Genomic DNA, 72089 nt, shown 5'->3' on the forward strand with positions numbered 1-72089 from the left:
AAACAAAACCTTCTAAAAACAACGTTATGTTAATGTTCATAACTGCATTTTAATTTGGGTCTGTAGAAACTTTTTAGAATTATTCTACTTCATCTGTAATTTCATTATTATCAACATATATATTCAAAATGTGCTGACAATAACAATCAACCCTGATCCTAACATCAATAAAGAAAACTACAGGTTGAAACAATTTATTACCTGTAGAAGTAAATAAAGAAAACTATTCTAAATGTCAAGTAAAGCTCCCCTTTTATACTTGATAGTCTAATATGATATCCCTTCCTATATAAAATGAATTATTCTCAAAAAGCACATCAAACAAAAAGGTAATATTTATATACAAGAGTTTCATATAGGTCATTAGACAGTGTTGATCTAGAAAAACTACATGTATATCACAAAAAGAAACTAAAGTAGCATGCTTATTTTCACTCGAAAAAAAAACCAACATTGTTTTCTCTGCTGACTTGCATAGCTGTTGATTAATCTCTCTGAAAAATATAAATATATAAATTTACATTCTACTATTGTTTATTTCAAAATCAATTAATCAATACAAATTAAAGGGAGGATCAGTACAAGACAGATGGATGTTAAGAATAAACATATCCTTACAAACAAAGGATTAGGTCTCCTATCAGCAACAGGTCTTCTTATTTCAAACTGAAATTGAAAAAAATAAATAAAATAACATGCAATATCTCAAAGTTAAGACTCAAACTCATATGTCTTTCAAAAAGAAAATCTAACCGATTTCTCTGTTGGTAAATACGATCGCGTGAAATCCCAGAAAGAATCCGTAGTACTTTGATCTACAAAAATAAGTATATTACATGTACTGTATTCAACCACACCCTAAGTAAATTACATAAAAAAATAATACCGGTACAACGACACATATTGAACCCTATTTGTAAGACGCTGAGTATTTTGTTTGTTGACCGGTCAGCAGGGGATGCTTACTCCTCCATGGCACCTGATCCCACCTCTGATGTTTCGGAGGTCCTTGTTTGCTCTGCTCCTCTTTTGTATTGTTTTATGGACTTTGAGATTGAATACTGTTCGTTACCTCTATATCCTTCTTGTTTGTGAAACATACATTTCGAATTTTTTTTCTCATATGAGAGCCATTACTTAGAAGGCTGCTTTTTGGGTTTTTGCTTGATATTTTCTAATAAATTGGTTTAATAACATTCAAGGATTTACTTTGAATAATGTCATATACAAGCGTTGCTTTGCAATATTGATGATATACGTGTATTATATAAACTCCTATATTTCGTTCTAAATTTCACCACGGTAAATTCCGTCTACTTCATTGCTACATAGGGCTAAGTGAATAAACATGTTTTTTTTTTAAATTCTAGTCATCTGATTCACTTCTAAAAATTCGGGGTCCGTGTTTACAATGTTTATGTTATCAACAGATTTGTATTGTTATCAGATTTTTAAAAATGTTTCATCTTTGATTTTTTCACGCTTTCAAATATTTAACTTTAACCAATGATATGGATGCACTAAATGGAAACGCTTGCACAAAAGTACTGATTTATACCATGTTTTGCTTCAGAAGACTAAAAACAATCTTTTTATGATTGTCTGCTGTGCCCTTATCCTACATTTCGAAAATAAGGAATCTTTTAATATGCATTAATTTAGAATGTTTAATATCCATATTCCTAATCATATTTGTTTTACTTGACATCTTTTGCTTATTCGTTTGACTAAATCAAGGCGTCATTAAGCAGCCATTGATTGAGGAAAGCTGCGATCAGACGCTTGAACTCACAAATATTAATCAGTACTACAATTTTATACTTTGATTCTGATATAAATATTGATTTCAAATTGAGAAGAAATTTTTAAAAAAATAGTTATAGAAAAGATTTCATATTGAAAATGCATAAGTATATTGTAACAGGAAAATGGTATATACGCAAGTCATTTATATTACCAAGATAACACCTGGTGTGGCCACCATCATTTCCAATCTCTGTGTTACCTTCCTGGTGCAAGCTGCGCTTGACGTTTGAACTTTATATCGTAATATTGCTCATTCTCCTAATATCGCTTTCCGAAGACCATGGAAATTTTAAACTAAACGGAACTTTGCCACCTTTGCTTACGGTTATTCTTGATTCGAAGACATAACTTCCTTCAAAGGATCTGTCATGATAAATATAGAATGTGAATATTAGCATGAGTTTAACTCAGTCATCAAATACATTAGGGTCGTTGTTCCACCAGAAACTACAAAGATAACTGAATCAGAAGAGAACCCAAGAAAATGTAACAGAAAGTATGTTTCTTGTTCAAATGAATTTTATCAGCACGTACATGACATGCAGAATGAAATATATGGAAATGCATGTATATGGGGATAATAGTTTTAAAAAAGTGTCGTAGTAAGTTTCTACGTTCGAAGTTTCAAAAATTAATAGTGGGTAGGAATCAAAGAAATAAAAAAAGTTATTAGATTAGATTCCTCATTTTATTTGCCAGCATTATGAAAATGTTCTCGTATGAAGCTCTAACATGTACCTATCGATTTCAGTTCCATCTCTCTTCTCATATTTTCTTTTACAATAAACAAATATGACGAACATGGCTGTAATAGCAATCAAAAGAAAAGGTATACCGATGCCTAATCCAATGATCAAGTCGACATCATCTGTAATCAAATAAACATAGTAAGGTATAACTGAGCTGGTTTAAAAACAAAATGAAAATTTGATTATATAACGTTTCGGAAAAATTTTGTTTTAGATATGACTTCTCACTCTCTTTAAATATTTAAGATGTAACTGCTGTAAGAATATTATAAGTATACTTCTCTCCAATAAATTATTTACCATGTACTTCTTTGGCTCTAAAAAAGGAAAGAAATACTGACCACTTATTGGTGTACATAGGTGTACATAAACAAATTCAATGATTTTGCTGGATAACCTGGAAACAATAAATACATTACCTCCTATTGCTGTTAACTTTTTTCTGAAAACTTACAAACAAGAAGCAGGATCCGAGGTTTGAACACAGATCTCTCCATCAGAACACGGGAATATGTGTTGCAGGAATTCACATTGATTGTCCGCATTATCTAATACCAGTTCTGTGAAAATGTAAAACACAATTAGACATGTAATCTTTATTGTCTATGTTGAAATTTTCTTTTATATTACCATTTTTTTAAAAACAAAAACAGATCAATACATTTAACAACTGTAATTAACCACAGAGACATTGAAATCATGCCGATTCGAAAAATCAATCAATAGTAATTGTTATTCTTTTATCATAACATTTTGAATTAATTAACAGGATATAATTCAGAAGATACTGTAAAGTCACATATTTTAAAAGGGTCAAATTTTCGTGGTTTGAGGAAAACATATTGGTTTAGGAGGATTTGAATACGTGGTTGAAGAATTGTTTAGTAGTAATATATGAGATAAATTACATTTCGTGGTGGACATACTTCGTGGGTCTCTTCGTACTTTTAAACAACGAAAATTAACCCCCCACGAAAATTAGTGATTTCACAGTATATGACAGAAAAACTTGCCCTTCTCTTGCTCGTTGACAATATTGACAAGGGAAACCGTGCTGTTTCTGTCCAGGGATTCCAACACAACAGATTTTCCCAATAGTTGTTTTGTGGCCCATATATACTGGCTTGCCTGATCATGTGGAGTCTCATTTTTTCTTACAATTATTTCATATTTGATGTTCAAACTTCCAAGTCTAAAACAAAACTTTCAGTGAGACGTATGAAAATGACTACAATCTATTTTGACTTAAAAACCAGAATCTTTGAACAGTTGAAATTTAAAACAAACAATATAGAATATGAATGTTAAAGAAAGTTTATAATGTACAAAATATTTGAGCAGTAACACACGTATCTGAAATGTTTATTTTACCTGATAGATAAGATGATTAATTTATTAAAGCCGGGTATTCTTTTCCTAAAATGTTCAGTAAACTGAAAATGAATTGAAGATTATTCACGTGTGATTTACATGAACACAGCTATAACAAGATTTCAAATTATTTAAAACACTCACTATATTAAATAAATTATCTGTAATAGCCTTTGTCTTCTCTTGAAACTCCTCTTGTGTAATATCAATGGCCAGGGTTGTTTCTGCCCTAAACTTGGTTTCTTTTGCAGCTTTTATCAATATGAAAAAAATATTTCATTTTATTTCTTATTCTTGTCAAAATTATTTTGATATACCTTTTTGATTAGTATTTTTTTCATATGTTGATAAATAAAAATCATAGAAAAAGAGATTTAAAACTACATTTAGCCACATTACTTATTAGTTTTATTTTTTTTTTTGCAGCTTTTATCAAGATGGTAAAAAATATTTCATTTTATTTCTTAATCTTGTCAAAATTATTTTGATATACCTTTTTGATTAGTTTTTTTTTCATATGTTGATAAATAAAAATCATAGTAAAAAAAGAGATTTAAAACTACATTTAGCTTTATTACTTACTAGTTGTATACGGTTGTACTGGAGCTACAATAAAAAAAGAAGGAAAATGAGAATTCGATTTATTTTTTTCCAATTATGATTCTTTAAAAATATTTGAAAGATTATTTCTTACACAAGCACATTCCACCAGCGGTGTCATTGGTTCCATAGCGACAAGAACAAAAATATCTATTTTCTTCACTTTTCCTGATGCAGTCCTGGAGATTTGGGTCGCAAACAGCAGTTCCATTCATACAGTCATCTACGTGATCATCGCAATAAGTCCCTCTCCACTTGTCATGACAGATATACATTCCCGTGACGTCATCACAATCACGTGTATTCTCCATCACACATTTGCAGCTTTCAGAACATTGGGTACCGTACCTTTTTTGCAGTACATGCTAAAAAATGTTTTTAAAAACATGAAAAAAACTAATCATATAGAATGCAATTATAAAGCATATGAAGCTAATATGTTTGTTTCACACTTTCTTTAATATCTATAAATCATTACATCGTTCTAAACAATATATAATTCTATAGACTAGGGTATCTACATGTGGCTATTATCATTATATAAACATCAGTAAGTAAAATTACAAAAAAAAACAAAAAAAACAAGAGGCCCATGGGCCACATCGCTCACCTGAGAAGCTTTGACCATACTGTTCTTTACTAGATTTCCCCCTTGTAATACATATTGGGACCCCACCCTAACCAACTTATCATAATTTAGACAATTTGAAATCTACACTACCCCAGAATACTTCCACATAAGTTTTAGCTTTTCTGGCTCAGTGGTTCTTGAGAAGAAGATTTCAAAGATTTTTCCTATATATTTCTATGTAAAACTTTCATTCCCCATTGTGGCCCCGCCCATCCCCCGGGGGTCATGATTTGAACAATTTAGCTTCTAAACTTCCATAGGGTGCTTCCACATAAGTTTCAGCTTTTCTGGTCCAGTGGTTCTTGAGAAGAAGATTTTCAAAGATTATTTCCTATATATTTCTATGTAAAACTTTGATTCCCCATTGTGGCCCCCAAACCCCCCGGGGTCATGATTTGAACAATTTAGAATCTAAACTACCTGAGGATGCTTCCACATAAGTTTCAGCTTTTCTGGCTCAGTGGTTCTTAAGAAGAAGATTTTTAAAGATTTTTCCTATATATTTCTATGTTAAACTTTGATTCCCCATTGTGGCCCCGCCCAACCCCCGGGGGTCATGATTTGAACAATTTAGAATCTATAGCCTGTCAAGCCTTTTCTAGACTTCTTGCAAGGTTTTATGTTGATGTATCTGATTTTTAAATAGCGCTTTGATTCGGTGTCTGTGTTTTATTTTTATCCAAATCATTTATAAATGCGATGTACATGTATGTATACAATTAAAAATTTTGCATCAGTGTACAGGAGGTTTTAATCGGGGATTCTTGTTTGTAAATATACACGCAGTATTATGGGTGGTAGGGAGATTCTATAGATTTGATATACTAACTGAATTCACCTGATTTAAATTTGCTGGTAAATATTACGAACAAATGTATTTTTATAGCATAGTGCATCATAGTCAATATATCTTTAAAATAACATATTCACAATATTAATCTCTTTATTAAATCAAAAAAAAAAAATAAATCAGATAAACATCAAGTCTTAAGTATAAATGAAACATAAGGAGATAACAAACAAATATTCAAGATCCAAAGTCCATACAACAATACAAAACAGGAGCAGAGCAATCATGGACCTCAAAAAACATCAGGGTGGGATCAGGTGCCATGGGGGAGTAAGCATCCCCTGTCGGTCACACCCACCGTGTGCTCCTTGTCATGATCGGGAAATAACGAAAAATCCGTCGTCAGTTCATTGTATATATAATGGATGAACAATTAATATGAAAAACTTCAGTCAGCATTTGCCTCAATGATAAATTGTATTTGCTGACATGGTCATTGTGTCGACCATAGAACTTACAATGTACGAAATGATGACTATAGACGAGACTGCTGATGTTATTGTTTCATCAACTTGCTTGTCAGTAATTTATCTCGTTTTAGAAATTGTTCATACGTACAGCATGCTCTTGCGTATCGAGACAACTGAGATATATAAACTCCATATACAGCTGAAGAAGGTATATTGCTGCATACGTAAGGGAAGTTGACAATAGAAAAGTTAAAGGCATCACGTTGATCCTAGAGCTTGGGTGTTAGTTCACCAATAATGTTTTTTTTTCAAGTATAATATCCAAGTATGAAACAGATGTGTCAGACCCTGTTGTATCTTTTATCTCAAGCTCCCAATGATATATCGTATCACTGGATGAAAAATACAGTTTCCGCATGGCTGAAACTCTACTGAAACTCTGCGGAAACTTAAGGTTACTAATAGTTTCCGCAAAGTTTCAGTGCGGAAACTTCAAGTTTCATCAAGTTTCCGCAGTGCGGAAACCAAAGGTGTCCACGAATCCAAATAGTTTCCGCAACTGAAACTTGCTGAAACTTGAGGTATACGCAAGATTTCAGTATGCGTATATGGTTGAAATGCATATGGTGTACCATAGGTTTCCGCAACTGAAACTTGCTGAAACTTGAGGTTTACGCAAGGTTTCAGTATGCGTATACGGTTGGAATACATATGGTGTACCATAGGTTTCCGCAACTGAAACTTGAGGTTTACGCAAGGTTTCAGTATGCGTATACGGTTGAAATACATATGGTGTACCATAGGTTTCCGCAACAGAAACTGTACTACAAATTATACAATTTAGCCCAGCTTTTCAACCAAAACTCATTTTCCCCCTGAATTTTTATATTGGAAAAAACAAAACACACTCACACTAGTTATCAAAGAATATTTAATATCATTATCAACATTTACATACATTGGCTTGGCCATTTATTTTCTCTTGCATCATAAATATTTTTACAACTAAGTCTGAGCTCTCATGTCACAACAGGAGGAGAGAGAAAATGTCTGCATTTAATGATGTCTCATACATGAGAGATATAATGTTGTGAGAGGAACTTAGAACTGCAATCAATCAACTAAACCTGAATTCGGTATGTATGCAAGTCTAGTATCATCAAGGAAATGTAAAAGTACTTGGTATAATAAATGCACAAGATCACATCATTAGTAGCCAATAAGCACCAAAGTGGATTTCTTTGTTAAATATTCAGTTTGTAGTCCATCATCAACCAACAGAAAAGTCCTTGAGTGGTCCACATTTTTGAAGACCCACTTGCACTTCAAGTTCAAGTTGGATTGACCTGCTCGTCAGTTAACTCAACCTATTGAAAATATATAAAAATATAGTTTAACAAAATCCCAATCTAAATAAAACAACATGTTAGATCCTCTTGCATACTCGCTACACAACATCTAACAGCATCCATAGAAGGTCATGTCAAATGTCAAATACAGAACAACTCAGACTCTAGACTTATTCATTCCAATAAATCAAATACAATAATTTTTGCATTCGAGTATTTGATTGGTTAATAGAATTTAACGTCTGACGTGACACTCTTCAGGATGCCATTAGATTTTAGCCAATATGTGCGCAGATCTAACATTTAATTTTAATAAGATTGACAAACTGAAAGTTCCTAAAACTGTTCTAGCACAAGCCTTTGTTTGATTAATTTCAGATTTTCAGCATTTTTGATCAGAATGATTTAAAATAAAATCTAAAAATTCATCAAGTGTAAAATCTCATTAGTTTATTAAAGTTGCCTCTTTTACAAACTTGATAAGGGATAATGAAATAAACAAACTTGAATGTTATGTATTTAAATGTACTGAATATGTATGTATGGATTTGTTTCTGATAAGATTTTCAGAGTAAATTAAGGATTTTTTTCTTCATTTTACTTGTTCATCAAAATATTTTTTGTACCCCTAACCTAGACCCTTAGACCATGATTCATGATATTTGAATAACAACTAGAGGCCCACAGACCTTATAGGTCACCTGAGTATCATGTAAAGCCTAGAAAAAAAATATGTTTGTTCCCGACCGACCCTAATATATAGTGCCGACTCTAAATTTTTTTTAAATGCTTTTGTCCCTTGAAGTGCAAGATTTCACCCAGGGAATTATAGTCTCCAAATTTGCAAGCTTTTCAACATGTTCAAGACAGAAAGAAGTTTGAGTTACCTTTCTTTTAGGTCACAGAAATGCTTGAAAACACCATTTCTTTTGTCATTAATGTTACTTCTATACACTTTTTGATTCAAGAAGCAAAAAAAAAAAAATGTTTCAAAAAAAAATAATTACCTACCTATCTATCTATATTTTTTCAGCCTGAAAGGGGAAACAAATATTTTTTTTTCCTAGGCCTGACAACTTCCACTCAATTGAATTTTGTTCGTAATTTAAACAAAAAGCCATGAAATTCACAATTTTGAAAGACGCACCTTTGTTTATCATAATTATACACTTAGTTAACATGCTTACTTTGGTTACTAAATACCCAAAGGTAGATCAGAGTAATAAAGATACAATGCAATTCCATTTTATAACCAACAGTTGTGTACCCCACCCCCACAGGAACCACTAACCCAGGGGCCACACATTTCAAAATTTACTAAATGTTTTCATAGGTTTTATTTCATCTTAAATGGTTTGATTAATTCCAAAGAGCTATAAGACCCACCCTAATACTAGAATCCCTGACCCTGGGGTCATGAATTTCATAATTATGGTAGAGGACTCAATGCCGATTACAATCATACCAACAGTTTGACTGCTTGATGTTCAGGAGGGGAAAAGAAGAAGGGGATTTTCAAAGATTGCATGAATTTTAGAGGTTTTGGCCCCACCCCTCAGGCCCGCGGGGCAGGGGGGGGGGGGATAAAATTTATAAATTTTGTTCCCCTTCACCAAAATTGGTTGAAATTGGTTGAGAGGTTGCAGAGAAGCTGAAAATCATGATAATAGTTATCTTAAATAAATCATACAATTTTAGTAGGTAGCTTGCAAAATGAGACTTTCTAAGAAAATGTTAACATCTGTTTATTTCATGGAAACATAAATATATTATATAAAACTTAAAAAGTAGAGGAAAGCGGCTTACATGTTAACCCCCTCCCCCCCCCCACCCCCAACCCCACAACACACTGACTATGATCATGATGATAAATACTAAATAGAGAGCTTAACATGACACAGTGAGATTAACAAAACAATAGAAAATAAAAACATAAACTTTATGCTTTAGTCCTTAATTTCCTAAAATAGAGCTACATAAATTATATTAAGTTCTTACTCACTGTTAAAACATACCTTTTAAGAGAAGTATTCTTCATCCTCTCCTATTAGCCTTAGTTTTCAGATGATTTGTTCAGTGGATATCTGAAATTAAAATAGATCAAATTAGTACAGTACCGTACATTAATAACTGTTTTTGTTTTTAGCATGAGCTAGGAAAAGTCCCAAAAACCACTTGCATGTCCATTTCCTTGCACCTGACATTCAGTTAAAATTCTAATAGACACATGACAAAGAAATAAATGATAGAAAATTTTATCATTTTAAAATGGACACACTCTGGTCTAATTTTAAGTGGCAGTCCTATCACAACCACAATTTAAAAGTTCTTGAAAAGCAATTATATCTGAGAGTGAGAAAAATTAAATAAGTTACAATTTTTCATAAAAGCAAGACTACATCTAAATTATGTTTGTTTAAGATATGTAGGCCTTCTTTGATTCAAAATTATAATCCATTTAATACTTTATTTTATTTATTCCATTTTGCATCAAGGGCAGATAACTATATATATAATAAGACAGAACTATGACTCTTTAGTGGCCATTGTTGAAAATTGATTTAATTAGTGATAGAAATATGGCAAATGGTAAACAGCTATAAACAGAGAGATTACAAAAATCTTATTTGTGTATCAGTCATTTTATCAAGTCAATAAAATTAAGAAGTCATATAGACGTAAAAGTATTATGTCAAATTTTCATAATGGGTCACACAGTGTGGCCCAGTGGTTAGAGCGACACGCCTCAAGTTGGGAAGTAGGTGCTGATTCTTACATCACGGGTCTGAATCCAATGTAGTACATAGAGACCGCTCCCTCGGATGAGAGCAGAGACTGTGTTGGTGATGTATCCACATGAATAAAAAGTTCTCTAAACGGATATCATAATTTTTACGAGCAACAAACAAATACTAGTATATGACTATATAATATCAATGCATGCAACTTAAGAAATTGATAATGGCCAATTGCTCATTTCATCAAGCTCCAGTCTATCATAATGCAGAATTTATACACAGGTAAACAATAGCTGTTCTGTTGATATCAAGAGAATCATGTTTATGGTTAATATGATTTAAAAGTGATTTCTTATATTTAGAAACTGCACGGTGCAGCACCACATTTAATATTTGAAGCCCAGGGTACAAAAATAATATAAGTATTTCTAATGAAGAATTAAACCATGCACACTAAATCAAGTTTTCGGTTGCTTAAATAGTCTTATTTATTTCATATAGATCAAAACATGCATATGTGTCAACATGAAATTAAAATTTAATTTAAAATAAATATCATTTTAAGTTTAATTCATCATAATTATGCCTTGTAAGAAAAGATGACCGCTTATGTATCTTTGTGTATAAATAGTTTATTCACTTTCAACATTTGCTTTAAAATCCTTATGTATGGTATGAAAATAAAATACTTCAACTTGAATAATGTGCGGCATTATGAAAATTATCAAGTCACTTTCATAGCCCAAAAACCTGCAAGTTCTCAGGAATTTTACTTTCATGACTACAACATGTACAAATTGGCATAATTTCACAGTGATACAATACTACACGATGGCATTCTCCCATCATGATGCCCTCTAACATGTCTAATATTTACGATTCTAGATTGCATGTATGTTAAAAATATACTGAACCCCTTCCTCAGCTGTGCAGCACAGTCTTCCATCAATAATAAAAACAATTCAGCAAAAAATAAATGTACGATTCAAGAAACTACTTCTGAGAATAACATTGAACACATCCAGCAGCTATAATGAACAATAAAGCTCACCTTTTCTGAAAAAACATAAGCGTGGGGTCAAATCTTTCGATTTTCCAAATGAAAAAGTTAACACCGGATACAAGTACATAACGATATTATCCTCTAAAACCAACCTACATTTAAAATTCCGGAATACTACAACACGTTGTAATTTTTAAATTATGTAAATTTTACATGATCGGGACGATGCAGAAAATACAATTATAGCATATTCTAATATTCAAACGAAAAACATGAAAGTTAAATACAATGGTGCAAAATACATGAATGCGTTTAAACAGCAGTTAATTATATGTATAACAACCTAAGCTGAGAATGATTTACAAGGCGCTTTTTCACAATAATTACAACTGTACAATGGTCATTTTGAATTTTTGGAACGCGCCATTTTAGGTCAACATTATTCTTACGATTTCAGACGATAAAAACAAAAATAAAGATGCTCTGAACTGTAAAAAATAACTACCTGTATCTAATCTGCCGTTTGGGGTGCCTTTCTTCAGTGTAGATTCAAAAGATCTTCCCGTCTCTGTTGTTTTTCTTGAGCAAATTCTTGGTGTTTTCTTCGCCATTTTGTCCTTCTTTCTTCTCTGAAAATCTAACCAATGAGAGAGAAGCATTCTGCCGCGATACGCCACCTAGTGATTCAAATTCTTTACGGAAAATTCAGTTTAGTTTTTGCATTTCTCTTTTGGCAATTTTTTTTTACGTTTTAAATGCAAATGTCCTTGTATATATATGGCAACAGAATGAACAGTTTTGAATGATAAAATAAAATTGATAATTGAATCGAAGGGGGTAAATTTTAGGTCCTTTATTACATGATTATGGTAATTGTTGAAATGGACTCCGATCGAATGTCCTAATGTTTTCAAATAGAATGATTTAAAGTCACATGTACACATGTACTTCGATTATTGTGTAAAAAAAAAAGAAAAGAAAAGAAAAAAGAAAATGGCATACAAGTCAACAAAGTTATGCTGATGGCATATTAACCACATATGTGCAACTCAAAAGCAAAATTGGGGTTATAAGAATTATTCATCAATTGTTGAAAATTTTCTACTCAGAAAATATCAACATGAATGTACAAGTCTATTTGTATTTGTCTAGGAATTTCCTGTCACAGCTTACAAATTGAAGTGGGGAGATTTACCAATATTTCTCCTGAAGATCGATTATGTAGATGTAACATTCATTTTGTTTTTATAACATTGTCATGTAAAAAAATAATATGATCGTCAAACATGCCCCCCCCCCCCCAAAAAAAAATATCTCAGTTTATTAATAGTAAATCTCCATACTTCTCAGCTTTAGATGATGAACCAAAAAAATATTGGTCACTCAATACAGAAGATACGGAAACTCTTAATTTTGCAGGCAAATTTATATAAATGATATCATGTAATAGAAGTGGTCATAGTCCTTTACACATGTCATATGTAAATTCTTCTTTATTCCTTTATATCCAGGATTATTAATTGCTTTTAATAATTGTTTTGCTATTGATTGACTTATCTTTTCCTTATTATTGTAATAATCTCACACTTTTCTGTTTTGGACTCTAAATTAGAAATAAAACGTTGTTTTAATATAATGTACTTAGAAATAACCTATAGAAAAAAGTTATGAAATAAAATAGACTTAGTTTTCATTAGGTTGCGTTTCATTGACCTCTAAATATTTTCAATATTTGAAGTTTACAAGGGTGGCAAACAAGGAATACCATTAATTGTCGATTTCTTTTTGTGATAGCCGATTTTTTTTTGTGGAGAAATTGTAAAATAATATTGAAATTTTTGAAATAGTCTATTGAACTAGGTATAGCAAATATTCTCCTTACCAATAGATTAATTTTATTATATTAGATTGATAGATAAATCTTTAAGAGGTTTGTCTATTTTCTTTTAATCACCAACACATAAAATAAAAACTTCTTATGCTAAATATGAAACATTGTATGAAATATTTTACATAACACATTATACATATGACATGTTTGATTTTAGGTGAAGTTTTATAGTGTGATTTTTTTATTTTGAATGTTTAGAAACATTGGTGTCATTAGAAAAGGCTAGTTGTGTATACCATGTACTGCGTGTATATATTACGCCTGGTCACAGTCCATTGTTCCTCTAAGGTAGAAAAACCTCTCAATCCACATAGAATATACAAAAAATACACCAACACGGTAGCAGGTGTCTTCGCGACACGTGTCTCCCCACCTGTGGCACGTGAGGACAGGTGCCCGCGAGTGGGGTTCAACGTAAAGAATTGAAAATTTTATCAACTTACAGACTACTTTAAATTTATTTTTTAAAAAACTGAGTTCTATATCACATATTTAGCACATTATACATCTCAATACGAATATAATTGAACATATTACTAAAAACTATACCGCGTTTTCAGTGATATTGCATTAATTAACATCACGAAAGCAAGATATATGAAATAAAACAAAATTTAAAAAGAAAAAAAAAAGAAACGCCTACACATAATATACAATCTAATTAAAATTTTGAGATTTTCCATTCGCTCCCAGGGTATTGTTTCACAAAAGCAGACTTTTTACATATAAGAGTTCCTCGTGTAAATAAACATTTGGGGAACAAATGGAAGATTTAATTTTAATCAGATTGACATAAAATGCTGCAAATCCTGGGAACCATTACATCAAATTTTCAGGACAATGTCATGTTTTCTTGTAATATTTTTAATGCTGTAAAACAGCGGTTTTTACGAAGACGGAAATGAAAATACATATATGTAGATATTAAATCAATGTTATATGAATAGCAAAAAAAGGCTTCCTAGTCAATATGTATTGTTAACAAATTGAAATTATTGAAATGATATTCATTAAGGAAAATATATATAGAAACATGTATAAAGAATATAAATGCAAACCTTTCTATCTCAGATTATATTCACTCTCGTAATTATCTGTATTTCATGCACCATGAAGACACACTAATTTTCTTTTTAAACAACTTTACATGAAACGTAATCGTAGTTTTGTGAAAATGATGTATGTTTTCAAAATAATCAATTCCCGAGGGGGAGTATTGAGTTGGGTAATGTAGAAAATCCTTGTGAGAGGAATCGATTTTGTTTAAAAATAATATTTTTGAATTCCGACACAATATGAAATAAACAATTTTTATACATTTAATATGAAGCAAGGATCTTGTATAATATGCTTATCATTGATATCAATATCGGTATGTGTAAGTTTACACAGAGCAGGCACATCTCAAAATCTGAATATGAAATATTAGATATTTAAAAATAAAACCATTTTTTTTAAATGTGTAAATAAATATAAGGATGATATGAGTTGATTTTTCTACCCTTTTGAAAAAAAGTTAAAGAGAAAAAGTTTCAGTTCGGTTTCAGCATGCGGAAACCATATGGAATCGAAATCAATAGTAAAAAGATCATTTGCATACGAGTTGATTTTTCTACCCTTTTGAAAAAAAAAATAGAAAAAGTTTCAGTACGGTTTCAGCATGCGGAAACCATATGGAATCGAAATTATTAGTTTCCGGAAACGGAAACCTACTGAAACTAAAACGTATCGTTAAATTGACGTTTCATTAAATTTTACATTGGTTTCCGTTTTGCGGAAACTATTAGGAAACAAACCTAATGGTTTCAGTATACGCAAACCCTACTGAAACTTGCTGAAACTATTATATAGTTTCCGCATTGCGGAAACCATACAGGAAACTTCAACGCCAAGTCTCAGCAAGGTTTCCGCATAGTTTCAGTTTTGCGGAAACTAGACTTTTCATCCAGTGTATCGACGTAGGAATGAAAATTACCATTGTTTATTGACTGTAGGTCATCGATATATCTAAATGTTGAGTTGAAGGCCACAGCAAGTGTCTTTTCAAGAACTAAAACATTATGTAGAATTTTTAAGATAGAGGTCAAAACAAAAATCTGCTGAAAAGCTGAGGAGTAAACCTCGTTAAGACCTCTACTTGTCTTATTTCAGTCTAGTTTTCTTGAAATCAAAATGAAAGTTTCAATTTCAAATGGGAAGCATTATTTCAAAGGGATGGATGAGAGGGGGTATTAAATGCTTTAAGAGATAATCTCTAGCAAAAATGTATCAAAAGACTGAGGGACATTCTGATGCATATATATCCACAACCGGAGTTACAATTACCTATACTTGAAAATTTATCTTAAAATATACATACGCAGGGTTTCTGTTCTCTCAGTATACGCTGTGCTATATTTCTCAAAGTAGTAGTCTCCCCATCCTCTGGCAGTTGCCACTATTGTAACAGAATAGTTTGTTCCAGGCTCCAATCTGGTCGGCCATGTTCTGAACTCGCGTAAAACCAGTCATAGTAAGAAGTTCCTCGAATAGTTACTTTGTACCTAGATACATACGCATTGTTTTCTGGCTTGGACCATCGAAGATACAGTCTTTCCGGGTGGAAGTAGCTAACATTTTTGTCAACTGGACCGGGAGGAAGTGGCTCTGATAAAAATAAACAAAAGATAAACCATGACATATGGACATCAAAACGCCAATCTGCAAACCGTCTTTTCATTAACAAATAATATGCATATCAGTATACAAACATTTTTTTTTACTCTATTGAAATATAATTTTCCTGTAATTTTTTTTTTTGAAAACTTAATCGCAATGCAAATTTTCATATAACTATTATATTTCTTAGGTTACATAATTTTGATGTCAAATAATTTGACATCAAAATTATGTAACCTAAGAAATATGATAGTTATATAAAAATTTGCATGTCTATTAAATTAACATACTTTTGCTATTTTTAAGATTAATTATTAAGAGAAATGTCATTTTGTGTAAATTCACCGATCACCAATGGTATTGTTGTCTCACATTAATCATATCTGTTGGATTGTTAAGTACAACTGTCGACGTGATTTCACAGTAATACAGATAGCTCCGAGTAAAGTTTGAATCGAAGGTGTAGTTAGTGTCTCGTCCAGCGAATCCATTTAAATCTGTGTTTCTCCCATTATCTGTCAGTCTTACAGAGTACGACTGTACTAAGTCTGAATTCACGGAAGGATGGCCCCACCAGACTGTAATTCTAGATGTAGTTATCTCCCATTCTCTGTACATCACCCTCAAGCTATACCCTTGTATAATAAAAGAAATAGGTTATATTAATTACATTGATTAACCTAATAAATGAAGTGTTGCCAGATTTTAACTGGAATGATACTTACTGGGGAAACAAGTCTCATTTCTATGATAACGTCCACTATCACACATACATGTATTATACTTTGGTGAACATTGTAGCCAGTATTCCTGGTTGCATGCCTTTGTCATGTTACAAGGTTCACTGAAGTTCAATACTGAATAATATTAAAAAAAATGTTTCGTTATCTATCTTTATATATAATTATCAGATCTAATGTCAATTTGATAACATGAATTCAAAACAATTTCTTTTAGATTAAACTTAGGGTATTTTTTCATTTGTCTCTCTCTCCCTCTCTCTCTTACTTACTTCCTCTGACATCCAGGCTGACGTAATTGCCAAGGCACCATCCTCCAGATATTTCGATTTGAAGATGGTAGCTGACTTCGTCATCAAAATCCACTTCATTTATCACAAGTGCTGGATATGGAAGACTTTTGCTGCCGAAATATTTATTTGTGTTTATATCAATGGTTTCATTTCCATAGATCCCTATTTTTATCCACCTTGCTGAAAGAACTGATTTGAAGTATGTTTCTACAATGCCTGTGAACAATGCTGATGATCCGAAATATTGAGAGATATAGCCAGGGTGACAATCACAACTGGGCATGCTAAAATTAAAATAAAACACTTTATACGTTTTTAGTCATGTACTCCACAAAAAAGATATAAGATTTCTTGCCCATAAGCAAAACTCGTATAGTACGAACACGGACATAGCGAATTCACGGATATAGCGAAGTTATTTTTGATCCCCAGCTATACAAATTTAACGAATTTCTTATATGAATATAACGAGTAACGGATATAGCGAAGTAAATTTATTGGTACCCGTGACTTCGTTATAACCGAATTTAACTGTTTCACTATGTAAGAAATAAAATAAACTTAAATACATGCATATCATTTTTGTATATTAATATTTTTGTGTGATAGATCTACTTCTTATGCCCATTGGCTGTCCCTAATGCAGATGATGAAAAGCATTGGACGTGTTTTTCTTAATTCCTTGCCACAATTTTTAATATTTCATGGAAACAAAAAATTACATTTCTCATACGATTCTATACCAAACACCGTATGTCTGAATTATATTGTACCTTTGTTTGTTAAAGATGGAACTACTGCATTGACCTCGAAATAAAATAATTACGATAACAACACTTTGTTAGTACGAACGAATAAATTCAAAATCAATCAATGCTATGCATCCTAGACCTTGTTCTTAATATCACTGTATATTTGATCAACTATATTCAATCAAAAAGTAAAGCTATTTATTTAAACATTCTTAAAAAAAAATAATTTGAGCATTCAACTTAAAAATCGAGATCCTTTGTTCCATTCTAGATCTAATGGATATTTGCAGCCAAAGCAAACCCTTATAAAGAAACCTTAAAAAGAAAAAATAGTTCTCGGCGGGTTTGGTCAGTCTACAGGTTATGCCTTCTCCTCCATAGAACCTTGTTATTACTTCACATTTGGGAGGAGAACAGTGATAAACTCAATTTTTGGATCTAGGACCATTTGGTCTGAGCGCCTAGACCGATACATTAAAACTTTGTTGCACAAATATAAAACGATGGAAAACATAGGATAAGAAAGTTTTTTTGGGTGTTTTCTTGGTTTGTTCTTCAATGTTGGAGAAAAGGGTGATGATAAGTTTACGACTGTGTATAAAGCCCGGGTATTAAATGAAATTTCATTTGTCTTTATGTGATGCAAAATTTCAAATTAACGTACTAGCGTCTAACATGAGAGATAATGGACTAATTTAATTTTTTTTAATTGCACGACGAATGAACAATAGATAAAATTTAATAAGTCTTGAGAAGGCTTGACTCCAATCCAAAATCATAACATGCTTTTTGGAGGCATCATCTTCTTTGTAATTCTATTGAGTTTAAGAATATTCAGTGATCAAGCATTATATTTATGAATCGATCTTATTGATATACCTTATTTAGCATATGACAACTGCATTTAAAATGACACCTGAATAATATTTCCTTATGAAGAATAGTTTAGATCCACTATCAGTAAGTATATTTAATAGATAAATGGCCGACGATATATCACGACAAGTTTTTTTTAATGTTGACAGGACAGTCGGAAAGCTAGACAAGTATCGTGTATTGCTTTTTAACAATATGGTGTAGTTAAATAGCAGCCTTGATGAAGTTATATTAACACGAACAATGAATATCGTTGTTGGTGATGACATGATATGCAGTGTGTGTGAATGTTTCAAATATGCACGGCTCGTTTGAAAAAAAATGATTGTACTCTGCAAGATATCGTCTGGAATTCTTCTTTCAATAAAAATAATTTAAAATACTGTGACCTTGATGCAATGATTATGTCCCCAACTGAACCAACTCGCGGCTAATATTTCATCAATCAATGCCCAAATCAATACTCAGTTTTCAGCTTTAACTATTAAACAGTATTATTTAGGTTTTGTGCAGTTACTCTAAACTTTAATCTTATCATATACCAGTGAAGAAACATCGTTTTTTGAAAAGGGGAGAGAGAACACAGAAAAAAATCATCTTATCTGGAAAAAATGATAAGCCAAGACGAAAACAAGCCCCGAAATAAATGTCAGTTCAAAGAGCAAAATATAAGGTGCACAACTGCATTGCAAATAAAAAAAAAATTGAAGGTATCATTGAATTTTATTCAGTGGTATAGGAGGAGTTGTGAATAAAGGATATGGAGATAACGAACAATATTCAATCTCAAAGTCCATTAAACAATAAACAAAATAAGAGCAGAACAAACACGGACCTCCGAAACATCAGAGGTGGGATCAGGTGCCATGGAGGATTGAGCATCCCCTGCCGACCGGTCACAACCGCCGTGAGCTCGTTGTCATGATCAGGAAATAACGGAAAAAATCCGTCGTCAATTCAGTGTATAAATAATGGACTAACAATTGGTATGAAAAACGTCAGTCAGAATTTGACTCAATGATAAATTATATTTGCTGACAAGGTCATTGTATCAAACATAAAACTTACGAAATGGTGACTTTAAACGAGACTGCTAATATTCTTGCCTCATCAACTTGCTTGTCAATAATTTACCTCGTTTAAGAAATTGTTCATACGTAGAGCATTAAGAGACGGGTACCTTTGAATATTATAAAGAGAAGGACAGTGTTCATGTTTTGCTAAGAAAACATAAAACTTGAATTCGTGTCGGGTCAAAAAAGTCAAATAAGAGGTCACAATGTCACTATGTATCTAAGGTTCCTTGAAAAATCTCATTTAATTTCAGTCAGTGGTCTTAGATTAGAAGCGGATAAGAGACGGGTACCCCAAAGCGTAATAGACGGACGAAAAAACGAATGGACATCCCAATCACTATATACCCTAAGCTCAAAAATTTCCATCGGGGGAAATACGGAAGTGCAGAATGGCACTATGTAACAAAAATTCTGTGCAAATCTTATTAAATTTCATTCAGTGGTTTAAGAGGAGTTCTAAGGTATAAGATATGAGTACTTTAAGCCTAACAGAAAGAGAGACAGACGGACACCCCTATCAATATATAGCATCCCATTTTTCAAGTAGGGAAAATAAAAAAAAAATTATATAAAAATTGGGAAGGACCAAACCTCCCTGCTCCACCACGCCCTCACATTCCGACGCTTCGTGACTCCATGCTATACTACAGAATATTTTTTCCTAAATTTATATCAACTACACTTAGTTCTGTTGTTGTTTTGTATGATTCCCTTGTTGCTGATGATGTCATATAACTGTAGGTAGTTTCTTCATTGATAATAGTGGCATTTTCCAATACGGAAGGGGGACTAGTAGATAGTAAATCGCCACTGTTTGGCGTGGAAGTCGTTTCTTTGTTGTTAACTGTTGTTAACCCCTCCTGTAGGCCACTTGTTATTGAAACACTCGTGTTATTTTCGTTTGCACAAATCACAAGAACGAAACGTGCAAAAAGAGTTAGGACAAATAGAAAAGCTGATTTTCTCTGTAGCATTTTGGATCGAGTTATTTTGTTTGAAGGCGATCAGGTTTCACATTTTTGAAATATCTGAAACATGAGAGAAATATTTTAAATTTTACTAGAACCTACTTTGGAGTATTTTAATGGTATTATAAAAATATAATCATCGGACAAAAAAAAAATAAAAGTGTTTCAATAAATGTTAGAAGTTTGGAGGGTTTTTTTTTCTCAAAAAAAATTATTTAAAGAAAAAGGTAAAATGATACATTCTTATACATTAATAAAAGACATTCTTATCGTTAATAGAGAAATGAATGTTAAGAGTTAATTAAACCTTGATTTAGAGGGATTTTAATTACCAGCGCCGTTCAATAAGCAATGCATATTGTATTTCATAATGAATAATACAGAAATATTTTTTTGCAAGTTGAAAAGTTCTATTAAAGATCTCCTATACAGCAAAACTCGTTTAGTACGAACACGGATATTGCGAATTTACGGATAAAGCTAAGTCATCATTGATCCCCAGCTATATAAATTTAATGAATTTCTTGTATAGTTATAACGAATTACGGATATAGCGAAGTAATTTCGTAGGTCCCATTGAATTCGCTATAACCGAGTTTTGCTGTATATATAACCCCCGTAGAGAAATGTCAGCAGTCTATATTGAAAAAAAATAATTTTTTAACATAATAGAAGATTTGAAAGGCTTGATTGATGGATAACAAAACAATTTGTACTTTTTTAAGCTTAAAAAATAAGGTCAATAAAAATGTGTAACCAAAGAAAGCATTGTCATTTATAGCAAAGAAAAGTAAGGGTTCCAAGTATATATTATTAGTTACTAGTAATAGAAAAAGATGTCCGGATAATTCAAGCACAAAAGTCCATTTAACAAAACAAATCAGAAGAAGAACAAACACAGACCTCTTAATCCTCAGAGGTGGGATCAGGTGCCATAGATGAGCATTTCAAATTTTAATTAAAAAAAGTGATTATTTGTCATGTAAGTGAAAGAAAATGTCAAAGCCATAAATCTCTTTTTTTTTTTAAATAAAAGTGCCTCTATAATTAATCAACTTACAAAGTACTTAATTAGTCAACGAATTTATCATTGAAAAATATGGTTTGCTTTCTTGAAAAGTGAAAAGTTAAATATGATTTATTTTCCTAAATATTACCATATATGTATTTGTTGTCTACAATCTTTTATTTTGAGTTAAACTCCATAAAGAACGCCAATGTAAAACCATGAATGTTTCATCAAAAATTAAAATAACTGAAAGAAGGATATAGAGATAACGAAAAGTATTCAATCTCAAAGTCCATAAAACAATACAAAATAAGAGCTGAGCAAACACGGAACCCCGAAACATCAGAGGTGGAATCAGGTGCCATGGAGGAGTGAACATCCTCTGCCGACCGGTCACACCCGCCGTATGCTCCATATCATGATCAGAAAATAACGGACAAAATCCGTCGTCAATTCAGTGCATAATTAATGGACTAACAATTGGTATGAAAAACGTCAGTCAGTATTTGACTCAATGATAAATTGTATTTGCTGATAAGGTCATTGTATCGACCATAGAACTTACGAAATGATGACTATAGACGAGACTGCTAATATTCTTGTTTCGTCAACTTGCTTGTCAATAATTTACCCCGTTTTAGAAATATATATACTCCGTATGCAGGTGATGAAGGTATATTGCTGCATTTGAAAAAAAAATTAACAGATGTTAAAAATCCCTATAAAACATTTCATTGAATTTTTTTTTTTTTTTTTTTTTTTTGGATTTTTTAATTTAATAAGTTTTAACAGCGTAAACTAGTATCTGTGTCGTGGATAAATATCAAAATAATGGTTTCGTCTTTTTCTAATTTATTAGAATCCTTTTAATTTTAATTTCAAACTGAAGCTGGATTAACTCAAATATATTTTTATACAGTTGAAACGCAGAAAGAGACAAATCTTTTAATAAAACAACTCAAAATTATTGAAAAAAAATATTTCCTTTATTGATTCAGATTGGTATATACGATTTTTCAACGAAGGAGACAAATTCAAAGACACTAAAAGAATTTAAAAACACCTGTAATTTGCTGGAAATGGAAATTCATGAAATTGTTATAAATCTAGCGTACGCTGCGTCGGACTGGGCTGTGCATGTGCAGTTTGCGTATACAAACAGTTAATGTTGATGACGCTCGTAATTCTTTGTGAATTATTTTGAATTTTAAAAATTAGAGAAATTATAAATACTATTGATAGCACTTGGAAGTGTGTCGCCATAAAAAAGATATGTAGTGCGTGTCCATGAACATGTGTTAAAATTCAAAATCCAAATGTTGACGTTATAATGAAATTAGATTGACATCAAACTTGTCCGTGCGCACTATCTGCAACCTTTAAAGACCCCGATAATTTACAAAAATATTGATTTCCATCAATTTAAACTCAATCATTCTGACTTGCTTTTTCAGAAGAAATATTTTGATGTACAAAAGGTATATACAGACTCATTTATTTTAACAAAAACGTCATTGTCCACGAACTTTTTGGACAACCCTGGTATAATGACAATGAAGTGGTACGCGAGTTTATGGCTTTAAAAGTTTGCTTTTCAATTTAAAATTTAAATATCTATGAATTTTAAGCCGTGTCACGCAAGTTTAAGCAAAATATGCCATTACCAGGACGTTGCACTCACTGAATTCTCATACTGACAATTATAAACGTTTTGATTTAGTTTCGAATCTATTGTAGACATTTTATTGAAAAAGTAAGTTTTATTAATTTAAGAACAACATAGTTAAAATTACCTAATATCATTTTCACATTTCTGTGCAGAGCGAGGGTCAGCAACACAACGTGTAAAACGGGAGAGCTATGTGTATATTAAAGTTAGATTTTCTGGAGTGCCATAGGCCTACATTGCTTTCCGTCGGTACTGATATCTAAATATTTTCGTTATTGATAAGAAAAATGTTCGATGAGGCAATATCAATTTGACATAATTAGGGTCGTCTGATAAAACCACTTAATATGGCCTTAAGCTCGACATTTAAATATGTCGATGACGTAATGTTAATTAACTATGGTTATTTCCATTCTTATATCGATAAAATATATTCACGTTCCAGTGATCTAGTAAAATATACCACTGTGTCTGACACATTTGTTTTATATTTGGATTCTTTACTAAGAAAAGGCGTTTATGGTAAACTATATATATAACAACCAACTTTTATGATAAACGTGAAGACTATAACTGTTTAATTGTTAACCTCGCTTCTTGCAGCTGCATAAGGGGTTTATATCTCACAGCTGCTTTGATACAAAAGACCATACTCTATGTAAAACAATTTCTAGATGGAGTTAATGTCAAGATCTAGCAAATCAGAAGTAACCCGGCTACCTATGTTCATATTAATGCCATTTTAAAGGTAATGTCAAGAAGATATGAAAATCTGTTTTCTTAGAGACTGTGGGCAATGTTAAATCATTTCCTTTTTCCGAGATTAAAAAAAACTCCCATATTTATGCAAGGTTTTCTTCTCTTTGATTGCAAGTCTCTTCTGTCATTGACCTAAAAACTAAATCCCGATACATCAGGGTTTTTGTTACCAAGCTTTATTTGTAAAGGATCATTGAAAAAATTGAGAAAATCTGTAGGAACCAACCATTAACAAGATCTTGACCAGAAGTAGCACAGGGCGGGTGTGACCAGACAGCAGGGAATGCTCACTCCTCCATGGCGCCTGATCCCAACTCGGATGCTTTAGATATTTTTAATATTTCTAAGACAAATTGAAAATGACGTTGATGGTAATCTAACAACCGACCTCTATGATACAATGGATGACTTTAACTTACCAATCGTACACTTCCCTTACTTATGCAGCAATATACCTTCATCACTTTTACAAGATCTCTAAATTAATTCGATACCCAAGAGCATGTTCTACGCGTACATATGAACAATGGTTTAAACTAGGTAAGTTATTGACAAACAAGTTGTAGAACAAGAATATCAGCAGTCTCTTTTAAAGTCATCATTTGTAAATTCTTTGATCGATATAATGACCTTGTCAGCAATTACTATTTTTCATTGGGTTAAACACTGACTGACGTTTTTATATTAATTGTTAGTTCATTATTTTACACTGAATTGACGACGGAGTTTTCGGGGGGGGGGTCCGATCATGACAAGGAGCACACGACAGATGCTAACTCATCCATTGCACATGATCTCACCTCTAATGTTTTGCAGGGCCGTGTTTGCTTTGCTGCTATATTGGAATTGTGAGCTTGAATACTGTTCGTTTTCTCCATATATTTCATAGTATATCAGTACATCCTTGTTTTATTGAGATGTACAGACGAATTTTGTTAGCAGTGGCATGCTTAAGATATTTTTTCCTCTTTTATTTTTTTCTTCTCCTAAATCCCATTTAATTGTGTGTGTCATAATGTATTGGTGATATATGAACCTGAACCTATAGGTAGTATATTTTAATTAAGCTTGTATCTGTGGGGAATGCTTATATAGGCTATACCTGCTGCCTAATGCATTTAAATATTATTACATAATAAAAATCAAATGGAATAGGATTTCGATCTAAATACACAAAATATTTTATGACAAACGTGTTAAGTTGTTTCCGTGACGACCTTTAAAATGTGTTTGATGATTTAGAATGTTTGCAGCCATTGAGATAAATGGCAAAATCCTATTATAATCAGCATCAAAATGCCAAGTTTATCATAAACAAAAAATCTAAATTTTTATGGATTATACAGTTTATAATAAATGAAATAAGAAACAATTTCTTACACATTCATTTCCTACATTTCTGAAAGCTAGGAACAAAAATTAGAGTTAATTTTAGATGATTGATTGAAACTGCCATGTTTTTTGTCCCATTCAATTTTTTCCACCCACAGGGAGACGTTGCCATAAATAGATGAAGATCTTCAAAGAAAGTGCCCCGGTGAGGATCCGGGTTAGAATAGGTCCTCAGTACCCCTTGCTTGTCGTAAAAGGCAACTAAATGGGGCGGTACTTCGGATGAGACCGTATAAACCGAGGCCCCGTGTCACAGCAGGTGTGGCACGATAAAGATCCCTTCCTGCTCAAAGGCCGTAAGTGCCGAGCATAGGCCTAAATTTGCAGCCCTTCACCGGCAATGGTGACGTCTCCATATCAGTGAAATATTCTGGAGAGGGACGTTAAACAGTATATAATCAATCAAAGAAAGTGGGCACACTAGATGGGCAGTCGACAGGAATCATTGACACGAAGCAATTCAGATTTAAATGTCCAAGCACCATGTTGTTTACATGTCTAATGCAATGAACCTAGATATATCATGAAAATGGATTTCTGTCTTATGTTTGTTTATTAGTGAATAATTTTTTTTTTCAGTAAAAAGGTTTTGAAAGATAATTTTCTATGCTGGATATATTCATAAAATATATAATAGAAGTCTTACACTAAATAATATATTGTTGTGCTCAGTTTTCAAATGCACCGAAAACATTGAATGTAACAGAACGATCGCAGTTGCTAGGTTTTTATTTTCTTTTAAATATATTCAATATTTTTTCACCCCGTGTAACTTTGTAGTTATAAATTTATGTATGTTTATTTCTATTTGTGAACGCATTTAAAATAACACAATGTGAATCAATTTATAAAACATACTTTGCAACTTTATTCCAGGAGTAATATTTTAACCAAATCTAAATTTTCAAGCAAAAAGAAAAATTGTTTTAAAAAATCACTGTATTCGAACCTAAAATGCTGCTGCGATATGGCTTAAACCCAGCGACAAACCAATGAAGCTGCATTGGACACTTTACATAGTAGGTATTTAAATCATTGTTTAAAGCCGAAGCCATATACAATAGAACGTTGTCATTTTTCTGCCAGAAAATAAATGGGAAAAGTTTAGATTTTGGTATTTCTGGGTCGTCTCTCCTCCATTCTTTAAACAACTGGAATAAGTTTTACGGTTAAAAATACACCGAAAACGCATTAAATATTCTTGAAGAGAAGACCCCAAAACAACAAAAGTAATGTAAAACGGCTGTAAAAGAGTCGAATTTTGTATAATTTGATTCGCACGGCTATATTCAGGTCCATATTCAAATAAAATTAAACATATTCAACCGAATATTCGCCCATTTTACATTCACCTACAACTCAGATAATGCCTAGGTTTGGGAAAAATGTATAAATTAATGATATTTTTTCATTCTTTTAATGAGCCACTATTCCTGTCGAATCGCCATCTGCTTTCTTAAGACATATACTCGACACTCGGGACTACTGAAGGTTCATATTGAACAAGATTATGCATTATCGATAACTTTCTCACCGAAAATTTTTCAGATCAGAAAAATACTGTACCTCTTTAAATATCATCACCTAAAACTTCATTGATATCTATGAATTGTTGCAAAACGCTTCCTAAGACCTATTATTGCTTCATCCCTACCAGTGGGAAACGGTAGGGGACCTATAAGTTTCATTAATAACCAGTACTGTTATAAAAGATTTTTTTCATTCAATTTAAAAATTAATTTTATTTCCAAAATGAGAATTAACAAGCAATTTTATTTCTATCCCTTATATCTCTCAAATTTTAAAACAAAAATACTAATAAAATAGAAGAAATCACTTACCCGCAACTCCTTTCATAAAATGAAAAAAATATTTATATACTTCTGTAAATAACAAAGCTTTGGTGGTTTCAGTAACAAGTTATTGTTTAAATTAAACGATGCAAAATCTACCAACACACTCGATATCCCAATTGTCAGGTTATGAAGAGTCTAAATTTAGAAGTCTTATAAGTACATGCACAATCAAGGAAGTGTAATTTGTTCAGTGTATCTCATGTTAGTTTAAATAAAGACTGCATAAAAGAATATTTACTATTCATTTTTTTTTCAGAATTAACACATTAATTACCAAGTTAATGGGACTTGTTTGAAAATTTTCAAAAGTTTAAGTAAATACAACTTTAAGAACAAGCTGGTAAAAATTAGTTTTGAGACCTCATGTTGTCAAGCATTTCATAATTTATGTTTACATATCTTCTTTCAATAGATTTACGAACATATGACATTATAAAATTATTTCATTTAAATTCCTTACGAGGTGTCTTTGCCATTGAAAGGAAAATTCAGCTTCTTACAGATATGGAGACAAAAAAGTCTTTTTAATAGGACGAAATACATTTTTATAGATTGAGGAAGCTTGAATGACATGAATAGAAAAAAAACATTCTAAAATTAGCAAATACATTCCCAAACCATGTATTTTTTCAATACATCCTTAGCGGAGTAAAGATCGAGACGCTATATGACCTTGAAATTGAATAACCAAAAAAAAGTAAATTGCGTTGAAAAAATGTGTATTTTTTATCAGAAAGTAAATACTAGTTGTTCTCTTTAACGTGGTACAGCCAAATCTTAAGAAAGAAAATTACAATTGCATATTGATATTGATCCTGTCTTAGAGCCATGAAACATAAAAAAGTAATTTTTTCACAAGTTTAAATTATATATGAGTATTCTTTTTTTCAGACGGTGAAATATCAACCACTATTTTGGGTAAGTCAAATGACTTAAATTGAAGCCTTGCTTTTGACATATTTTGAAGGTTGAATTTACGATACTTACGAGATAAAATACATCACAGGATCTGCCACGTCTGTTTCATATCTAGACATTAATGGCCAAATAACAACAAAACTATGAGGACAAACGTGAAGGATTAGAACAAGGCAAGCTATTAACAAACAAGTTAATTATAGAAGAATATCAGCAGTCTTGTTAGTAGTCATCATTTCTCTTCATGCTCGATAAAATTACATATTCAGCGAATACGAAAATGATGAATGACGTTTTGCATACTAATTATCAGGCCATCATTTAAACACTGCATTGTCTAAGGATTTTTCCGTTTTCCAGATTATGTCAAGGAGCAGGCGGTGGGTTTGACAGTTCGGCATGGGATGTTCAATCCTACATGGCACCTGATACCACCTCTGATGTTTTTTAGGTCAAATAAACAAAAACAATATTTTACTTTCCTTCATCAATTGTTATAGATCTAGTTACTGTGGAATCATTTTAATTCAGGGGGGTCATTGTTCGTGGGAAAGTCAAATTTATTGGTTCGTGGGGACAAAATTTCGTTGGTAACTCATATATACAGAAGATTCAATAAATAAATATGTTGACAAAATAGATGTTCGAGGGGATGTAAATTCGTAGATAAGGTTGACCCACGAAATCCACAAACATTGGTAACCCACGAACATTCTACATGTTTCCCATGATTCCACAGTATGAATAATGAAATATTTTCCTAAGTTTTTTTAATTGATTAAAACGCTTTCACTTATTGAAAAAAATTACGTCATGCGCTCTCGCAGATTTTACATATCCGTTCATTCCAGTTTTGAGAAAACACATTTCGTTGTTTTAAAAAAGACTTTCTTTTCTTCAATCGTTCACCGCACTCTACGTACAATGGCATTGAACGATACTCAAGAAATCAAGAAAAACAAACTAACAAACATCTTCTTATGATTTAATAGTTATTGGTTGCGACAAACAAATAGTGTTGTCTGAATCCATGTTTTTTTCTGAAATAGAAGCAAGGGTAAAATCATTATGATAACTCTCTCTCTCTCTCTCTCTCTCTCTCATATCAGACAAATTAACAGACAGAAAATAACCTTTAAAGCTAAGCATAGGCAATCCGTCGCATTTCAAATAATGCTTTCAACGTCAAGATAAAAAAAAAAACAAAAAAAAATATAAAGGAAAATATCTTTTGTTACTAAATTATTAGTTCTTTACCTTTTCAACTATTTTTAGCACTTGAAGCACTTGCAAACTAACCACGCCTTTTTCGAATCGCAGTATCCTCCTTGACAGCTAAGTTCGTTCTTGCAGTACCTACTGCAAGTACGGTCACTGTGAACGGGTCCGTAGCAGCCGTGGCCAGCCGTAACAACTTGCGCCGATGCTAGAAAATTTTAAAATGCTTTTATCAATGTCTGTTTATAATGGGTTTTTTTTAAATTATCACATAGAAATTGACAGGTTTTTTTATAATGCTTGAATTGATTTTAATTACAGAAGAAAGGAATGTTTGAAACACTTTAATCGAGAAAAATAAATGAACTGCTCAGTATCATATAAAGCATACAATACTCACCAATCAAAAACACACAGACCACGATTAAAAGGCAGGGCTTCATCTTGAAGTTTTTGGATTTAGATCTGTGGTAAAAATAAAAAAAAACCAGCATTGTTATGAGAAGTTTGAATTAATATCATGGAAAGTTCTTCAAATATTACTTATGGTATTACTAAACTCGTACTGATGATTAAATTGAAGAAGAAAAGAACTCATAATTCCATTGTTTACAAAAAAATGTCATGAAAAGTCTTTTTTGTTGAAGATGCCATCAATTTTTAACTTCTGTATTAAATCCGCATTTATAATGATCTTCATGCTATAACTGAAATTTAGAATTTATAGAATAACTTTCAGAGGAGATTATAAAATAATCTTCAACTAATTTCAGATACTGGTGTTTCAGAGTTTAAAAAATTAAAAAAAATTTAAAATTTTCGAACATACCAGTAATTCTACAGGCAGTCTCAGCAGTTGTATATATTCTGTTTTAGGCTGAAAAAGACAAATTATAACAGGGTAAATATGCACATTTTATATTCTCTTTTGGTGGCAGATGTCACTAATTTGCATTTTGCCAAAAAAAGTCCAGCCTTCGATCATATGATGTAAGACTGGCATAATACTTCATAAATCACTCCTCCATGGCACCTGTTCCCACCTCTGATGTTTTGGAGGTCCGTGTTTGCTCTGCTCCTATTTTGTATTATTTTATGGGCTTTTGAGCTTGAATACTGTTCATTATCTCCATATATTTCATTCTGACAGAAAAAGTGCCCTAAATTTATTCTTTGCCCAGTAGCAGATTTTGAAACAGAAGATACGTAGTAGTCAATGTTGATTGATTGTATGTTGTTTAACGTTTGAAAATAGTTCACTCATTCAAAAAACATGGGTTACACAATAATGGATGAATAATTTGCAATCAGGTTAGAAACGCAGTTTTAATTTATTTTACGCAGTTTAAAAGTAAACTGATTCCTAAAACAGTTCGCAATTTAACGTTTACCGTTCACGGTAGCCTAGTAGTAGAGCGTTCGCTTCGTGATCGGGAGGCCCGGGTTCGATTCTCGTTCTCGGCGCCGCGTCATACCTAAGACGTCAACAAAGGTAATGACTGTTCTTTCGCCAAGCGCTCGGCACTTGAAGTGAAAGTCACGGGTCTTTCGGATATGACCTTAAAAACGTAGGTCCCGTGTCACGGTAGGCGTTGGCACGATAAAGAACCCTCACTGCTCAATGGCCCTGAGTGCCGAGTATAGGTCTAAATTTGAAGCCCTTCACCGGCATCGGTGACGTCTCCATATGAGTGAAAAATTCTCGAGAGGGACTTAAACAATAAACAATCAATCGTGATCGGGAGGCCCGGGTTCGATTCTCGTTCTCGGCGCCGCGTCAAACCTGAGACGTAAAAATAGGGTATGATTGTTCCTTCGCCAAGCGCTCGACATCAGAAGTGAAAGTCAAGGGTCTTTCGGATATGACCTTAAAACGTAGGTTCCGTGTCCCGGTATGCGTTGGCACGTTAAACAACCCTCACTGTTCAATGTCCCTGAGTGCCGACTAAATTTGAAGCCTTTCACGAATATTCGGTGACGTCTCCATATGAGTGAAAAAATATTGAGAGAACAATACACAATCAAACCTTTAAGACTGTAATTTCCAGTGTGGGGTACTAGTGGTCACTTTCAATCTCTAATTATGATGATCCTACCTATGATGTACCAATGGATTTTGTTCTTACAAAATCATTTAACATAGGAAACATCGAAGAATCCTATTTCGTGAACTTGAATATTCAGAGTGGGGCGCTGGCTATAACCTGCCTCCACTGTGAGTAAATAATTATTGTATCGTCTCTAGTTTTGGAGACCTGCGCCTCAACATTTTTTTCTGCGAAAGGTATCATATTCACTCACGCATTGCCAAAAAAAAATGGTAACTTGCTTAAGGACGTTCGATCCTGATATTTTGAGCGTATTGTAACGCTTCGGAACGCCTGCCTTGTGTTGAGAACAAAAACTTCGATGTAAAGTTTTATAATTTTATTCAGTAATACATGAACAGCGAAAATAAATAACAATGTTTGAAATTCACACAAGTCTCAACCCTCGGGACATAGATCTAAGACCAAAATCAGTACAACTACTGATATAGAACTGGGCAACTGACACTATTTCCAGTAAATTTATAATTTAAGCAAATTCCCCCGACCAAAATAAGACGTAAAGGCTCTCTATAAATGACTTATAATTAATTTACAAATAAATATTCCCGCTACTAGTTCAACTACTAGCACGCAGCAGAAATATTTCCTAACTCCTAAACTGGGCTAAAGAAGATAAAAATAACTAGTTCACAACTAGTAATTATAAATAAAACTAGTACAATTACTAGTAATAATTAATTTAGCCTAACCTAACATTATGTATTATGTACTTCAGTCACAAAGATACTGAACTAGTACACACCTTAAATTACTCTGGACAAAACTGGCAACCTTTCCCTAGGTCACAAAGAAAACAAGAGAGCAAACGATATTCAGAATCTGGGTATTTATAGAATTAACAAAACCCGCAATAATTCATAACCAATCATAACTAATAATTCCATCCCGTAAATAATAATCAGCCAATCAAATGTAATCATCGTCCCGTAATGAAATCTCACTCTCGTACATCGTATGTAAAATTATTGCAAAACATAAATAAATTAAATAAATTCATAAAACATAAAGTTACACTTTTAAAAGCTCATTTAACACTGTTTAACATTTAATTTAAAAAGAATTTACAATCAAATCTTCCGCCGAAATAACTCCAGTAAAAATAGATCACCGTGAAGCATCACGGGAAAATACACAAGTAAACAAAGTATGGCGGCGGCAGAAGTTTCAGTGAAACCTGTGTGCTCGAAGACCATAAAACATCGATCACACAAGAAATAAGGTAACTCTAAGATAATCCTAAACTACAGCGCAACTTTACAATTACGTATGTACAATCAAGCCAACAAAAAGCGTGCAATTAAATAGCAAGACGATGTCTGACATTCAACACATCGAAACACAAGAAAAATAACATAGATCTCCGCTGCATATAAACAGTTGTCAACCAACAATTAAGAAATAACTCTCGCTGGACATTTCAACATTCCATGCAAGAATTGATGAATGAATTTAAAGTATGCATGAAAGTGCTTTAGAAAAATACCAAGATAAAAAAATGAGATTCAAGAAAAATGGGGGAGGGATCGTTACATTTTGCCCCTCTCTAAGAGTCCAAGTCCCTTTGGACTCAAAATACAAACAATAAAATTCACATACAACAATTAATTAAAACAATCAATGACATATTTCAATATTCTACTTTATACTCTACACTCGATACACATATACTTCCATGAACACTGAACAGTACAGCTAATCTATACACACAAGGGAAACTACTCAGAAACAAATGCTGTACTTCACAAAGCTTACCAAAAAAAAAAAATGTATCAACTCCTCTCAAAAATTCACATCTCTAGGAATGAATAAATCATAGAATTTTACAAACTATAACACTACTACACCAACCTTCCTGCATATCACTTATCAATATAATAGAAACTTTATACATAACACAAAATTCTGAATTAAAACATGAAGTTCAACATAATTTCATGGAGACAAATGAGCAGAGCATAGTATACAGTGTGATAAGGTAAGTAAGTTAAAATGTACATGAATGATAATAATTCAATTAATATTCATTAACTGCCATTTAAAGAATGAATTTATCTTTCAAAAACAATGGATACACAAAATTTTAGCAGCCTCTCAAATTCATTATAGATACTTGCACATAAAAATACAGTGTTCTGATAATGCTAATAATTTAGACATATTTAAGTATAACAAGTAATGTATAATCTTTCTTAATTTTCATTCACAGGATCACAGAAAAGAGAAATGGACACTAAGCTCTTGGTAAGCAAAAATATCAAGTAATATTACAGAAATGAATCTCATTATCGTCAGACTTAATGCTTGAAATATCAATTTTAAAAATATTACACATAAAGTCCACAAATCATTCAATTCCTAACCCAATTTACAACATACATTAAATGAATATTTTCCTAACTTACATTACTTATACACGTACTTATACTTACTGCTCAAATATACAATGAAATATCTAATGTCTCTTATTATAATAAGGTCGTCGGGCTCTGAAGTGATCTGGCCGTAAAATATCATCCAATGGAGACTGGTGCTCAGTAGCTCTACGTGCGGGCTTTGGAAGGATCCTCCTTGGTACCGTCACAACAGACTGCAACTTCTTGGGTTGTTTCTTGGGTGAAATTCTTTGGGGGACAGGGGTTGTAACACTTACTCTCGCCGGGGCCATCATGAACGAACTTCACATCTGAAACAGGACCAGCTCCGGAATCCAGCCTCTCCTCAAGATTTTCCTGAGTTTCTATAGTCTCAGTTCTCTTTCTGCATTTAATACAAGGTCCACATTTCAGGCTTTCTAAACTGTCACCTTCTGAGCAGTTACAGTCAGCTGGGTTAGGACATCTTGATAGACCGTCAGCATTACCATGCTGTGTTCCAGGCCTGTACTCAATTTCAAAATTGTAGGCTGACAATATTTCAATCCAGCGAGCCACTTTTCCTTTAGGTTCTTTCAGTTTATATAGCCATACTAATGCTTGGTGATCAGTCCTAAGTACAAATCTTTGTCCTAAAAGACATTGTCTGAAGTATTCAACAAAGTAACGAACAGCTAGGAGCTCTTTATCAGTTACACAATAGTTCCTTTCAGCACGGTTTAGGGTTCGACTCCCATAGGCTAACACTTTTTCACGTCCCTCCTGTACTTGGCTCAATACAGCACCAATGCCTACATCACAGGCGTCTGTGTCGAGAATAAAATGGCCTTGGTTTGGGTCAGGATATCCCATTATATCTGGCCCAGTAAGAATCTTCTTTAGTTGCAGAAATGCTTTTTCGCATAAGTCTGTCAAGCGAAAAGAATGGTTCTTTTGTGTAAGTTAGTAAGAGGTTTAGCTATCACCGAAAACCCTTTTAAAAATCTCCTGTAGTAAGAGGCAGTTCCAAGGAATTGTCATACTTCAGTAACATTATTTGGTCTGCTCCAGTTCAAAATCTTCTCTACATTCTGCTTATCTGGTAAGACTCCATCTTTAGTGACTTTATGTCCAAGGAAAATAACTTCATCTTGAAAAAGGCTACATTTCTCAGGTTTCAATTTTAAACCTCCATTTGCTATTCTCTGAACCACTTGGCTAAGTCTGGACATGTGTTCATCAAAATTTCTGCTAAATATCACTATATCGTCCAAATAAATAAGACAAATGTCCCACTGGAGGCCATTTAACGCCATTTCCATAAGTCTCTGGAATGTACCTGGTGCATTGGTCAATCCAAAAGGCATGGTTTTATACTCAAAATGACCACATTTTGTTACAAATGCTGTTTTTGGTATGTCTTCAGCCTTAACTCTGACTTGATGATATCCTGCTGTCAAATCCAGAGTGGAAAACATTGAAGCTCCTGCAACGGAATCTAGACAGTCTTGAATTCGTGGTAGTGGGAATGCATCCTTAATTGTTAAATTATTTACTGCTCGATAATCCACACAGACTCTTATTTTTCCATTCTTCTTGCTAGCTAAGACTAGTGGAGAGGACCAAGGTGATGTAGAAGGTTGTATTATGCCCCTCTCTCGAAGGTTCAGAATGGCATCTCTCTCCTCATTGGCTAGTGCTATTGGAACTCTACGAGGTGGCTGTTTTACAGGTTTACTCTCACCAGTATTAATCTCATGTTCAACTAAATTGGTTTGTCCTAGGTCCCATTCATCTTTTGAGAATGGATCCTGATGGTCGTGCAAGAATTTTCGAAAAGCTTCTTTTTCTGACATATTTAAGGACTGGGAAGAGCCATCATAAAGCTCACGTAAATGATCTGGAACCTCACATGCCTCTCCAGGCGAGAGTTCAGTAGATCGACAAAGGCTTCTTAGGTCACTATAAACCGGTTCGATTACATCTACTATTCCCCCATATCCTTCAACAGTACCCACTACTGTGTCTGGATAAAGCGTTTTTCCTTCATCAAAAGGGTTCATAACTCTCAGGGGTACACTCAGTTTCCCTCTGATGTTAAGAACTGCTGGGGCTAACAGTAAGGAGGTCTTCTCCATAAGATCTCCACTTGGCACAAACATAAGGTCCTCTTCAACATCAACCTCACATTCACGCTGAATAAAAGTCGGTATTATTACTTCTGTATTCCCAGGTATATCACATCTCTCCACACAACGGAGGGTAATATCTTTATGCACACAACGTTGTATGCATGGAATATCATGACCTTTGAGCCTTATCAGTCCTTTACTTAGGAGAATATCTGCTTGACCAATATCACTATTCTGCAGGATGTCCACTCCAAGTAACACTTCATCTTGGATATCAGCTACCAAAAGATCTTTCTTGAGGGCCAAGGAACCAAGTTGCAATTCGAACACTCCTTTCCCATAAACATGAATGGTACTTCCGTCAGCTCCTCGTAAATGCGACTTTCCTTGAAGTCTGGGTCTGTTCACCTCTTTCAGTTGTTCATACACTTTGTATGAAAGTATAGTATTGGATGCACCAGTATCTGTTGTAATGTGGACGTCTAAACCATTTACTTTTCCCTCTATGTACACACCATCTGCATCTGGTATTCGATTAGAAATAAAACAAAAATCTTCTGACTCATCAAAATTTTCTGGTTGTCGGTCTGTTGGTGGGTCTAAACTGTTCGTCTGTCTGTCAGTTTCTTCTGTAGCCGGTCCTTGACCCACAGGAACGGCTAATGCCTGTTTAAAGGTGCCTTTGATACTTGAAGGTCATTAATTCTCTTTGGGCAGTCCCTTATGAAATGACCTTCAGCTTTGCAGTAAAAACAGCTATGTTTCTGTGGTCTGTCCAGAGGAGCCATTTGACCCGAAGACATGTCTGGTTGAGATGTACCAATAATAGGCCTACTTGGCTGTGTCCCAGTGTTGCTCTGCTTAGTCAGGTTGCTGAGAACTTTTGCCATCTCATCGACTTGTTTCTGCAAGGCTTCGATAGTGCCAACTGATGCTTGTTTGTTTCCTTGGCCGTACTTTACATTTCTGATGCGCTTCTTTTTCATCGACTTGTCTTTAGTGACTGTCTTAGATGAGGCCTCAGATTCAGAATCACTGTACAGCGACTTCACCTCTCTGACATGTTTCTTAGTTGAAGGCCGACCTGCTTCTTCATAATTTATAACCTGTCGTACAGCTTCATGTATATCTGAGGGGTCCTTGACGTATTCTACATGAAATTGGGCTTCTCCGTCAGCCAGACCATCTAAAAATTTCCTGAGCAAGTCTTCCTCTCTAGTCTTTGAGTCTCGCTCTGGGTGGGCTTTGACATACAGGCGCTTCAAATCAGCAGCAAAGTCCTCGACTCGCTCACCAGGCTTCTGAACTCTGTTATTAAATTTTGACAGATATGTACGACTGGTTTCGATTGCACGAAAACGATTGGTCAGTTCCTTTGTAAGTCTCTTATAACTACTTCTGGACTCTTTCGATATTTGGCCGTAAACAAAGTCAGCAGCATCTTCATGTAATCTGGGCAGTAATTGGTCCAGTTTGTCGTCTGTTGTCCAGTGGTATCTATCTGCAACTTCCTCAAATCGACAAAACCAGACAGACCAATCTCCTTTCCCTGTGTATGGAGGAATCTTTACATTGTGATGCTTAGCCCTTTTCCGGTACACAAAGTCAGACTGTGATGTTTCTCTGTCGCTACTCAAACACTCGTGAGACGTGCTACATGTATCTGATTGTCTGTTGTCAGGGTTGGTCCTTTGGTGGTTATCTTGTTCAGAGAGCTGTTTAATTTTCTCTTGTAAATGCTCTACCATCTCCGTAAGCTGGACAAGTGCAGTTTGCTCGCTTTCTGTCCTTGATATATCTCGTGCGCTTCTCATGGGAGCGGAAGTCTGATTCAGCATCACAGGTACAGAACCTGTACACAAACTCACAGGCACAGAACCTGTACTTAGACCAACAGGTACAGAACCTGTACATGTACATGAGCTTACAGGTACATTACCTGTACTAGAACTTACAGGCACAGAACCTGTACACAAACTTAGAGGTAAACGAGTCCTCGCGCAAACGTTGTGACCTGGTGTTGTAATTGTGGGGAATGGAGTAAACATATGGGCGCTCTGGTTTTGTTGACAATAAACAGGACCTTGAAAACTCACAGTACAAGGAACTGCATAAGAGTTTACAGGTAAGGTAGTGTGGTAATTTGAACCTGTACATGAACTCAAAGTGCTGTGTTTATGAGAGTTCACAGGTAACCCATATACTGGACTTGCTGTCTGCGTAATGGAGGGGCTCATGTGAGTACCTGTACTGGGGACTGCAGGTACATACATACTAGGGACAGCTGTCGGCTCTCTAGGAAAACCTGTACACAAATTCTCAGCAAAATGTGAGCAAACAGGTACAAAAGGCATCTGAGTTGTGGGACCACAGGTGTGAAGATGGCTCATTTTAGGCGTAACTACACTGTTTGTTGTCTGTGGCTGCTCTGTAGTGGTACTCACAGTTACAGAAACTGTATCTGAGTTCCCAATAAAAGGTGTAGGTTCTCCATCTCTCACAACGTCTGCCTGAGAACTCACAAGCATTAAACTTGTATCTGAGTTACGTAAAAATTGAGAGGCTTCTTTATTTGAATGAACAAGTGGTTTAGTTCTGTGCATGTCAGCTCCTTCACACGGAAATTCACATTCGCTTTCATTTTCTCTTACAGTATCTACAGAGGAACACGAAACTCGTGAGGTAGGTCTGGATTCTTGAAGACCACGACGTTTCCGTCGACTTCTACGTCCTGCCATTGTGATTTATTTTTATTTGATTTGCTTAATAAAATTTTTGTTTCTCAAACACAGACAAAGCGTTGTTATGATTCGATCACAGGACCCGTAAATTTAAACGGATCCCGCCGTGGATGCCAAAATTGTAACGCTTCGGAACGCCTGCCTTGTGTTGAGAACAAAAACTTCGATGTAAAGTTTTATAATTTTATTCAGTAATACATGAACAGCGAAAATAAATAACAATGTTTGAAATTCACACAAGTCTCAACCCTTGGGACATAGATCTAAGACCAAAATCAGTACAACTACTGATATAGAACTGGGCAACTGACACTATTTCCAGTAAATTTATAATTTAAGCAAATTCCCCCGACCAAAATAAGACGTAAAGGCTCTCTATAAATGACTTATAATTAATTTACAAATAAATATTCCCGCTACTAGTTCAACTACTAGCACGCAGCAGAAATATTTCCTAACTCCTAAACTGGGCTAAAGAAGATAAAAATAACTAGTTCACAACTAGTAATTATAAATAAAACTAGTACAATTACTAGTAATAATTAATTTAGCCTAACCTAACATTATGTATTATGTACTTCAGTCACAAAGATACTGAACTAGTACACACCTTAAATTACTCTGGACAAAACTGGCAACCTTTCCCTAGGTCACAAAGAAAACAAGAGAGCAAACGATATTCAGAATCTGGGTATTTATAGAATTAACAAAACCCGCAATAATTCATAACCAATCATAACTAATAATTCCATCCCGTAAATAATAATCAGCCAATCAAATGTAATCATCGTCCCGTAATGAAATCTCACTCTCGTACATCGTATGTAAAATTATTACAAAACATAAATAAATTAAATAAATTCATAAAACATAAAGTTACACTTTTAAAAGCTCATTTAACACTGTTTAACATTTAATTTAAAAAGAATTTACAATCAAATCTTCCGCCGAAATAACTCCAGTAAAAATAGATCACCGTGAAGCATCACGGGAAAATACACAAGTAAACAAAGTATGGCGGCGGCAGAAGTTTCAGTGAAACCTGTGTACTCGAAGACCATAAAACATCGATCACACAAGAAATAAGGTAACTCTAAGATAATCCTAAACTACAGCGCAACTTTACAATTACGTATGTACAATCAAGCCAACAAAAAGCGTGCAATTAAATAGCAAGACGATGTCTGACATTCAACACATCGAAACACAAGAAAAATGACATAGATCTTCGCTGCATATAAACAGTTGTCAACCAACAATTAAGAAATAACTCTCGCTGGACATTTCAACATTCCATGCAAGAATTGATGAATGAATTTAAAGTATGCATGAAAGTGCTTTAGAAAAATACCAAGATAAAAAAATGAGATTCAAGAAAAATGGGGGAGGGATCGTTACAGTATTTTGGTCAGGTCCTTTATTTATAAAATTCTGCATCATTTTAAAGTTCTAACATTAAATCTGGATTCTACAGTGCAAATTTAACTATATTCAATGAAAAAACAGTGAATAAATTCCATATTGTAGAATTAAGATAGTGACTACATTTTGTGGCAGAAAGTTTTTTAGACGAAAATGATCAGTTTTTTTTATTTTGAACTATAACAGTACTGTTAATTTTGGATTCCTATTTTTCCTTCCTCGTTGCACAAAAAGCTGTTTTTTGCAGTTAAATGTGTTATGCTGGTTTTGAAATATCTGATAAAATATTTCTTATGAATTCTATCTACAAAGTGTGACAAATATAGTAAATATATTCTGAAAATCCGGGAAAGAATTGAGCCAATTTTAATGTAAAAATTTACACTTCTTTTTAGTAATATCTGAAAATTTACATCAGATACCCCGCTTTTGATGTTCTTTTCTAAATATTCAAGATAAATTTGGCCTATTAGCTTAAAATCAGAAAAAGTTTAAGGCTTTAAAATAATTTTCTTGCTTATCAAATTTTCAATGCCAGAAAAAAATACTTTTTATTAGTGCAGAAAGGTCAAAAAATTGATTGTGCGAATCAATTTAAAACTTTTTCTTAGTCACAATTTTTAAGTGTCTTTTTTAAACAAACTTAGAGTTAATTTTGTTTCATGCTTTTATTGGATAAAAATATTGGAGGGAAAACGTCAAAAATATTATTTTCAATTAAGACACAAATTTCAGTGCAAAAACGTCATAACAAATGTACTGTAGCGCCAAAAGAAGCGTATTGACCCCCATTTTTTGATTTGAATTTTAATTAAACTATGTATGTAAAAACTAACAATATACTTGGCCAAAAAAGTTTAAGACTTTAAATATCAGGATCGAACGTCGTTAAAAATAAGAAAAAATTGCCATTAAACTTGAATATTTTAAGTATAACTTTTTCGAAAGCAGATATGACTTAGAGGCTTGTTGTAGTGGTTGGATTTTTGTTGTTGTTGTTTTGTCACGAGGAGCGACTCGTTATTGAGACGTCCGACAGAGTGCAATGCTACAGATCGTTTATTTATTATGCTTGAGATATCTGCAAGATTTGCATGTCTTTTCCTTTGCTTTGTCATAATGTTGGTTATTAAAGATAGAAAGTATTATTTTTCCAAATTCTATTACTGGTCTCTAGTCTTTAGTAAAACAGCTATTTGTTTTGTGGATATCCATCAACCAATTATTCCAATGTACATTTGAAAGCAAATTGGAGATAATAACACTGTAGTGCTGGCTTACACAGTGACCCCATTGTCACTAGCACAGCATCATTACTAACATTTTTCCGATAATTGTCTCAGAAAGTCAAGATGATAATAAGCGTAATTTACTGGTATATATTATCTAGAAATATATTTACAAACTAAGCTTAATTAATTAATTAGCTCTGTAGATGTTTCAAATATACACTTATTACGATTTCATATAGATATCTTGAATTGTTCCTGGGAATGGGAATTTAGAACATGAAATATGGACGTAAAGAAAGTATTCAAGCTGAAAAATACATTAAAACAATACAAACCGTGAGCAGAGCAAACAAAGGCCTCTAAAATATCAGAGTTGACATCAAAAAATCCTCTTTTTCTTTTTACTTTAAGTTACTTGGTATAAACATTAAAGAATTTTTTTATTATTTATATTTATTTATCAAATGATTACAGATGTAAAATGTTAATCTAGTCTAAAAAATGTTTTGTGAAAAGGGCCACCCCTAAACCGTCTTAATCTGCATGGCGTTTGGGTTTGGACGCTGTTATAAAGAAATGTAATGTAGTGGATTCCTTATCCTGGTTCCTTCTTCACAAACCTTGTGGTTTTTTTTCTTGTTTTCTAGACTTCTCCAGAAATTAAACTGTCTCCCCGAATAAGAATTTTGTTCTTACCACTAATATTTAGGAAAATGGCATAGAAAATGTTTTTGCAATTCTTTGCTTTTCTCAGACCTTGGCTGTTTTTGTCAAGTGTATCTTATTGCAAATTTGTTTTGATGAATTAAAGCAATGGATTCAAGTTTTATTATCTGTTTTAATTTCAGACAGACGTTGTTAACTGCAATTTTTGATTTTTTAAAAATAATTGTTTAGATCTTTTACAAACTGTTGTTTTAACTTTTTCAAAACAAAGATGGCCATTAAGTACTACGTTTTAATACTGTCAAACGTCTCTTTCAAACTGTGTAGATAACCCCCACAGCGATGCCAATCAATTTTGCTATGTGTCTTACAGTCAATCAAACATCATCAGTGATAATTTGTTGAATTTTGGCAAATAGGACATTTTTTTGTTGTAAGTCCTCGTCCCCAAGAACGGTAGTCATTTAGATGCCCATTATATCATTTTTGTTCAGTGAAATTGAAATCCACCTACTTATGTGTCTATATAAAGACATTGATTGCTATAAATATCACATATTTTAGTGAATATTTTTGGATTCTTAACGGGTTTTACAGCAGCTTTCATGAAGCTTTTTTAAATTGCACTCTAGTATACTGATTCTTTACCATTCATTTTTAATGCATTGTCTCGAATACCCCTTGTTTTCCAACTTCTCATAACAAAGCTATTTGATTAAAACTGTCCCATAATCTGTCATTAATTAATTAATGATTCAATCATGAAAGAAAGTCAAGCTAAATACCATGTGATTTCTATGTTGTGTGTCATAGAGCTCAGGATATAATTTATTAAACAACCCACGTATATCTTGTTTTATTTTATTCACTTTAAAATAAGGGTGTCTGTGCACAGGTATTGGATATATTTAAAACCCATTGTATGATAATAACACGTTTATTTTTATCACTATTAAGGAAGTTAAAGGATTATTTATAATTAGAGCTATGATGATACCCGGTCAAGTGAAGCGTTTTAAGTCTCTTTAAATGTGGAAGAGTCCTTTAATTTCATTCTATATCTACGTCAGAACACATCGAACAATTTAAAACATACTGATGTATTCATCGCTTGAAAAATGGGAAGTTATAATTGGGTAAGTTTTATCTAACCTATTTAAACAGCATTGTATTTTAGCGCATAATTAACAATTTTTCCGTCACTAATGGTATACTCATATGGAAGAATTGCTCTTCATCATATATTGTATTTTGTCGATTACTTTATAATGTTTATCTGTAATTTATATATGTTTATGCCCTATGGGTCCTGATTCGGTAATAAATTCTATTCTTTCTATTTTATTTTATTCTATTCTAAACAGTGACGGATTCACGGGGGTTGGGGGTTTGGAACCCCCCCCCCCCCACAATTCAATGATTTTTTTTACAAGTGTCATTTTATCAACATGTTGCATGGTTAAGACTCTAATGAACACGATTCCATTGCTCTGCACAACTGTGAAATATACCTCAACTACAGAAAAGGAAGTAATTTCGCTTGAACGCACAAAATACACAGGTAATCAGCAGATCAGGGGCCCGTTAGGATTTATACAAAGAAATCAAATATTACAGTATTAAACATTACAGATCAGTTGTATCTTGAAAAGGCTTGACAAACATGAATGAAAATTTGAAGGTGCATTTGAAAAATGAGGAAGTCAAATGTTTATATTCCTAAAATTATATCACATCCAATTCTATTCGAATTGGAGGCTTTTATCGAAGAAAGTGTTAATTTCCCATATTACAAAATCTATAGATCCGCCTATAATCCCTATAATCAATTAGAGTTATTCCCCCTGAGTCAACTTCCGTTAATCCTTTTTCATTCACAGACTATATGAATGAGGTTGGTGCAATTTTAAGGGATAATTTTTTGCAAATTTAGATATTTAGAAAAATAGTTAATGGGTATAATACATATGGATGTTTTTGTTATCTATTTGGTAGTTGTTTGCTGCAATCAATTTAGGAGTATTTATTCATGATTTCCCGATGATCCTTGATTTTATAATGATAATTTTTTCTAGCGTCTGTTGTGGCCATTTTGTATTAGCCGACCACGTTGTATCTATATAAGTTTTCATTAAAACAGATTATATGATGTAAGTATGTGATAAGATATAATGATTATTAAGTCAATTATCTTGATCGTTAGGATTTATATCATATTGCTTTGGCTTAATTAAATTTTCTTTGTTTTATAAATTGATCCGACACGTTTCAGATTTCTATACCAAGGGGAGATAAAAAAAAAAAATAATAAATAAATAACCAAATAAATAAATAAATAAATAAAAATAATAATAATAATAATAATAATAATAAAATAATAATAAATAAATAAATAAATAAAAAATTAGGCTAACTTTATAAAAAGAAATAATAAGGCATGTGAGAATGAGGAGATAATTAATTTAAATTTCTTCTTACAAATATAAAAAAAATATATATATATATATATATATATATAAATAAAGAATTTTCTTTTCTTTTCTGAACACGATGCCACCGAGAGCTAAGAAGCGTAGAATGGCTCAACCAGCAGCGACTGCCACACAGCAGCCAAGTGGTAGTCAGGCTACGGTGTCTGTGAATTCCCAGACGTACTCGTCGACGGCGTCGGCAGGATGTCCAGTACATGTACCAATACCACCGACCCAGGCTCCATCAACTTCCGTTGTGGCGGAAGCGCAACCCATGTTGACGACAAGTGCAGGGCCATCCTTTGCACCGACCACCTCTGGAGCAACAATCTCAACTCCAACAGATGTTGGTACCACCCCTGCTCCTGTCCCATCAATACATATGATTGGTATGAATGTTTCTAGCACAGTCAAACAACGTATTATTAGTGGGCAGTATATTGATTTGGCCACATTGGTAACACCAAAATCAGGGTCTGATGAAAAGAAATTAGTTATGAATAGTATGGGTGAGATAATTTATAAAGATGCCAACCCAAAAAAGGTAGAAAATATTGAGCAATGGACTGACCTTATGCTCATATTTGCAAGTGTGTACTTGAGTGCACATCCCGCCAAGACTCTTGACCTACTTAAGTACATACAGACCGTAAGAATGGGTGTTAGCAGGGGGGCTATATCTTGGAAAGAATATGATACGCAGTTTAGGCTGCGCAAAGAGCAAAATCCTGTGTCTTCTTGGGGTGAAATTGACTCGGAATTATGGTTGATGTATATGCATTCTGGGCCCGCTTATAACGTAACAAATGCACCCAAAACCAATAATGATAAATGCTTCAATTTCAATTACAAGGGATCTTGTGACAAATTCCCATGCATGTATAAACACAGTTGTATTCGATGTGGTAGTAACCATTCACAGATACATTGCCTTACACAAGCCTCAAACACTGGGTCCGCACAAATATTTCGCCAACAAAATTTTAGTGGTCAATTCTATGGACAGTCAAGTTTTCGTCCACAAACCACCAATGCAAATACCAACTATAAGGGGTATTCAACCAATGCAAATACCAATTATAGGGGGTATTCCAGCAGCAACACCCAGCGCCCCACCTACTCAAGACCAAGATTCCGCACCCCGCAATCTATGGCGTCTAGGTTCAACGCCTATTAATGTACACGCCCTTAAAAAATGTCTCGTCCACTATCCTAACAGAATCATAGCAAATCGCCTAATCCAAGGGTTCTCTCAAGGGTTTAAACTTCATTATCATGGGCCTAGATTACCAATTCAATGTAATAATTTGAAATCCGCGGAGGATCATCCTAATGAACTTAAAGAGAAAATCGATAAAGAAATTGAAATGGGGAGGATACAGGGTCCTTTCACGAAAATACCAATTTCTAATCTTAGGTTATCTCCAATTGGGTTAGTGCCGAAGGGGGATAATTTGGGCTGGCGTCTAATAACGCACCTCTCTTTCCCGAAGTTTAGTAGTGTAAATTCATACATAGATCCTTGTGAAACTGCTGTACAATATTCATCCTTTGATTCAGTGATTCAGATGATTGCTAAATTAGGGAAGGGGGCTTTCATAGGTAAGCGAGATATAAAATCCGCATTTCGACTTCTTCCAATATTTCCCGGCGATTTTGATCTCCTGGGTTTTAAATTTCAGGGTAATTATTTCATAGACAAATGTTTACCTATGGGGTGCTCCATTTCGTGTAAGGTTTTCGAGGATTTTACTACAATTTTGCAGTGGGCTACGATACAGCGCTCTAAAACATCAACAATGGATCATTATCTAGATGATTTTATATTTGCTGGGAGGGATGCCCATTCCTGTCAAGATCTTATGTCGAATTTTCAAGACGTCTGCGATGATATAGGTGTTCCTATTGCCGAGGACAAATCTGAAGGCCCTACTATGGTTATGACATTTTTAGGTTTTGAGATAGATACTTATCATATGCTAGTTAAGATCCCCAATTCAAAATGCTTAGAGCTACAGGGTATTTTACACCATCTCGTTGTTCAACGCAAGATGACACTCCAACAATTACAATCTGTTTTAGGTAAACTGAATTTCTTTACAAGAGCCATAAGACCAGGTAGGGCATTTCTGCGTCGGCTTTATAATGCTACAATAGGGGTTTCAGAATTACATTATCACATAAGGATAACTCAATCAATGCGACAGGACCTGTACATGTGGATTAATTTTCTTGAATCATTTAATGGGACTGTGTATTTTTTAGATATTGAGTGGACGTCAGACAACAACATTAATTTTTACACAGATAGTTCCGGTTCGTCTTACTTGGGATGTGGTGCTTATTTCAAAGGGGAATGGTGTTTTTACCCTTGGCCAGAGACCTGGGCGTCCAATGACCTACTTAAAGACATGACCTTTTTAGAGTTAGTTCCGGTGGTCTTGGCCGTCTATTTATGGGGTAACAAACTCGCTAATAAAAAGATCATTCTCCATATAGACAATCAAGCTGTAGTCGCTATAATTAATAAACTCACTTCTAAATCAGAGCGGGTCATGAAACTACTTAGACCATTTGTCCTTGCTTCTATGAATTATAATATTCTGTTTCGTGCAGTTTACATACCAAGTAAAGACAATGTAGTTGCTGATTCAATTTCTCGTAAGCAGTGGGCCAGATTCCGACAAGCAGCTCCACATGCCAGGGAACACCCTTGCCCAGTGCCCCTATCTTTCCGCAACATCATCTCCAGCCTGAGTTTGCTAAACTTTTAGACGCCTCAGTATCTGAAAACACACATAAATCTCATCGGGCTGGAATGGCAGCTTATTACAAAGTATGTAGACTCATTGATTGCACGCCATGGCCCCCTACATTAAACTCAGTCGTGCAATTCGTTTTGCATTCATCATCATCCGGCCTCGCATATGGTACCGTGAGGTCATACTTGTCAGCCATTTCATTTTATTGTAAATTGCAGAGTGTTCACGATCCAACCCCAGAGTTCTTGGTTACAAAGTTATTGCAGGGCATGAAACGTTTGAGACATAAAGTAGATACTAGACTGCCAATAACGAAAACAATTTTGCTAAATATTATTCAAGTTCTGCCCATAATATGTACCAATGCTTTTGAAACAGCTCTTTTCTCGGCTGCATTTTCCCTGGCATTTCATGGATTTTTAAGAGTTGGCGAATTAACAGTTAATACAAGAGAAGGTGATCAACAAAACACAATTCAATTCGACAATTTGTCCATTAATCACGAAACGCAATCTCTCTTACTGACTATCCGGTATTCGAAAACGGACCAGTTAGGTAAAGGCAAAGTACTTCAAATAGATAAGCAGGGTGGTGTAGCATGTCCATATCAGCTCATTACTAAATACGTCAGCATCCGTCCAGAGGGTTCAGGTCCATTGTTTCGACACTTCGATTTATCCCCACTCACACGATATCAATTTACGGGGGTACTTTGTAAGGCAGTAAAGCACCTAAATTTGCCTGGTATCTCAGGATACAAATCTCACTCTTTTCGTATCGGCGCGAGTACTGATCTCGCGTTAAAAGGATTTTCAACTCATGACATTCAGAGATCTGGTCGTTGGAAATCTGATTCTTACAAATCCTACATTCGCATACCAAAGTTTTAATCTAATTTTTATATACAGACAATATGGTTGGTGGGTTCATCAATAATCAAGCACGCCTTTTTGGAAGCTGTATTAAGACCAGGTGGTACAAATTTGACATTAGAAAGAAAACACATCTCACTGTGGTGGCAGGGTTATAGTGGCCTCCAGTTAAGTAAAACTAAACAAAAGAGTAGAACTCTTGGAAAGGTGGGCCCTGTACCTAATTTCATCCTTATACATTGTGGGGGGAATGACTTGGGCAATGTATCGATCAGAAAAATAAGGGTGGTTGCAAAGCAGTTGGTTTTATTTCTAAGGAATCACTTTCGAAACAGTAGGATTATATGGTCATTTATACTTCCGCGTCTCCAATGGCGCTATTCAGCAAATTTAAAAGCTATGGAAAATGCACGCAAACGGGTTAATTCTGGTATAACTGCAATTGTCTTGCAATCTGGGGGCGCAATAATTCGCCATTCAGACATTAAACCTGATCCAGCTTTATTTTTACAGGATGGGGTACACTTATCCTCGTTGGGGAATAACATTTTTCTAAACTCTCTCCAGGGGGGACTTGAGGCTATCGTTGCGCATGGTCAATCCTGCTTTCCCAATTAGCAAGGGTCCTGGGTACGGCTGTTCGTATATGCCGCTCTACCCCCACCATGGTGGCGGAGTTCCATGGATGAGTTTCATTCTGATCCTCATCTCAGGGAACTTGTGGCGTATAAGCGGCATTTTGGTAATTATATTGTAAGCTTTGACCTCTGCACCTCCCAGGGTCAATGCTTTCTATATATATATATGGTGAACTTTGAACTTTGATGTTGTGAACTTTGAACTTTTGATGTTGTATGAACTTTGACTTACCACTATATGAACTTTCACCTTTGGTAATGACCTTGATATATGATTTGCTTTGATGTTGAATGTTGTTTGTGCATTTGATTGGGGCATGCTCTTGTCTTGGCTGCCCATTGCCCATATGATATTGTTTGTTTTGCATTTGAAACTAAATAACAGCCGTGCCCATAATATCGCCACACTTTAATAAAATTAATTTCAAGTTACCATTTGTTTGAGTTACACTTTTCTGAGATAATCAGATTTAACACTATTTCTTATTTTTTAATTCAAGTCTAATGTTGAAATCAAATTAATTTTATACATTTTTTATGCCCCCAAATTCTTAAAAATAATTGTGATGATCGATCTTTTAAAAAAGAAGAAAACAAATATATAGCAATTTACATTCATTTCTGTATTATAAGGCACCTCTCCCCACAAAATCTGGGTCATTCTTCTATAAAGCCATTTTCTCGGTATACATGAAGATGTAACTCTGGAAAAATCATTTCCCCGCTTAAAAAGTGATTGAGTATTCAGCGATCGGAATGTCTGTATCTCTGTCTGTAACAATTTGGGGTACCCATCTTATCCGCAACTCCTCTTTGAGCCACTGATGGAATTTAATGAGACTTTCACAGATTTCTTGCTTCATATAAAAGTACCATTGTGTACGTCCTGTTCACTGGCACTTGTTTATGTAATGAATTTTTGACCCATAGTATAATAATAACACAAGTATTAAACTCCGATTTACACCGAGAATTGTATGTTCTAATCTCTGGCAAAGAGAAAAATTAAAGAATGCGTGGGTTTAAAAATCCAATCCCAGATTTTAAATATTGCATTGAATTAATAAATTTTCACAGTGTCTTATTTTCCATAAAAACGCAACGATGTTTTTCCGATGTAATTTCAGAAACAGATTTTTAGCCAATCAAATTCGAGGTCTAATTCTTTGCCCGAGATTAGAACATACAACTCTATGGTACTGTTTTACTTTCCACTCGGCGAGCAGAGTTTTGACGCTGATTACGGAAATAAAAGAAAATAAAGACAAGCATGCCAGATATGGTTGTGTAGATAAATTATCGTAGAAGACATAGGTATAAACAGTTTACCCGTGCATTTCCTCTGAAAGTATAAATGAGCGCGATTCTAAGGGAGGGGGGTACTCGGTGTAAATCGGAGTTAGATACCTTGTGTTATTATTATACTATGGGTCAAAAATTTATTACAGAAACAAGTGCCTGTGGTCCTGTTTTATTTTTTGATCGAACATATTTTTGTTTGCCGTAGCACAACGTGGAAACTATCATTATTTCTATAACACCGAAGGGTACCTATTTCTTATCCGCAACTCCTTTATATTTAATGATAATATCACAGATTCATCATTACATGATGCCATTGTGCGTCTCTTATTTTTTATTTTGATCTGACACTTATTTCGTGAGAAAAACATACACTTTGCCATTATTCTAGTAATCATATATGGGAATATCATTTAGTGAGGTCAGTGCTTACAGTACCTCTGGTTTAAGATTGAAACTGTAAAAAGTAATGCAATTTTCAAAAAAAAGATTTGATGGTCATTTCCTTACTCTTATTTTGAATATATTACATCTCAGTTACTCATTGATTAAATATAAAGAAAAAAACCTTTTACTTTTCAGATATTTTTGACTTTCTTTGGTGGCTTCGTTGCTGTTTCGGGAATAGAAAGTTGGAATCATTGCACAAGTAATCCTGATTGTCGCTGTATCCCAAACAGTTACAAGAACTATATAGCAGACTGTTCGAATCTCGCAATCGCAGAGGTACCGCGAACGCGACCTGATGTCGACACTCTAAATATAGGACATAATAGAATAAGTCATATCATGCATCCGTTTAGTCCCACACTTGTGAATTTGGATATGTCTTATAACCAGCTTCAAAACTTTACTCACGACGTGTTCGCAAACTTAACACGCCTGAGAACTTTAAATTTAGAAGGAAATCAACTTCAACTGGACGAAAGCGTACTTAGACCGGAAGTCTTTCGAGACTTAAAAGCTTTACGTTCAATATACATTAAAAAGACTATAGTCAAAGCACGGAGCACATTTCCATACAAAATGTGGGGCCATCTGTCCTCGTTAGAGACTCTCCGGATTGACGTCATATCATCGACACAATTTGGTCGACAGTTTCGCTCACTGACGTCACTGACAGCCCTAAACGTATCAGGATTGTCTGGATTTTGCTCGATAGAAGAAATTGGAGAGAAGTTCTTGGAAAATCTGCCTCTCTTAGAGATTCTGGATTTGTCTTGTTGTCACATAAAAGGATTCTCAGCAGGTGCTCTGAAAAAACAACAAAATATAACGGTCCTTGATATTTCATACAATGAAAAATTTACATTTGCAAGTTTTGCGAATATAACAAGCGATTTACAGTTTTCCAAAATAAAGGTTTTCAAAGCCAATAAAATCCACTGCACTTATGGAATAGGAACTTTGTTACAAATCCGTGACGTCATGCACTTTAAGAACACTTCTCTCGAAGAACTTTACCTAGAGAACAACAGACTAGCTCTTGTAGAAAGATATGCTATCCGCTATTTTCCCCCAACTCTCAGAATAGTGTCGCTCGTCCGAAATAAAATGGCACTTGGTGCTTACTTAATGGATGTCTTATTCTTGACAGGGATGGAATCACTTGACTTGTCCCTCCAAATGACTTCAAAGCCCACCAGCAAACTGATAGACGCTTTCATTTGTCAGAACCCTTTACGGCCTTCCGATAACACAATAGAGAGACATTCCAACAAATACAACACAGAACCATTTCAAATGAGATATAATGCTAATATCTCCGTAACTCTGCCAAGAAATTTAAGAACTCTCATTCTGAGAACAATCGGCATACGTCTGGAACTCTCTGCGATTCATGTTAACCCGTCCAATCAGTTGACCCATCTTGACCTTTCACAGAACGTCATAACCAGCTTCAAGGGACCCATTATAGGATTTAATAAACTTCAATATTTGGACTTATCAGGTAACCTTTGTTCCTTGCTTTCAACCAGGTTATTTGATTTTACGACAGCACTGCAAGTTTTAAAGCTTAACAACAACCTGTTAGGTTTCAGTTTGAAAGACGATTTGGACGGAGGAACCTTTAAGAATCAGGTCAATCTTCAAGAGCTAGACTTATCGGACAACAGAATACAACAGCTTCATGAAAAACTATTCAAAAATCTAGGAAAGCTTCAAAAGCTGAACTTAAGTTCAAATTTCTTGACGGAATGGAATGTGAAGATTGATAATATGTGGAACCTGATCATGATTGATATCTCAGACAATACGATAATGCAACTCAGTCAGGACGCCACAGTGTCGATTGCAGAAATATCAAAAAAGAATAGACACTTTAAAATTTTTCTGGCAGACAATCCTTTTGCTTGTTCGTGCGATTCTCGACATTTTCTACAGTGGTCTTCCAAAAATCGCAAACATATCTCGGACTTTCATCAGATGAAATGTAAGTTAGACAATGGAACAAGCTTTGGTTTCCAAGACATAGAAACAGTTTTGCGATTGCTTGAAATTCAGTGTAAAAATTATCAAGTGTTAACATTCATAATAACTTCTGTCATAGTGTGCTTCGTGATAATCATCGTTACCGGTTTAGTTTACCGGTACCGATGGAAACTACGTTACTTGTTTTATATGACCAAAAACAAATACCGATTAGCCAAACCTATATATCAAGATACGTTTACGTTTGATGCCTTCATATCATACGCTGATGAAGACAGGGATTTCGCACTGCACGAGTCGATTTCCCAGCTAGAGAAATCAAGAGGACTGCACCTGTGCCTCGACAAGAGGGACTTCCGGCCCGGTACAGAGATCGCAGCAAACATTACAGAAGCTATCACCAAGAGTCGTAAAACAATCATAATTCTGTCCAATCACTTCCTGAACTCTTACTGGTGTATGTATGAATTCAATATGGCCAGAATGGAGAGTATTTATACCCGGGATGGAAAGGGCGTACTGTTCATGGTTATGTATCGACACGTGACTGCTAAGATGTTGCCTTTATCAATGCTGGCCTTGGTAGAAAGTCATTCCTATATCGAGTACCGCGACGATCCTCAGGGGAACGTCGTATTCTGGGACAAAGTAGCTGACACATGCAAAAATCCGTCAGATTAAAGTAGCCGACACCTGCAACAGGTCCTTATGACAACAACGCTGATACCTGTGAAAAACCTTCTTTATATAAAAAACAAAACAGATAAAATGAAGAAAAGTAAAGAAAAAACCTTATCGATGAAACGTGTGGAGATAACGAACAGCATTCAAGGTCAAAAGTCCAATTAGTCAGAGTCAAATTAGGAGCAGAGCAAACAAGGACCAAAACATTGCATTTGGGATTATTTGTCATGGAGGAGTGATGATCCCCTGCGGACGGGTCACATCTTAAGAAACTTACAAATATATAGATCTGTCAATAAGCATTTTATTACAAAGATGACGGAAAGCATACTCAAACTCGTATATATATGTAGGACTCCAAAGTGCGAGGGTGACGCCAATTTAAGTCCGATGGTCACGCCAGAGTCCGATGATTTGACACGCCAAAGTTCTATGGTGTAGAAAACAATTAATGTTTATGAAGTCATAGTACTACTGCACAAAAACGCAATGCCATCCCATGCCGAGGCTCGATGGTTTAGAATAAATACAAATAAATATTCAATGCAAAGACTAAGCCTAGTCTTGTGGATATAGGTGCGAGATTAACACTTATCAGTCAAAAAATGTGTGTAACAACCATAAGCTAGGTATCTTTGATGGGTGGACTAATCCAAATAAGTCCAATAGTGTGCGAGGACTAATTATAAAATCTCTCGGGTGAGTTTGAAGAAACACATTGGTGTTCAAGAACTAACCCTTATCAGTCTAATGGTGTACAAGGACTAACCCTAATAGCTCTAGTGGGCGAAAACAATAGGCAAAATCAGTAAAATCGTATTCGAGACAAATGCTAAATCAATGGATTTTGAATGCAGAACAACGCCATGACGTCCGTCTATTGTGATGTCATAAACGTTGATAGTTCCTTCCCACCATCGCACTTTAGCGCAACGTGCCTCATAGGAAACAAACCATCGGACTTTGGCGTGTCCATCGGACTTTCGCGTAGAGACGTCCGTAAAGACAGCGTGCCATCGGGGTTTGGCGCAGGCCATCGGGCTTTGGCGAGACCATCGGGCTTTGGCGTCACCATCGGACTTTTGAGTCTTATATATATATATACAATATACGACAAGTAATAGCAGCTGCAAAATACCTTTATTTCTCAACGGAGGCCTGCTACATTTCAAAACGGCACTTACTAAAATATAGTCAATTATATTGAATCTATTTTTAATCATTTATTGTGCATGCAAAACTTGAGCACAAAATTTATGGATGGCTCAGACTTCACATTGAAGAATGAACTTCTGCGACCACACAATGAGAACTTGCTGGTCAGCTGTGATGCAATATCACTTTACACAAATATGCAATCAGGCACGTAGCAACGGGGGGGGGGGGGAACAGGGGGGCCTGTCCCCCTTTTTTCCCAAATATTACCTTTACTAATGAATATGTTCATTGAAAGCTTGGTTGGCCCCCACACTTCCTACCACAGTAAAGTGATATCAATATTCCATGCAAAAAAATTGGTAGTGAAAGGAAGTTGGCATTGAAAAAAGTTGGCCACTTACACCCACCCACCCCCCACCCCCCTCCCCCTTACGAAATATGATTTTTGAGTTTGGGCAATTTTTTTTGTTTGTCAACTTTAACAGGTAAGTAAAAAAAAGATTTCTCTGGTTGCCCCCACCCCCACTTTCAAATTCGATGCTATGTGCCTGGCAATAGGAGAAGCTAATGGCTGGTGTTGATACGGCTTACAGGGAAATTCTCGGTAATAGCCCAGCCGACATTAGACCTAAATTATTTAATCAGATTTATCCCAGAAAGTAATATATTTGTATTCCATGCAAATATATACAAAGAAATAATTGAATACGCGATGGGTTCTAAGTCAGGGACCCTTAGTCAGAATCGCATACATTCTGTATGCGATATTCGTTAACATGAAATTACCAATTAAACTGATTTATAAAATTATTAAAATATCAGGATATTCAAAGAAATAAAAATATTGCAATGCAATCCTCCATCAATAACCTATCGTGTCATTTAACGCAATAAAAAAATTGACTGATATGCTCTTCTCCTAACTAATTTGATAATCTGTATAAAAGATGTGCAAATAAGCTCCTGATGATAGCGGATTTGCAGCTAATTAATATACTATCAAAATCATAAACCTCGTATATATCACACCGCCGAAGCACTAGATTAGTGCCGAGTCAATTGATTCGAGGTACATGGCTGATGGGAACCACTTTTTTTGAAGAAAAAAAAATCAACATAAAAGGCTTGAGCTATTGCAAAATTGAAATTTAAATGAATTTACTACGCAATATTATTTGGGACAAATTTTGACATCGATGATATGCCTTTGACTATTGACGGTCAATCTTTTATGTATGAACGTCTATCATGTACAAATGACAAAGAAAATTTGCTGACAGGCAGACAGGTAAAAAGAAAATATGATACATTTTCTGGCTATTCAAGAAATAATATAATTTGCTAGAAATAACACTTAATTAAAACGACACTTCTTCAGTGGCGCCGTATGCAATCACAAAGTTCAATACATTCCTACTTGATATCGAGCAATTCTTTTAAATGCATGATGGTCATTATTTTTCGTTTTATAAAGTGTCATTTCTTTAAGATATTTTATTTATTAAAACATTCGTGATGACACGTGATCACGCATAAACGACTTATTAGTAAGGAAACAAAACTCTCGCGTTTACAGAAAAAGGACCCCTTTCACCTCCAAACCATGTCCAGGAAATTAGAAAACTTTCTAAATCATTTCTTGTGCAAAGAACAAAATACACTTTTTATATAAACATTGTAAATTACACCTTAGTAGTTGTCAATTATCTCACAATCACTTTAATAGACGCATCAAATGTGTCGTTTTCTGAGCACAGTAAGTTCTTCACTTGACCAGGATTGACACCTATGTCATCAGAGCAATGCACTAAATCTCAAAGTCCATAAAACAATACAAACTAAGAGTAGAGAAATACGGACCTCCCAAACATCAGAGGTGGGATCAGGTGCTGTGGAGAAGTGAATATCCCCTGCTAACCGGTCCTTCGTCAATTTAGTGTATAAATAATGGACTAACAATTAGTATGAAAATTGTCAGTCAGCATTTGACTCAATGATAAACTGTATTTGCTGACAAGGTCATTGTATCGACCATAGAACTTACGAAATAATGACTTTAAATTAGACGGCTGATATAATTATATAACATATTCGGCAGTGAATTGAATTCTCCTTTTGGGGAAACAAAAATACAGTCGCCTTTCTCTGAATAAAATATATGGAGATATCAAACAGCATTCAAGCTCAGAAGTCCATTGAAACAAAATCAGGAGCAAATAAATCACGGGCCTCTAAAACATTGGAGATGGGAGCAGGTGAAATAGAGAAGTGAGCATGTTCTGCCGACATTTAATTATTATGAAAAAAGTAGAACAGCATTTTATCAATGATAGGTACTGGTATTTGCTGACAAGTTATTGTATTGTTGTATTGAACAAATATTTAAATGAAAACTTCAAATAAGACTGTTGATATCTTTGTTTCATTAACTTGTTTGTCAATAGCTTACCTCGTTTAAGAAATTGTTCATACGTTGAGCTTGCTCTTGTATAATTTAATCAATAGGAGACATACATATTCAATTGATAAGGGGGTTTACCCCGTATTTCACAGTCATGGAAATCATTCAAACTCACAAATGACCCATCGTCATAAAGTATACGTATGTCACTAATGCATGAAATTTTGCATGAAAACCATTTTCTAAAGAAAAATGGCTTTTTATTTATAATTATTTTTTTTTTCAAAAACAGTGGATCTAAACAAAGAAATGTGTCATTTTGTAAGGATTTCCCTAACAAAAATTTACGATAGTTAACTATAGTTCATTATAGTTAACTATAGTTAACTATAGAGAACACTTTGACACTTTGATTTTCTACGAATCTTTACTCTAGAACTTTTAAAAAAAAAATAAAGCCTTAATATATCTTAAATTACATATTAATGATGTAGTTTTTTGATAAAATATATAAGTGTACACGCAATACGAAAAATATTTGTAGGAAGTTTAGAAAATTAAATATATCTATCTGAAATTTATAGTAAAAATACTTAGATTTACGATAGTGAAAACTTTTATTTACTATAATTAATTATAGTAAACTATAGTTAACAATAGTACTTTTTCTAAGGGTTGTCGTAGAAGCATAACCATGCATGAAACATATTTAACCAAAACATATTTTTAAAATCATTTATAATTTTTGGCAACAAATCCTCGTCGACAGTATAAAATTTTAATGTCAAAATCTAAAAATAATCTAACCTGTTGTCCTGTTGTTACAATTATGTCATCCATACTAGTTTTAAGGACATGACGAACTCGCTTCTTCCTTATAGTTCATTACATAAATTTTCCTTTTCAGTCTTAAATTGTAACAAACCATTATATATGTATTTATTATATATATAATGTATAGAAATTGTTTTCTAATTCTTTCATTTTTAGTTCAGAAGAACTTTGAAGAGAGGCAAAGAATATGAATTGAGGATGGCAATAACAGGTTTTTCAAACCGTTAAACGACCAAGAGGAGTGACGTTTCTTTTGTTCCAGTGTTGCATTGATTTTTTGAATTACTAATTTTAGTTGCATTATAAAGCATAAAATTTGATATATTTTGAAGATTTGTATAAAATATATAACATATACATGTATCAGTCTTATATTTTAAGAAGTATTTCTTCCTTGTATAAAACTAGTTTGCTATGAACAATTTAACCAACATATTTTTTTCATTTAATTAGCTATTATTATTACCATTAGGGAAATTATAGACCTAAATAGGAAGAGTTATAAAATAATTCTGTCATGTGAGACCTCTTAAAAAAGTTTGAATGTCTTTCATATTCACTGATCATCCATATGTCAGAACACTTCTAACGTTATAGATATATTCAACTTTTGTCAGAGAAATGGGAAGCAATAATTGTGTAAGTTTTATTTAACCTATATTTAAACAACACAATATCTTATGTAAATTTACGTTTTTCCTTTACTATTGTTGTTCGTTTCCTATCACTCTTTTTCAATGGGGAACTCACAACCAGAGATTAATCATTGCATGGTCAATATAAGGGTCTGTCTTAAAATGCACTTCTCCCCCAAAAGTCTTTCTTGAATAAAGTCATTTGCTCGGTAAACATGAAGATGCAACGCAGGCAACATCACTGTAGAAATGTGTAAAAAATAAAAATTTCAGGGGAAAAATCTTTGATGGTTAATTTCTTATTCATATTTTTGAATATATTACCTCATTCATTCATTTATTCCTCGTAGATACTGTACTAAAAACATGAAAAACTATCTTTACATACGTTTGCTTTTCAGATTTTTATTACCATTCTCGGTGGTTTCATGGCTGTTTGGGGAATAGAAAGTTGGAATCATTGCACAAGTAATCCTAACTGTCGCTGTATCCCCAGGAGTAACCAGAGGTATCTAGCAGACTGTTCAAATCTCACAATCACACAGGTACCCAAAACTCGACCAGATGTCGACACTCTAAATATAGGACATAATAGAATAAGTCACATCTTGCACCCGTTCAGTACAACCCTTATACATTTAGATATGTCTTATAACCAAATTCTAAATTTTACAAACGATGTGTTCGCAAACTTAACACGCTTAAGAACTCTAAATCTAGAGGGAAATCAACTCCAAATGGACAAAAGCATATTCAGACCGCAAATCTTCCGAGACTTAAAAGCTTTACGTGCACTAAACATCAAGAAGACTACAATCAAGGTTCGGAACAACACATTTCCTGATAAGATGTGGAAACATCTCTTCTCATTAAAGACCCTCCGAATTGACGTCTATTCTTCGACACAATTTGGTCGACAATTTCGCTCATTAACCTCACTGAATGTTCTAGATGTATCAGGCTTTTCGGGGTCTTGCTCGATAAAACAAATTGGAGAAAGGTTCTTTGAAAACCTGCCTCACTTGGAGGTTCTGGATCTGTCCTCTTGTCAGATGAAAAGCATTGCAGCAGGTGCCCTGAAGAACCAACGAAATATAACGATCCTTGATATTTCATACAATAAAAAACTTACATTTGCAAGTTTTGAAAATATAACAAGCGATTTACAGTTTTCCAAAATAAAGGTTTTCAAAGCTAACAAAATCCACTGCACATATGGTTTAGGTACTGTGATACAAATTCGTGACGTCATGCACTTTAGGAACACATCTCTCGAAGAAATTTACCTAGAGAACAACAGACTAGCTCTTTTCGAAAGATATGCTCTCCTCTATTTTCCCCACACTCTCAGAATAGTGTCGCTCGTCCAAAATAAAATGGCACCTGGTACTTACTTAATGGATCTTATATTCTTAACAGGGATGAAATCACTTGACTTGTCCCTCCAGTTGGCGTCCACGCCCATCAGCAAACTAGTAGAAGCTTTCATTTGTCAGAATCCTATACGACCTTCCGATAACACAGTAGAGAGACATTTCAACAAATTCAGCACAGAAAATTTTCAAATGGGATATAATACCACCATAACTCTGCCAAGAAATTTAAGAACTCTCATGCTGAGAACAAGTGGCATACGCCTGGAACTGTTTAGGATTCTTGTCAACCCGTCCAATCAGTTATCCCATGTTCACCTCTCACAGAATGTCATTACCAGATTCACAGGACCCATTATAGGATTTAATAAACTGAAATATTTGGACTTGTCAGATTGTCTTTGTTCCTCGCTTTCAACCGGGTTTTTTGATTTTACGACAGCGCTGCAAGTCTTAAAGCTTAACAAAAACATGTTAGGTTTCAGTCTGAAAGATGATTTGGACGGAGGAACCTTTAAGAATCTGGTCAATCTTCAAGAGCTAGACTTATCGGACAACAGAATACAACAGCTTCCTGAAATGTTATTCAAAAATCTAGGAAAGCTTCAAAAGCTGAACTTAAGCTCTAATTTCCTGACGGAATGGAAGATGAAGATTGATAACATGTGGAACCTGCTCATGATTGATATCTCAGACAATGAAATAAGGCAACTCAGTCAAGACGCCACAGACTCGCTTTCAGAAATATTTTTTTAAAAAATAGACATTTTAAAATTTCACTGACAGACAATCCTTTTACTTGTTCATGCCATTCTCGACATTTTTTACTGTGGTCTTCCAAAACTCGCAAGCATATCTCGGACTTTCATCAGATGAAATGTAAGTTAGACAATGGAACAAGCTTTGGTTTCCAAGACATAGAAACAGTTTTACGATTGCTTGAGATACAGTGTAAAAATTATCAAATGTTAACATTCGTCATTACTTCTGTCATAGTGTGCTTCGTGACAATTATCGTTACTGGGTTAATTTACCGGTACCGATGGAAACTGCGGTACTTGTTTTATATGACTAAAAACAAATACCGATTAGCCAGCCCTATATATCAAGATACGTTCACGTTTGATGCCTTTATATCATATGCCGATGAGGACAGTGATTTCGCGGTGCACGAGTCGATTTCCCAGCTAGAGGAATCTAGAGGACTGCGCCTGTGCCTCAGCAAGAGGGACTTCCGGCCCGGTACAGAGATCGCAGCAAACATTACAGAAGCTATCACCAAGAGTCGTAAAACAATCATAATTCTGTCTAATCACTTCCTGAACTCTTACTGGTGTATGTATGAATTCAATATGGCAAGGATGGAGAGTATTTATACCCGGAAGGACGTACTGTTTATGGTTATGTATCGACACGTGACTGCTAAGATGTTGCCTTTATCAATGCTGGCCTTGGTAGAAAGTCGGTCCTATATGGAGTACCCCGACGATCCTCAGGGGAACGTCGTATTCTGGGACAAAGTAGCTGAAACATGCAAAAAGCCTTCAGATTAAAGTCGACGACATCTGCAAAAAGCTTTCAGATTGATTGAGTCGACACCTACAAAAAGCTTTAACATCAAATTAGCGACCTCCTGCAAAACCCTTCAAGATTAAACTTACCGACACCTGCGATAGGTTCTTGAGGCAAAAAAAAACCTGTCAAAAGCCCTTCTAAGATAAGTAGCCGACACCTGCAAAAAGCCTTAAAAATTAAACTAATCAACACCTGCAATAAGTTTTTAAGACAAAAAAATAAAATCTTTCAAAAGCCCTTTTCAAGATAAGAAAAATATAGATGAAATATAAAAAAAAGTGAAGAAAAAACTGTGATCTCCAAGAAACTAACAAACAATACAGATCTGAGAATAAATCTTTAACTCTGAAGATTGCTCCAGCTCAAAAGTCCATACAAACAATACATATTTGGAGCTAAACAAAACACGCAAAGACTCCCTAAAAACAGGGGGGATCAGCACTGGAATTAATAAAGATAGTTAAAATTTGTGCTAAACTGCACATCTTTAAAATTGTAACTTGAAATCGGAGTTCCAGCAATTCTATGCAGATGACGTTGTGAAACTATCGAAAAACGAAAAAGAAAGTTGTGTCCACGTTGATTTATCTCTCACTAGGATGAAGGAACAGGCTGCAAAATGGCTCGTGAAACTTTATGATCACATGAAATCAAACCCAGATGTTAAAAAAAAAAGGCTTCATCGAGAATGGTAACCTTGACGGTTAATCTTTGGACTAGGTATTTTGTTGCATGTCTATTAGATCAAAACTGAAATGCACAGCTATGTCATGAACACTGCACATTTGTATCTACCATCCACTGAAATATTGCCGACTCGGTGTTAAACAATATACAATCAATCAATCTTACCAGTAGATAAAATCTCAAATTCAAAAGGAGTTCAAGATATTATATAATGATTTTTAATTAAAAAATCAAAATTTCGTCTGTTCACTGTTGTTTTTATATTGATGAAGAAAACTTACGTATTTCTTATCTACTCAAGACACCTCCAGAGGACACTTAATTCTAAGTCAATTCTTAAGCACTAAGTATTTTTATATTACAATTTAAGTTTTTTTTTACTAACTTTAAGCAATACTAATGAAAGTTAAGCAAAAAAAGAATAGCTGTGAGGGTGTGGGATATACACCCTGATGAACTTTAAAAAATCAAAAGAAAAACCTTAAAATTTAAACAATGTTTAATAACAAAAATAAAGAACAAAACAAACAGAATTTTTAATAAAGAAAATTAACCAAACAAATGTACAAAATAAAATAAATTGAAAATGTCTTTGTTAGTTGGTCCTGGCCCACGTCAGTCAGTGTCCATGTCCCTTTGGTATGAATTGGTCCCGTTTGCCCTGATCCTTCCGTAAGTGCAGAAATCCCTTAGGAATAGATTTTCCAGTTTCCTTTATTATGGCTTCACGGAACAATGTTTATTGAAAAGGGGCTGTGTGGCACACTGGGTTCCTCTCAGGTTCCAGAGTCAATCGTCCGACGCCAGGCTCAATACTTTACAATGTCTTTCAAATAAAAATAAATATTCATAATTAATTCCAAATTCTCAATATTAATAATTATCAAACTTTCACAATGTTTTGTTCATATACTGACTTTAATTCAGATGATAAAATTGTTCCACGTGGGTCACCGCCAAGTGATATAATTCACAAAACTCTTTTTAGAGATGTGTCGTACGGTATAGTTCACTCACACGCTACGGTCTCTCTCACACACCATTACATGGAAATGGCTACTCTCTAATAAAGGAATTTCAGTAATCGACAATTCACATATTCTGTAACATTCTGTAGAGAGACTTTAAGGCATGAAAACAATGCACAAGACCCATGTGGTTTTCTATGGACAGGCCCCCTGGTAGCACTAGACAAACACGTTTATCGGCTGATGTTTTTCCCGGGAACTACTCAGAGCACGTTTAACCTTACTATATATTTAACTGTTTAAAGTAAACGAGTGGGTTCCCCACAGGGCTGCTATGTTACTATGGGAACTAAAAGAATTTAAGGGCTCCCCACAGGATTATTACACAAATTACCAGAAGAGTGAACCAAAAAGGATTTATTTACAATGTAATGAAGAATTTCAGTTTGTTATGTACAAAAGCTTAAGTGATTTTTTTATCTTAAGAATACATTAAGAAGTTTAATGAATCCTGCCCCAGGTACCTAGGAGGAGTAAGCATCCCCTCTCGACTCGACTGGTCACATCCGCTGAGAACCTTTTAAAAGACCTCAGGATAAATATAGCCAAGCCTGCAAAAAAAACTTGTCTTTAAGATTTTTTTCTTTTTTTTTTTTTTTTTTTTTTGTGAATCAGCGAGGAATTAACATTTTCTGGAAACATAGATAACTTTATTAAATTAATAGAATCTGTGTTTATCTTATTCAGCCATTCTAATATCGCTGCTTTATGCCACTGTATTCAAGAAAATGGGTTTTACATCGTATTTCACAATCATAAAATCATTCACACCCATAAATGACCCATCGTCATAAAGTGTATCACTAATGCATGAAATATTGCATGAAAACCATTTTCTAAAGAAAAATGCTTTTTATTTATAATTAATTTTTTGTTCAAAAATAGTGGATCTAAAGAAAGAAATGTGTGATTTTGTAAGGATTTGTCATAGAAGCATAACCATGCATGCAACCCATTCCACCAAAACTTTTTTTTTTTAATTTTTCATTTTATTGGCAACAAATCCTTGCCGACAGTATAAAACTTTAATGTAAAAATCTAAAAATAATCTAACCCGCTGTCCTTATAGTAACAGTTATTTCATCCATTCTAGCTTTAAGGACATGACAAACTCGCTTCTTTCTTATAATTCATTATATAAATTTTCCTTTACAGTCTTAAATTGTAGCAAACCATTATATATGTATGTATTAAATATATCATAATGTATAGGAATTTTTTTTCTAATTTTTTTCAATTTTAGTTCAGAAGAACTTTGAAGAGAAGCAAAGAATATATGAATTGAGGTTGGCAATAACAGAGTTTTTCAAACCGTTAAACAACCTAGAGGAGTGAGGTTTCATTTGTTCCAGTGTTGCAGTGAAATTTTGTATTACTAATTTCAGCTGCATTATTAAGCATAGATTATAATATACAGTATAAATTTTGAAGATTTGTATTAAATATATAACATATACATGTATCAGTCTTATATTTTAAGAAATAATTCTTCCTCGTATAAAACTAGTTTGATTGCTGTGAACAATTTTACTAAGATGTTTTTTTATGTTTAATTAGCTATTATAATTACCAATAGGGAAATTATAGACATAAATAGGAAGAGTTATAAAATAATCCTGTCATGTGAGACCTCCTTAAAAAAGTTTTAAAAAGTCTTTCATATTCATTGATCCTCCATATGTCAGCTTCTAAAAGTTATTAGATATATTCAACTTTTGTCAGAGAAATGGTTGCCCTGTTCCTATTTTGCATTCTTAAATTGACGTTTGAGCTTGAATACTGTTCGCCATATATTTCATCGTATTTCTTCGATATCTATGTAATTCATTCTTAATAATTAAATTTACGACCATTAAATGAGAAAGATATGGAGATAACGAACAGTATTCAATCTCAAAGTCCATAAAACAATACAAAATATGAACAGAGCAAAGACGGACCACCGAAACATCAGATGTGGGATCAGGTGCCATGGAGGAGTAAGCATCCCCTGCTGACCGGTAACACCCGCCATGTGTTCTCTGTCATGATCAGGAAATAACTGAAAAATCCGTCGTCAATTCAGTGTATAGATAATGGACTAACAGTATGAAAAACGTAAGTCAGCATTTGACTCAATGATAAATTGTATATGCTGACAAGGTCATTGTATCGACCATAGAACTTTCGAAATGATGACTTTAAACGAGACTGATGATATTCTTGTTTCATCAACTTGTTAGTCAATGATTGACATACTAATTGTTAATCCATTATTTATAAACATTTTTCCGGTATTTCCCGATCATTACAAGAAGCACACGGCGGTTGTGACGGTCAGCAGGGGATGCTCACTCCTCCGTGGCATGTGTTCCCACCTCTGATATTTCGGAAGTCCGTGTTTGCTCTGTTCCTATTTTGTACTGTTTTATGGACTTTTGTTATTGAAAACTGTTCGTTATTCTCCATATCATCCTTCATCCATTTTACCTAAAATTAAGTTCCGATGTATTGGTGATGTATGGACTTGTAATTAGATGTAGTATAATGTATTGTAATTAACCATGTACCTTTGGAAAGGGTTTATATAAGCAATATCTGCTGCTCCATCCATTTATGTATTATTACATTATAAAATTTGTTCAAATCAAATAAAAAAGGATTCCGATCTAAATACGATGGATTCTTTTTCGAAGTAAATGAATAACTTCCATAAAAAGTTATAAAGAGTTTCAGTATAGTCTTTTTGAAGCAGTGCTCTCTGGTTTAAACGCACTGCCTATGCACGAATCACGTGATTTAAGCTGCTTTGAGACATTGACAGTTATCGGTAATGCAATATAAAAAGTTAGTATGAAAAATGTAAGTTAGCATTTGACTCAATGATAAATTGCTTTTGCTGACAAGGTCATTGTATCGACCATAGAACTTACAAAATGATGACTTTAAACGAGACTGTTGATATTCTTGTTTCATCAACTTGCTTGTCAATAATTTACCTCGTTATAGAAATTGTTCTTACGTAGAGCAAGCTCTTGCGTATCGAATCAACTGAGATATACAGCTCAGCGCACTTTTTAAGCTCACATCATTTTTCGCACAAATTAAGGTCACATTGTTATAATTCAAAATTGTGTAACGTGACAACAAAATATATTTTAAAAGTGATTTATAACTAAATTTTGATCTTATTCCATTACTTGAAACATAATTCACACATAATACTTGGTAGGAATTTTATATACTCTTGGATGATAGATTATGAGAGTTTCCAAATGGTTTTTTCATGGGTTTCTCGTCAAGTGCACTCGTCTTTTCATCTGTTCATTTTAAATCATATTTTGTCTTGCCTTAATACAGAAACAGTGCAGTTCATGTAAATTCTAAATTTTCTGTACATTAATATGATCCTAAGTCGCAAGATGATAGAAGTATTTCTTATCTATTTGACTGCTTTCCATGTTAAAAAAGATGGCATTTTTCCAGTTAACTTTCTGAAATCTGGCATCATGAAATATACCTTCCAACGCAAAATTTCTTAGTTTCAGACCATAAATGTAAAAGAATTTTCTATTTTGATAATAACAATTTACTATTTTGAAAGATAATATAACTTTATTATCCTATACGTTGACATTATTACTTTATGCAGTTGTGTCATTTTTCGGAGCTGCATTTCGACAAAACCAAGACAAGTATGGAAAATGTGCAAAATAATTAGAGAAATATTCATCTGTAAGAAATAAATTTGAACATTTCAACCAAATAGTATCAAAAATGTTTGATTAATTAATTAGTAATTACCAATGGTAGAATCATACACATTTAACATCATACAATTTATAAACAAATTCCCTTTTAGAACATCGAGGTTTAAAACTTAAGATAATGATTTTAGATAATAGACACTTTTAACATGAAATATTTAATAAATGTAAGGGTTATCTATCGTACTGAAGCTCGATAATTTTATGTTTTATTGCACGAAAAATGTTACTTTAATTTGTGCGAAAAACCATGTGAGTTTAAAAAGTGCGTTGAGCTGTATATACTCCGTACGCAGGTGATGAAAGTATATATATTGCTGCATAAGTAAGGGAAGTTGACGATAGAAAAGTTAAAGTCATCACGTTTATCATATAGCTTGGTTGTTAGATTACCACTAACGTCTTTTTCAAGTAAAATATCCAAGTATGAAACATATGTGTAAGACTCTGTGGTATCTTTTATCTCAAGCACACCAGGATATATCGTATCGACGTAGGAATGGAAATTACCATTGTTAATTGAAAATACGTGGTCGATATATCTAAATGTCGATTTGAAGGCCACAGCAAATGTTTCTTTCTTTTCACGTATAAGATATTGCACAAATTCTGCTTCATATGAATATAAAAATATAAACATCTCTGAACCCCAAGATCACTCAGCAGTGCAAACTGAACACACATAAGTCCACACAGCATGGGCTATATAAAAAACACACACCCAAGATCACTTTACATGGATAAACTACTCTCGGCGTCCAGACCTCATCTGAGAAATACTAGCCAACGCCCAGTATAAATAACTGACCAAACTAACCAAATGGGTTCGACGAGAATCCTTAGATAAATAAAGAAATTCCTATTGTCAAAATAAAGGTAATTACCTCCAATACTAAAAACCAAAAAAATATTAACATTGACACAATGGTACTTGTGATACGTACCAATTGGGAGACCTTTGATTTTGTACTTAATTTAACTATGGACTTTTCCTTTTATCAGATCAATACATGTGGCTCGGGACGGGTGTGGACGGTAAAAAAGGGATGTTATTTTCCATTCCCCCCAGGCACCCAATATCACCTCCGGAACTCCATTGGGTTCCGTGTTCATGCCATGTTCAAAGTTTTGTTTGTTTGAAATTGGTATGAGATCGATCACTATTTGTCATCTTTATCCTTTTTCATAGACGAGAAAAAAAATAGCTTTAAATATTAAACGTGCTAAAATATCGTGACTGTAAGGTTATCATATAAGTTGAAATTTTATTTCGTGCTCAATTTTAATGTGGCAGTATTTTGATTTAAATTTAATAGTTTAATTTATTTCTATATATTTGAATAGGTTATAAGTAAATAGAAAATGGCTAAGTTCGGTACAAAATCAAGAAGACGAAGCAGTGCTACATCTTGTTTTTGCCCAACATGGAATAATTGTGATTGTGGAATGGATTGCCTTGGAAAACGAATCAATGCATCATTACAATCTACACAGACAACTTAGTCACACATGATTCTCATATGAGTATCATATGATTCTCATATGAATGGTTTCATATGAGAATAATAGAAAAAGGGCATCATATGTGAATCATACGAAGCAAATCATATGATTTACATATGATCCACATATGTGAATCATATGAAAATAACTACATATGATTTTCATATGAATGATTTAAGTGTGTTTCAAGCCATTTACATATGAGAATCATATGAAAAGGGCATCATGTGTAAATCATATGAAACACTTATGTGTGTTCTCTTTCAATATTTTTCACATTCTTGTACACATTTAAAAATCAGATATTTCTGCTTTAGATGAAAATTCATTACATTACAAACATATCTGGACACATTGACTGGGAACCAAAGCGTCTGAATAAATGAGGCTCCACTGTACATGTACAAATGAATAACATGATTAAGTCATGTACTTGTATAAAAATACCATATGACATGAAAGTGTCCACAGCAAAATTGAAACATCAGCAATAACATTTGTCATGTATTCTCTATTATAAATTTATGAAAAATCAAGTTATTTGATATTCCAGCATACATATAAGAATGGGAAATCTTTACAGGTCAAATTCAGACAAAATTGTGTACATCCTCCCCATTTCATAATTATTCTATATATTTCCTTGTTCTTTTTCCTTTTGTATCTTTCAGTATATTTTCAGTTGTCCTCCCTCTGATCTGACCATTTTGAAAATCTCTTTGAACTGTACCAAAAATGCAAATCCACCAGTTTTCCCCTTCCTAAACAATTTCTTTGTGGCACAGAATGGTCTCTACAAAAATTTCAAAAATAAAAATAAAATGATTCTAAAATTACAAAATCAATTCTACAAGTTATATTAAAATAACTTATCAGCAAACAAATGTATTCCCAATTCTCTACAAGTTATATTAAAGTATCTTATCATCAGCAAACAAATGTATTCCCAATTCACCGACACAGATTTGATAAGAGATAAAACTAATGTTATATATGTTATACAAGGTGTTTTGTGGAATCCTATGATGTAATTTGCAAGACAATTACACTGTTAGAAGATATGCTTCATAATAAAATTATAAAAATCATTTTTTTTTATTTTGACAATTGAATTGAATTTTGCAAGACAATTACACTTTTGGAAGATATGCTTCATATCAAAATCATTAAAAAAGCATTTTTTTATTTGACAATTAAATTTGGAATGTTCAAATAATATATATTAATTCAAATTGCCTAAAATAAATAAGATTCTGACACAAATAGGCAGAAAAACAGACTTTGTGATTCAAGGATATCCTAGACTTTGTTGGGAAGAATATAACAAAGTCTATTAAACAGTGTGTAGTTACCTTAACTTTGAAGCAAGCCTTGGATCTTTGGATTTTTTCTTATGAGAGGCTGACTGTATATTGAACCTGTAAAACAAATATTTACACAGTAGATATTTTCTAAGCATATCTAAAACCTAAACTACAAAAAGAGAGAGTACAGGTTTGTAGGTTCTCAATTGTCCTAAATATCTTACAATTTACCTGAAACTAGGTTCTCTAGTGTTGGAAAAAAATTATAAATGTCATTGAATACATAGATGTAAATATTCAATGGATTAGCTAACTGATGTACTTTCAACACATAGTCACATGCACATGTATTTGTACCTTGAAAGTTGCCACTGTTATTATTAATTTTTTGCTGAAATTCAAAAATTCAATTTACCCCCTGAAGTAATTGCATAGTTTCATAGCTTTTAAAGCAAGAAAATTCTATTCATACTTTCCATATTTAAAAAGCGCATTTACAATTAAAAAATGTTTCATAATCACATGATAATGTTGAATAAAATTTCTATATTATTGAGTTGAATTTATTTTTGATGAAGCTGTGCAGACAATGTAGAATTATAAAGGAACAAAAAGAAATTATCAAGAAATATTTTGTCATAAAGAAGTCATTACAGATGTACACTTTCATTTTTTTATTGCAATATTTTTACCTTTAATATCGTGATGGTGCAATCTCGTCTGTCAGAATCAGCTTCAGGATCAATCGCCAGCAGCTTTGGGCTTCGTGGACTTCATAAATAAAGCAGCACTGTGACACTGAACTCAAGTTCTTGAATGCATCTATATGCCATAAAAACAAACATTTGTCATTAAGTCGATGAAAGAATCGACTTGATAACGATCTCAACATACAATTTACAAAACGCCAACTGCTATACAGGGTTTCTACTTTCACTTTCAAATCAGTACGTAACAAAAGTCAAAACAAAAAGAAAACAAAGTAATGCCTTTAGCCTAACACGTAAATTGTTAATGTGAACATTCATTGAGAAACAAATTTATCCGAAATATACTTACAGATCATTAACATTATGTAGGTTTGCGAAATGCATTAATTCAACAATTACAATTGATGAGAGTATTATGGAAATAAATTAATACGAACCTGTAACCGTTATGAAAGGATATTTAAACAATATGAAGTAAAGGTCTTTATAAAAAATTGTTAAGAGATAACTTACTTTTTTCAACACCCAGCACTTCTGCTGTAGCAATGACGTCAAACATGACGTACACTTTCATCCGATAAAAATCAAAACCGGTCCGGAAAAAATACGGATTTTTTTTTATTTTACTCAAGTAATAAACCAAACACAAAAGATTTGAAATAAAAAGCAAATTAATTTATTCTTTATCTATTTTATCTTGGAAATACATTATTACAGAAAAAAAAATTGTGAACGATTTTTTAAGGGAAAGGGGGGGTGTTAAACAGAGTAGAACTTTACATAAGTAATTTCTAACAAACTTTTGAATTAATGTACATTTAAATTAGAATTGATATATATTATTGAAATTGCAATTTTACTTGCATATACCAAGGGCAAATTAGTGAACACTGTTTCATATGATACTCATATATATGATCACTGTTTCATATGATTCTCATATGATCACTGTCAAAATATTCATATGATTTTTACCTGAGTATAACAAGGGCAAATTTGTGAATATGTTTTCATATGATTCTCATACGATCAGTTTCATATGATTCTCATATGACAAATGTCAAATATACATATGATTCTCATATGCAGGGCCTTTCATATGAGAATCATATGTAAATACAATCATATGATACACATATGTGTAAACATATGATTCTCATATGATTTGCCACATATGATTCTCATATGATTGTATATACATATGATTCTCATATGATCCACATTTGATCCTCATATGAAAGGCAATGCATATGTGGATCATATGTGGCTAAATTGCCTATGTATATCCGACGAAATTTAAAATAACGGTCCACATCATCATCTTTTACAATTGAAGATATTTAGGGATGTAGTTTCTCGATTTCATACAAAGATTTTGAAAGATATAGAAAAAATAGAACAAAAAGAAAATTCAAAAAGCTCGTCATTTGTTAGCGTCGATAGTATTAACAACATTTGCAAATAGCACGCGAAGTGGTGAAAGGCGTTTGTCCCCTATTGGAGAGGATGGAGGAATTCATGTTCGAGGATTACAAAATCCAACAGTCAACCTAATCCAAATCAACCTGAAGTCAAAAATGAACCTCAGTCAACTTACCAGAACGAAAGGCAGAATTGTAACGACATCGAATTTCAACCAATATTCTAAACTGAAGAACAGCAACTTCACCAAAGCGATGATCGGCGAAATTACCACATGGAAGATCATTATCCTTACAACTCTGAAGAGAAGTCGA

General features: G+C 33.7%; 4 protein-coding genes and 4 long non-coding RNA genes across 9 annotated transcripts in view; 4 read left to right on the top strand and 4 right to left on the bottom strand.

Moving 5' to 3' along the window:
• Positions 1-2665, bottom strand: part of LOC134238358 (uncharacterized) — a 17965-nt gene extending 15300 nt beyond the window's left edge. Inside the window, exons 1-5 of one of the 2 annotated variants that reach the window (XR_009985979.1) lie at positions 2545-2665; positions 1958-2169; positions 754-815; positions 619-666; positions 280-494 (exon numbers count right to left, since the gene is read on the bottom strand). This is a non-coding gene — a long non-coding RNA (uncharacterized LOC134238358). Of the gene's footprint in view, positions 1-279; positions 495-618; positions 667-753; positions 816-1957; positions 2170-2544 lie in introns of those variants that run through there. The other variant, XR_009985980.1, reaches the window with a different exon arrangement.
• Positions 2666-7380: 4715 nt separating this feature from the next.
• Positions 7381-11725, bottom strand: LOC134238370 (uncharacterized). The gene is made up of 3 exons (XR_009985991.1): positions 11556-11725; positions 9782-9850; positions 7381-7784 (listed from the first exon to the last, which is right to left on the bottom strand). It is a non-coding gene; the product is annotated as an uncharacterized LOC134238370 (long non-coding RNA).
• A 17611-nt stretch (positions 11726-29336) lies between these two features.
• LOC134238371 (uncharacterized) lies at positions 29337-30460 on the bottom strand. The gene is made up of 4 exons (XR_009985992.1): positions 30412-30460; positions 29983-30047; positions 29622-29790; positions 29337-29404 (listed from the first exon to the last, which is right to left on the bottom strand). It is a non-coding gene; the product is annotated as an uncharacterized LOC134238371 (long non-coding RNA).
• Positions 30461-43279: 12819 nt separating this feature from the next.
• Positions 43280-53400, top strand: LOC134238361 (toll-like receptor 4). Its single transcript, XM_062720500.1, has 2 exons — positions 43280-43373; positions 50865-53400. Exons 1-2 carry the CDS (start codon positions 43356-43358, stop codon positions 53394-53396), a joined length of 2550 nt encoding a protein of 849 aa, XP_062576484.1. The 5' UTR covers positions 43280-43355; the 3' UTR covers positions 53397-53400.
• LOC134238373 (uncharacterized) lies at positions 44760-45885 on the top strand. The gene has a single exon (XM_062720507.1). It carries the CDS (start codon positions 44788-44790, stop codon positions 45883-45885), a length of 1098 nt encoding a protein of 365 aa, XP_062576491.1. The 5' UTR covers positions 44760-44787.
• LOC134238374 (uncharacterized) lies at positions 48373-49211 on the top strand (the record flags this gene model as incomplete). The annotated part of the gene is made up of 1 exon (XM_062720508.1): positions 48373-49211. A coding segment is annotated over one exon (588 nt), but the record flags the coding sequence as incomplete, so codon positions are not given.
• A 5455-nt stretch (positions 53401-58855) lies between the features above and the next one.
• On the top strand, positions 58856-61353 carry LOC134238377 (toll-like receptor 4). Its single transcript, XM_062720511.1, has 2 exons — positions 58856-60539; positions 60587-61353. The coding sequence occupies exons 1-2, from the start codon at positions 58856-58858 to the stop codon at positions 61351-61353; spliced, it is 2451 nt and encodes an 816-aa protein (XP_062576495.1).
• Positions 61354-69002: 7649 nt separating this feature from the next.
• On the bottom strand, positions 69003-69772 carry LOC134238363 (uncharacterized). Its single transcript, XR_009985983.1, has 2 exons — positions 69692-69772; positions 69003-69132 (listed from the first exon to the last, which is right to left on the bottom strand). It is a non-coding gene; the product is annotated as an uncharacterized LOC134238363 (long non-coding RNA).
• Between the last annotated feature and the right edge of the window lie 2317 nt (positions 69773-72089).

The sequence above is a fragment of the Saccostrea cucullata genome, unplaced genomic scaffold (genome assembly GCF_032062105.1).
Source record: "Saccostrea cucullata isolate Sc308-1 unplaced genomic scaffold, CSIRO_AGI_Scuc_v1 ctg787, whole genome shotgun sequence".
In the NCBI taxonomy this organism is placed as follows: domain Eukaryota; kingdom Metazoa; phylum Mollusca; class Bivalvia; order Ostreida; family Ostreidae; genus Saccostrea; species Saccostrea cuccullata.

Excerpts from the sequence above, each read along its gene's own strand:
- LOC134238377 (XM_062720511.1), top strand. The coding sequence starts at position 58,856 with ATGGCTGTTTGGGGAATAGAAAGTTGGAATCATTGCACAAGTAATCCT. Across the intron at positions 60,540-60,586 it reads AGACGCCACAGACTCGCTTT|ACAATCCTTTTACTTGTTCA; the intron begins CAGAAATATTTT and ends TTTCACTGACAG.
- LOC134238373 (XM_062720507.1), top strand. The coding sequence starts at position 44,788 with ATGCCACCGAGAGCTAAGAAGCGTAGAATGGCTCAACCAGCAGCGACT.